This window comes from Electrona antarctica (assembly GCF_951216825.1).
Source record: "Electrona antarctica genome assembly, chromosome: 20".
NCBI lineage: Eukaryota > Metazoa > Chordata > Actinopteri > Myctophiformes > Myctophidae > Electrona > Electrona antarctica.
The window spans coordinates 11021498-11092995 of NC_136801.1; the positions used below are offsets into that span (position 1 = coordinate 11021498).

A 71498-nucleotide genomic window follows, 5' to 3' on the forward strand; every position below is an offset into this window, starting at 1 on the left:
TGCATTGGACTCAATTTCCCAGAAGCCCTAGCAGCCCAGCATAAGTTTTGATTTCCGGTTTCGTCATCATAACATGAAGCTCTCTCCCCCTGCTCCGCGGAACGACTGACTTTCTTTTTTATTATTAAAATTCGGCGATTTAGACACATAAAACAAATAGCGGGAAACGCGTAATAAGCAGGGCATATCGTTTGATCAATCAATTTAAGGCCCTGAAACAGTTTCTCTGCACGCTGACATCAGAGCCTGCTCCTGACATCACCATGTCCAGCAAACACAGGTAATCCACTTTAATACTGGCGCCACTATTTTGGGCATGTCGCTACACATAAATGTACAATATGAGTGTTTCCTTTAATTTCATAAATATTTTTTATGAAATTAAAAAGATGTTAAAAAATGTTTTTCAAATGAATTAATAGGATTGAAATTCTGTGACCATGATCTTTACAAACTGGTCTTCTAACAGGGCCAAAACAGAGGAAAATGGGACAAACCTCAGAGGTATTGCCAGGGATTCACTACAGAATGCTGATCTATGGAGTCAGGTGTGTGTGTGTGTGTGTGTGTGTGTGTGTGTGTGTGTGTGTGTGTGTGTGTGTGTGCATATCATCTATAATTTCAGTTCATTTCATTTAGTTTAGTAAACACACAATACATTTTCAGTTAGTTATCATTTATTATAATTATAATATACTAACTTATAATATCGTTTTTATTTTGTTTTTTTGTTTTTTTTTCAATTTTAATTTTCGTTATTGTGTCAGTTTTCGTTAACTATAATAACTTTTGACAACACACGTGCATCTCTAAACCCAGGACTATGAGGCCTTGCTGTCCCGGAACAAAGACCTTGCTTCCCTCCTACGAGGGACAGTACAATGCAAGGGAAGAAAACCCTCCTCTACGCCCAAAACTCACAAAGAGGCTTTTGATCGCTATATGAAAATGATTTATGGTACACCTCCGAAGATTAAGGTAAACTACAAACACGAATAGAATAATGCACGTCACTTTGTTGAGGGTGCCATGGGTTGGAAAGTATCATGAAGGAAGTCCTGCATGCTCTTCTGTTCCAATGTAATTTAATGACAATGTTTCGAGCTGTTTGACCTGATGAAGAGCCTCGGCTTGAAACGTTTCTCATTCAATTACATTGGCTCAAAATGTTGTCATTAAATTACATTGGAGCAGATCAGTGTGTGTGTTTATTCTCTCTCTTCAAGTTAAACCACGCACGCACGCACACACGCACGCACGCACACACACACACACACACGCGCACACACACACACACACACACACACACACACACACACACACACACACACACACACACACACACACACACAAATGAGCCTCAACAGATGTAAATACACACAACTGCAGCAGTTTACTGTATATACCCATCTGAATGCAGTTTACATCCCACACAACAAGTAGATCACTAATTATGTACTTTGATTTGAGATTGAAGATCGGAAAGCTTTCCTGTTTCGTCCCAAACCACGCCAAGAACAACCCTGTTCCGCTCCAATATTGGTAAAAGGCTTCTTCTCTGAGCCTAAAGTGGCCAAGCGTGTGGATTCAGAGACTAAGAAGAACCAGGTAAAGACTCACTGTATGCATTGATTCGATGGTGAGATGGGGGTCAATTTTGGATTGCTGTTGTCCAGTGTTGTAAAGTAACTAAGTGCATGTACTCAAGTACTGTACTTAAGTACAATTTGAGGTATTTTTTAGTTTTTTGTATTGTGTCGTGAGCTTGTTTTCTAAAGATTTTAATACTGTTTATATAATTATTTGAAAACATAAAATCGGACATTCTGCTAAACTACTACTTTTACTTTTGGTAATGTAAGTATATTTTGATGCCAACCTTTGGATTTTACTCAAGTAAATTTTGCATAGAGGACTTTTATTTGTAACAGAAAATTTTCTACATTATTTTACAAAATAAATTGTATGTATGTAAAAAAAAAAGTAGGATCATTTCATATTTTTTCAGAAAATTGTAAAAACTATTTTCTCAGCATGTACAGAACAATATGCTATTTCCTATAAAAAGCTACGCTTGCATTATATTAAGCAAGTCAGCTGTCTCTTGAAGCAATACTCCACCGATATGGAGGATAGGATATGGACAAGTAGGCCTACAGTAATAGCTGCAGTGCTATTGTGTGCCTGAAGTTTGTACAATAAATAGATGAAAAATCACAGAAGTCTTTCTCTGCCATTCCAGAGAAACCAGCAAAAGCCAGCTCCAGCCCAGTGCAACACATCAGGAAGCCAACCCAACTCGATAGCTGTAGCAAAGCTGTGGCCTGATGATGTAGGCATTGTAGGGGATGAACAAACCATTCCCAAGGAACCCTACAGACTCAAGGATCACTTGGGTTGGGATGCGGTAGAGGTGAGTTGGGATGCAGTAGAGGTGAGTGCACAAGCATTCTTTTGAGATGGAATGTGTTTTTATTTGTGCGAGAAATTAGCAAATTGCTTGAAGCTGTTTTGATGTCCCCATACAGAGCAAAGAAGACAAAAGGGCTAAGTTTAAGGTTGTGGAATATCCGGATAATATGGAATCATTAGTGTCTCTTCTTGTAGAAGAAGAAGTGGAACTCCATCCTCCTCGGAGGGTGGTCATGACACTTCAGGTGAGACAGTGAACATAGAACATCTCTGCACCCCGTAATTAATTGTTGTGCTGTGATATGACAGCATGCATGTCTGAGTGACTTTTAGTTGTTGTCTCCGAAGGACCCTTCCCAAAGAACAACTCTTAAGGCCCTTTCTCCAAGAACGCCTCCTAAGACCCTTTCAACAACGTCTGCTGAGACCCTTTCTCCGAGAATGCCGCCTAACTCCAGAACCCCTACTCCACCTCCTTCTCCACCAACACCACCCCAGACATCTACGCCTGAGATTCCAGGGTTCCTCGAGCAGTTTGCAGAGGAGGGCTGGTTCAAGGACATCTATTCAGATCATAGGGTAATACAAGTAATCTTCAAAGCTTCCCTTTGTGTGCGTAATATAGTATATTAGTGGTGTAAAGTAACTAAGTACATTTATATTTATTCAAGTACTGTTGATACTTTTGTCAACAGTACACTTTTGAGGATTTTCTTTTACTTTACTGGAGTGTAAGTGTTTCCTATTTTTTAACGATTTTTGTACATACAAATATTTATACATGTGAAATGGGAACTTCTGAAAGTACTTTTACTTTTGATACATTTTGATGCCATATATTTCTGCTTTTAAGTACATTTTGAATACCAAACTTGTAGACAATTTAGGCTATTAATACTTCCTGTAAGTAAAAAATCACACCCGTGTGAAGTGAGGGGCGCTATAATAAAGCCACAAGCCACTTAAGAGGTCTCAGGTTACCGGGTATTTTATAATGGCTGAGAGGCGTAGTGAGACCCGACGCGTAGCGTAGGGTCAACAACGGTAAGCAACAATGGTTTTCAGGATGGCTCCGCTAGGCCAGAAGTACGGCTGCTATGACGCATTTGCCGTAGCAGTCAAAATCGTTAAGCAAACAGCCATCGGTGATGGCAATCAAGTGCTCCCCTTCCCCAGTTCAGATACAGAGCTGCGGGATTTTTCCCTAACCCTAAATGATTGAAGTGTGGATTATCGTGGTAATTGGCTGGTTAACGGGTACCAGCCAATCAGAATCAAGTATTGGGACTACCAAGAATGGTGGTCCCTTATTGGCCAAGAGTTTTCACCGACATAACGACAGCCGATTTGCTCAGACACATGACGTAAATTCTCCATTCATTGTCAATGGCATTTAATGTTTGTGTTAAAACAGAATCTACACTATAGCTGAGTAGTTTTCCCACCACAGAATATTATACTGTATAATAATGTGCCCCCATGTATGCAGTGTATTCCATGCATGCTAACACCAGAGGACTTGTCAGTGTATCTGCTGGGCTGCCTAAACCACTGCACTGCTACGTCCAAGTTAAAGATCCTGGCAGCGCTGCAGACGCTGCACAGTCAGAGACCTCTGCAGAACTCGGACAACGTGTTCAAAGGCCTCATCGACTCTGTGTATAAATGCGTGAGGCCAAACATGGTAATCCATGCCCAAGCTTTCCTCTGTGTTTGAAGCATTACTTCCAAATGGTGTGTCCAAATCTTCACGTGTGTGTGTGTGTGTGTGTGTGTGTGTGTGTGTGTGTGTGTGTGTGTGTGTGTGTGTGACTGTGTGTGTGTTTTTTTCAGGACCTTGAGGACCGAACCTTGATTAGTGAAACGTTAAAATTGTTAGTATGTCTGAAACCTAACAGCCATGACCTGAAGATGACGCTTCTCTCTCTACTGGCCTATAAAGACTTGTCTCTCCAGTAAGATGCACAGTATAGTACACTACTACTACTACCACACTACTGCTATACAGTGAACGGCAATGCATGGACAGTCTGTCTATTGAGCAATTCAGATCATTTACCATAATTTACCTGTTTGCCATTTTGCTTTTACTGTACCCCCAGGTGAAAAATTTCAAATGCGCATGGTGGAGCATATATTTGGACTGATTCATGGAATAAGTCCAAATATATTTATGTACAATGCTGCCTTCCTGCACAGAAAAACAGTGCTGAGCTTGCTGAAGGAGTTGGGAGTAGAAGGGGCCGAGGAGTGGCTGTGGCCAGAGCTGGAGAGCTGGGAATTCGAGACACGGCCCGAGCACCCTGACACCTGGAAGAGTCTGCGGGACAGAGCCGACAATTGGTTGGGGTTTTGGACCACAAAGTATAAGGTAAATTAAGTGTGTGGTGAGAGTTAAGCTCTGGCTGCAGATTGAGTTTCTTGCGGACAGAAACTGGTTTTAAATTCCCCATCACCATTCATTTAAAGTATTTTTAAACACGACAAAAGAGCAGAGCAGGGGCATGAAAAATGAGAGCATGAATCATCTCTCCACCGTGTGTGTCCTTTTCTCTGACCCCAACACCTCTAAATACGACAGCGTTGATGATTGACGTGGCAATGTGGTGGTAGGTATCGCTTAAACCGTTTTCCTGCTCTCTCCCGCTATACCTCCAGGAACATAGCAGATGTATTTCCCCCCAGACCAGCGCAGAGAACCCTTTGACCGTCATGGACTTACTGAATTACTTCTGCTCAGTCCAGAAAGAGGAACCTTTGAAGCCACAGTATGTTCCACCTAAAGGCCGCAAAGATGCAGTGCTTCTCCAGACGTCAAATTACTGGTACTTTAACGCATTAGATTCTTTGTTACAGTACAATGTACACACAATATAGATCCTATATTAGCTGTTATGGTGGTACTACTAGTCAGTGTAGACTTAAGGAATTTATCTTGCACTAGTATGACACAATTGTTTTTCTTGAATGTTACACGGTACCATATATTTGTTTTAAAAACAAAACAAAAGTAACCTTACAAAGTCCCTTGCCATTTATTATCCAACATATTAAACGAGAGTAGATGTAACCTTAGCTAAACTATTGGGGACATTTGTAGTTCGGAAGTTTAACAATTTTTGCAGTAAGAGAAAAGAAGTGCGTCTTATTTGGTCTGTAGGCTTTAACCTGTTCCTCTAATAATACTTACTGTACATCTTTGTGTTTAATAGCTCTCAGCCAGTCCACCGTCTAGGAGAGAATTATTGCATGGCTCGGACACGCAGGCCAGGTAGTACATTTCACAAATTCGACATCTGGATAGAAACGATCACACTTGTATACAACTATCTATCAGGGGAATAAATGCATGTTTTCTAACCCAGTGGGTTTTCGTCCCACAGGTAGGATCCTGCCCCCTGTCTCAAACCGGCCTTTCCTCATGGGCTCTACGAATGTTATCACCTTGCCATTACCTCGGCTCACTCTCCTTCCCTTCTCCATCCACCTACAATACCCAAAGGCCATACCACAACGACACTTCATTCTCAAAAGCTCTTATGTAGAGTACTACAGGTGACGATGGCAGATAATTTGCCAGGCAAAACTAATTGGGCCCCTTGCAAACCTAGCTAGGTTTGTGTGTGTGTGTACTTTTGAGGGATGCAAACACATCTAGTGTACAAAACGTGACAAAACCCAGAAGACACATTACCTATTCACCTTTTTCCTAGGCTGTGTGCGCTCCACTTCCTGTCGATTTGATCCAATGAAATCCAATGAAACTGGTCAGATGACCAATGATGTCCAATGAAATCGACAGGAAGTGGAGCACACAGCCTAGGAAAAAGGTGAATAGCTATAATACCTGGAGAAGGAAAAAAAAAAAGGGAAAAAAAGAAAGGAAGGTATTTTATATTTCCATTTCTAACTTTGAAATGAAACGTTTTGGATGTTTAGCAGATGCTCTTTTTCAGAACAACATTGAAAGTTCTAGGTCTGAGTTGACGGCATTAACACTACAGAATAATGAAATCAAAAACTAAGTAAAACATACAAATCACAAGGACATGTTTCCACACACACAATAAAGCAAATGTGACACATTTGGATGTGTGTTTATTGGATGTATTCTTGCACAATGGTGGTTTGGTACAGTATACACACCGATTCTTTGGAACTTGGAAGTCTTATAGACAAACACAGAAAGTAAGTAATAATTAAATCGGGAATTTTCAAGCTATACAGTATATGCCTACCATATAGACTAATTTGTATTAGTCGATATGTGGTAGCCATACTGTATACTTGTATAGTATAGTGTCAGAAAAGGGACTCCTAAAAGGCCCAAAATATATCACATAAGAGAGGTGGAAAGCCACTTGAATGTATGTTTAATTGCTTGGATAGTGTACAATGAAATAGAAATGGATTGAATGAATGAATGCATTTATATGCCTTTAGTGTGCTTCTAAAATGTGCACTATTTGAGCAAACACTGTAACACAGTATATGACAGTGATTAAAATGACAAGAATAGCAAAAAGATAACATAACAAAATTAGCAAAACACCGTTTTTTTTTTAACTGACTAGTCAAACGCAACAGTCGGTGTTCTTCATTTAATTAGGAGTACGTATTTCATAACATTTCCTTTTTAAGGAATCGTTTATGTAGCATTTACCAAGTATAATGCTATGAAGTTGCTTGTTATTATGCAATGTATGTTACATGTTTTTCATAAGCATGATCTGTGGCATGGCTGCAAGACCACCCCTACTGCAGAGATCTGTGGATGTGCCTTTCATTGACAAATATGGGTGACGGATGAGAAGGCACATGGGTGGACAGGCGGTAACCGTACACCTGGTGAGCTTGATGATGTGTGGCTATCCCAACTATGTTCTACTCTGCTTATGTAACAAGAGGTATGTTACAACTAGATTCATACAGTTAAGACATGATAGTATTTAGAAAGTATTTTTGAAGCAATGTTTAATTTAACTAAAGAAAAGGTTTTACTCCCGATAACGCCGAGAAATGAGACATGCAATTAACTCACTAAAGAAGACGATTAGAAAATAGTACTTTTTTTTAAAGCCCTTACATTCTCATACTTTGATTGTCAGATTGCTCATTGCTTCAGTAGATTGGATAGTGAGTTTTAGAGCTCATCAGAGCTTTCCTCTTGTCCTCTGAACTAGTCCACTAAGTCTTTGTCATAGTTAAGCAGGTCGCAGGTCAAAAAGAGGTCAGTGCGGCCGTTTTCCGTGAGCACCCTGTTTAGCTTGACGCTGGTGTTGTTGACTTCCATCAACTCGTCCAGAGGCCAATCTAGCAGCTGCGAGCTGGAAGGCAAGTCGGGCAATCCTGGCTGGTAGTCTTCCAGGGGGTTGGGGTAGAGAAGCTGGCGGAGTGAAGGCATTCTCGATGCGATTCTCACCAGATCCAGGAGCCCGGCTAAAGAGAGCGGGTTGAGGGCCAGGCCCAGGCTCCTCAGGGACTGGCAGCAGCTCAGAGAAGGCAGCAGGGTCGCCAGCAAGCCGTCGGTGAGGCCACAGCCGCTCAGGGTGAGGTGCTGCAGGGTGCCAGAGGCCTGCGAGAGCAGGCGGCGCATCGAGGGCAGCGTACTCTCGTCCAGGTGGTTCTCGCTGAGGTCCAGCTGCTGCAGCATGGAGGCGTGCTGGCTGCAGGACAGATAGGCGAGGTCCGCCGGCGTCAGTCTCAAGTAGGGCAGCTCCAGTATCTCCAAAGGATGAGAGAGAGAGCTGGAGCAAAACGGGAGAGAACATTGGTCTACTAGCAAGTCCTATGATGAGTTCACCCTTTGCAACTTATTTTATGAAGTTGAAAATTCAAAATCCATATTGAAGTAGACACTTGATGGTTGAATGCTCGTGCTCTCTTCAATGCTTCATAGAAGAATAACAGGAAAGTGAAATTGACATGCTTACGTTTCAAAGTCTGGATTGAGAAAATTAAAGTGGGCCCACTTCCAATGTTGTATTTACCTTCTGGATAATATAATTATGATACATTTCCAAGTACTTGTAATTTAAGCCATGTGTTAAGCATGTTATAAAGGAAACTATTTTGTCAGAATCAGCAAACAGAAATCGATAACTTGATAACAGGACACAACTTTGAAAAGCCCTGACATTTGTAATTTACTGTACTCAATCAAAAAACACACTGAGGGTCTTTACCAGTGGTGCCGAGATTACAAATGTCAAGACATCACAAGAAATGGATGACTCATAATCTAATCATATATCGTTGCTGTCAGGAGGAAACCACCTTTTTCCCCCTTAAATTACAGGTATTGAACACCCTTTAAGTGCTTTGGAAAATAACTTAACTCCATTGGACCTTGAAACTGTCTGATAATAAAGCCACCACCTCTCTCCCTCTCATGCAAGTAATTGACAATATATAAAGTCACACCACCAACTTTGATGCGGCAGTATGGTATTGCTTTGTTTTAAAAATATAAGGTTTTATAGTTATAGTACCGGTAGTATAGTTTTCATTTCCTGAAAAATGTTGGAGTTAGGTGGTTAATAGACAGAAGAGATATGCAACATTAGATTATTAGAGTCATAGAGGCTAGAAGAGCCTTACCTGAGCAGCATGCGTAGGTGTCCAGGGAGGCGCAGTGCAGTGAGGCTAACGTGGCGCAGTTGCTGTAACTGTCCCAGACCCAGTGACATGTCCCTCAGAGCGTCCTCCTGCCCAGGCTCATCTCTGCGGAAGTCCAGATTGCAGTAGTGCATGCGCAGGGAACTCAAAGCGGGGAAGGCGGAGAGCTGGGGCAGCAGCAGAGAGAGGCCGGTCACGCCCAGGCTGCTGTAGCGGATGTCCACTCCCAGCAGGCTCTGGCGAGGCAGGAGATCCAGGAGCGTCCCGATGCTGGACACGGAGAGTTCCTCCACGCGGAGATATCTGCACTGGAGCTTTAGAGGCCCTGTCGTGCTCAGGGCCGCACGCACGCGCTCCCAGGAGCGGGCGTTGACAAACAGGTCGGCTCTCACGTGCACTAGCACCTCGCTGTCTGGATCTACGTCCCCGGTCACCTCTCTGATATCCGCCAAGCCCTGCTTTGCAGCAACCTGCCTCATCCTCTCCATCCTCCTCCGTACCCCTTTTATCAACTCCTCGTCACCCGAAGGCCCTGGCGCTCCCAGCTCCTCTGTAACGACTCTCACATGGTCCCCGGCGCTCTCTGTGTTCTCCTCACAGTCACCCTGTCCTCCCAAAACCTTCGCCTCTGGCTTCCCTTCTTGTCCCCGCTCTCTTTTGACATATTTTTCTCTCTCCATGGCCAAGACTCTTTTTCTCTGGACTCCTGTTCTGGCCTGAACGACCATGGTGCACAAAGCTACGGTCAGAGACCAGCCGCCCATGGGGTCTCCCATTCCGCCTTCCTCACCTTGCAGGTCACAGAGGTCCAGCAGCTGCAGAGCACACCTAGAGTGTTCAATAGAAGACATTACAGACTAAAAGCCTCAGCAACATTAATGATGATCAATATAGATTCTATATTATAGAATAATGCCACATCACACAGTAAAGTACTCAGTCTAAGCATATCCATTTCCAACTATTCAATCCTGAGAGTGAGCAAATGTAACCACTGGTTATTTTTGGTTACATTGTACATGCTCAGGAATTTAATTAAATCAAGTCTTGTCACATTTTTTTTTATAATAAAACATTACGACAGGCAAAAAAAGGACGAAGATCAAACCTGACAAAACATATAAAATAGGAATTATTGCATAATGAAGTTTAAACACATGGAAAATAGTAAAATAAGAAAGCAAACAATAAACAAGCAAAACATAAAACTGTACAAAAAAGTACACTATACACACAGACCCTAGCCTAGGGCTTTTGCGTTATCCTTTTAGCACCATTGTAAATCATACCACTGTCTGTACTATTTGCAAACTGTTAATAAAGTATCCAAGCAATGGTTGTAACTGCTGTAAGTGTAGCCTCTGGGGCTACTGTAAGTGTAGTAGCCCCCTGCCCCCATATGGGGCTACTTAGCCCCGCTCGGGGCTACTGTAAGTGCAGCATAAGCCAGCATTGCATGGGTCACCTTTTGTCCAGCAGTCCTCTGACCACAGACAGCAACAGAGCCTGGATGCAGAGCCGGTTGGGGGTCTTGTGGCCCCGTCCCCGTCTCTTCTTGCCGCCCACCCTCAGGCTGCGCTCGGGCCACCGCTGCACCAGCTCGCCCACGGCCAGCGGCCGGCAGCTGTTGAAGGCGGCCTCCAGCAGGGCCGCGTACAGCTCCCTGGGCACGCAGCTGAGCCACGACGGCGAAGAGCTGTGGTCACTCACCACCTCCTTGGCGCAGAGGTTCACCAGGGAAACAAACACCATGGTAAAGTGTGCGTTTGTTTGCCTCAGTCAAAATACTTTTTAAAGATTTAAGAATGGACGCAAAACACGTCCTTATTAGACTAGAGTTAAGCTGAATGAGCTTGCAGTCGCAGCTAACATTAGTTTTATGAGAGTAATTCGATGCGAGTCCATAAACCCCCCCAAAAAAGACTTTATAAGACCACCCGATAGCTGGCTATAATTTCTAATATTAAATAAACCATGCTCCAGTGACTGGTAACATGCCGAGTGTTAAATATATAAGAGTCCAGACGTGAATCTATCTCTGTATGCTCAGTCACAGTGCTGCTCCACTGTTTACATAGATGCACCGTCTGTCGCGCAGTCGCACACCGATGATGTTCACTGGCGTCATGAATGAATTGTTCCCTGCCTGTGGTGTGATGTAAAACTAAAGTATACATTGCTTATGTAGCATTCCCTAAGAGCATTCCCCGCACAAGCGGTGAAGGGTCAAGCGGTGAAGCCCGGCCGAACCCGGGGCTCCCACTTGCCAGACCAACGCGCAACCCACCGTGCCAATTTAGGGGGGCAGGGGTGTGAGGGGGCTACACTTACTATTACTAATCCACAGGCTGTGGATGCCAAGTGATTAATTATGGTCCTCAGTTGTTAAATGATTAATAAAATGTTCCAACTTCTATGTAGAAAACACGTTTCGCAAAAGAGCTGGTGGAAAGAAGAGTTCAGCAGTTCAACTTCATCGGTCAAAATGCTGTCGACACTGCCCAGTTTAGACCCCAAAATGAACAACACGACACGTGACACATATGTTGTTCCAGTTGTCAGTAAACTCAAGCCAAGCCAGGTATGTATTGTACTGTCGGTCAATTTTTACATTACATTTTTAAGTCGGGATACCAATCAGCAATTCTAATTGGATGAAATTGATGTCCCACACCTGCACACTTATTTTCGTTAATTTATCAAACTACACTCAGTTGTGTGAACATGTAATAGATCTGATTTATCATTTATTTGACTAAGAAAAATACAAAAAGAAAATAATTCACCACTGTATTAATTTATTTATTAAAATGGGGTTACGTTAAATGGGCTACATTGTGTAAAAAGTAGTGGGTTTCACGGTCACCCATACAACAGTATTAGGGTAACCAGGCGGAGGCTCTGAATTTCTAAAATGCAAGTCAAAGCAGGCGGAGGCTCTGAATTTCTAAAATGCAAGTCAAAGCTTGCCAAGCGCTTCAACAGGGGTCTCCAAGCTCAGCTGGACAACCTAAAAACCCAACGAAACAGGCTAAGAAATAATGTTACTGCCATGATCAAATCCGCCAAAAGTAACTTCATTAATAATAAAGCTGAGGAAAACAAAAACAATCCTCGAGAGCTCTGGAAGCTACTCAACAACCAATTAGGCTATAGTCAGAAACTGAAAACCAGGTTTTCAAACATAAACATTAAAGCGAACAACACTCTCATCACTGACAAGCTTGATGTGGCCAACTACTTGAACATCTTCTTTACTAAACAAAATACATACATACATGGATGCACCTGGGACGTATCCTCAGTGATGTATCCCAAGGTCATCGGGGTTTCGGGTCTCCCAACATCATACCCCTCACTCAGGTGACCCAGCCGGGGTGATCAAGTCCCGACTTACGTCCCAGTAGCTACCCTCGATCAGTCCCATTAGGGAAAAACCAGGGCCACACAATCCGTTCCTCCTGAACTACTCTGCCGGGACTGGGAGGTACCATTCTGGCGCGTGGAAGGACTAGGCTCTGTGGGTTGACTCCTGTCCGGGCCCCTCCTACGTCTCACCAGGTCCACTCCTGCTCTCACCAGGTCAGGCCCTGTGCGTTGCACCAGACTCCCAGCACCAGGCAGTTTATTCAGGAATGGTGGATTCTTGAGCCGCAACAGTTCCGCAGGCTTCACCTTGCCCTTGGTGGTGCCGCAGGCTCCGCTTGAGGCTTGAATGGCCCTCCTAAAGGCCTCACCGTGGGTTTGTTGGGCTTCTTCCTCACGGAAGACACAGGCTGGGGCGCCAACCCATACTGCTCCCGGATAGCAACAACGCTGGTTAACAATCTGCCCTCCCACTCTGGGCTCTTTGGTAGAGCACATTAAAACCTTCTACAGAAACCTAGGTGTTTGTAAAGACGATTTTAAATTAGTTATGGTAACAACTGATGAGGTACTTAAGAAACTGAGTGCCCTCCAACCCCACAAGGCCACTGGCCATGACAATATTCCCTCCACATTTCTCAGAGACTCACCCACATAGTAAACCTCTCCATCAAACAGGGACAGGTCCCCCTAGATTTCAAACTGGCCAAAGTAACCCCCCTGCACAAGAAAGGGAGTAAATTAGACCCCGGCAACTACCGCCCTATTTCTATTCTAAGCTCCATCTCGAAAGTGATAGACTTTTGAAAAAAGTCTATGAACAGGTTGAAAAGTATCTTGCCACTAATAAATTATTGTACGAGTTCCAATCTGGCTTCAGAACATCCCACTCCACTGACACATGCCTTCTCTATTTGAGCGACCACATCAAAAAAGAGGTGGACGCTGGCAAATACTGCGGCATGGTCATGCTGGACCTCCAAAAGGCTTTTGACACAGTGAACCACTCCATACTGGTTAACAAGCTAAAAGCAATTGGTTTCGATAGCACATCAGTGAGCTGGATGGAATCCTACCTGGAGGGGAGAGCACAGATGGTGGAAGTGAACGGAACACTGTCCCCCCCCCCCCTCCCAGTGAGCTGTGGCGTTCCACAAGGAAGCATACTAGGGCCTCTACTGTTCCTAATATATGTTAACGACATGACTTCAGCTTGTGACTGCAACTTGTTCCTGTTCGCAGATGACTCGGCACTGCTGGTCTCGGACAGGGACAAACTGCAGGTTGAAAATGCCCTCAGCTCTGAACTCGGTAGAATCTGCACCTGGCTCGCTGATAACAAACTATCTTTACACCTGGGAAAAACTGAATCCATTCTCTTTGGATCTAATAGTAATCTCAGCAAGGCAAATGGCTTCTTGGTTAGAGTGGGTGACAATGTCATCACACGTAAAGATGAAATTACCTACCTAGGTTCCATCCTGGAGGCTAATCTTTCCGGTGATAAAATGGCCACCAACGTAATCAAAAAAGTGAACCAAAGAACAAGATTCCTTTACAGGATCTCCTCACTGGTCGACAAAAACACCTTGAAGACCTTAACAGGAGCCCTTGTACAAGGCTTCTTTGACTATGCATGCACCTCCTGGTACCACAGCACCTCAAAGGCCCTTAAAACTAGGCTCCAGACCTCCCAAAACAAACTTGTCAGGCTCCTACTTGGCCTCAACCCCCGAACCCACCTCACCCCTGCCCACTTTGACAGACTGGCATGGCTTAGGGTCGGCGACAGAGTACAGCATCTTGCAATGGGTCTGGTCCACAAGATTCGATACTCCACCAAGATACCCATGTACCTGTGTAGATACTTCCTTAATGTTAACGAAGTCCACACCCACAACACCAGAGGGAGTGCAACGAATCATGTTCAACCCAGATTCGGCACAAACAAGGGACTAAATTATTTTCGCTCCTATGCCACCAAAATGTGGAACGCCCTACCAACAGTCATTAAGACATGCGAATCCCTTGACTCCTTCAAAACCGCTCTCAAAGGGCACCTACGGATGGCTGCAATTCGAAACTGGCCCCCGTAAAATCTGAATCCCCCCCCACCGCCCCCCCCCCCCCCCCCCCCCCTTTTCCCCTCACTGTATATGTTTCTTTTCCCTTTTTACCTCCATTATGATGAATTCCTGTACTGTTCTTTGTCTATATAGAAGTGTCTATTTGTACGTCTCTAAATGTTTTGATGAATTGAACATGGTGGACCCTGTTGTAAACAAGTGTAATGCTTAATTGGGTCGTCCACTCACAGTTAACAGCCTTTGTATTGAGTTTGTGCTTGAAATGTACTGTAATTCTGCAAACTGTTAATAAAATTTTCAATCAATCAATCAAAAGGCTATTGCTTTAAGAAGTTATTGTGATGATTTCCCCTCTAAATGTTTAGGAAAAGTAAGGTTTAAACCTCCCTCCCTCGTCATTATACTGACATCTAGTGGCGATATTGAGAAACTAAATCACAAAAGTTTGAATTATAAGATGGAGTTTACAGTATATGACACTATGTTCTCTCAGGGCGTCTTACTGGTTAGTATCATCATTATTACTAGGGATGCACCGATATGGCAATTCTTGGCCGATACTGATATCTAAAACAACAATTTAGCCGATACTGATATATTTATTTCGTTTTTATTTCCCATTTTGTGCCAGGGAAACAACCCACGGAGCATGTTTTTGTTTAATAGACGTATAATATTCGTCTAAAGGGCAGTCTAAAAATGTGATAAAAAACAGTCTATTCTTAGATTAGATGTTGATTAGCGGTTTTTTAAACGTCTATAGGCTATATAGACTTTTATCGCATTTTAATAGCCGTCTATTGCTCAGTGGGAAATACATCTTCAATACAAGAACTAAATGTTCAGAATCTACAGCTTGGTCGGTTGCAGATAAGATAAACACACCAACATAGCCAACACAAAATGTATGCTTATGAACAACGTTAATGTTGCCGATACCGATATTGACCGATAACGGCAAATATCGGCCAATACCGATATGTACCATTATAAATTTCTCAAATTTGAAAGCACTATAGGCTATTTCTAAAACTATGAAACATTTCAAAGATTCCTTTTCAGGCAAACATGTCCACCGTAAGATGATAGGTTTGAATGGGGTTTCTAGGTGTAAGTATGTAGGACTAGTAGCATGCCAAAGTTATACAATTCTCATATTTGGTTTCGGGCGGCATACTATAGCATGTCGTTTTTCGTGATTTTGGAGGATTTGAAAAAAAGATGAAAATCATGAAAAAACGACATACTATAGTTCATGGTTTCGGAGGGCATACTATAGCATGTCATGTTTCGTGATTTTGGAGGATTTGAAAAAAATATGAAAATCATGAAAAAACAACATACTATATAGTCCATGGTTTCGGACAGCATACTATAGTAGGCTATGTCATATTTTCATGATTTTGGGACACTATAATGTCAGAGCCAGGACTTGAACCTGCGGCCTCCTGATTCCCAGGCAGCTTCTGCCCGAAATGGGATATTCTCATGCTTGAGAACCATTCACTCTGGTGTTATTTTCCACCTCACATCTGTAGTCTTTTGCCGTCTCAAATCAAACCCGGGACCAACAGGCCACAAAAGAGCTATTTGTTTTGGATGTAGAGTGGTTTTGAACAACGTTACAATTTTTTTCACAATCTTTCAAAAATAGCAGACCTACAAGCTCGTAGCGTGGCACTCGGTGCCGCGCTATGAGCTTGTAGATCTGCTATTTTTCAACAGCTAAAGTATAACATAATGCTAGAACCACCAAAAGGGGTTCCCGCCCTGAATGAGATAAAATAGACAAAACAACCAACCATCTTTGTCCTGTGGCTTAAACCTCAAATTATCAGGTGCGATGTCTGGCTTCTTCCCTCACAGATCTGAGTTTACGCTTGGTCACTCTGAAACGATCAGTCTAAACATTTTTTCAACATTTTATAGAAACCCCATGTTTCTATATGTCAGTGGTTCTCAAACTATTTCATGTCAAGGACCCACAGAATTATATGTATGTGTAGGGCGACCCCCCATCAGAAAATATGTTGTCCCAGAAGCAAACATATGAGTTAAAAACGTTCGCTGTGAAAGAATATATATTCAAAGATTTGTGCCACGTTTTCACGATTTCTTTCAAAAATAGCAGATCTACAAGCTCGTAGCGCGGCACTCGCTGAGCTTGTAGATCTGCTATTTTTCAATTAGCTAAAGTTTATAATAATGGTTAAAACGCCAAAAGGGGGTTCCTACCCGAAATGGGTTATTCTCATGCTTGAGAACCGTTCACTCTGGTGTTATTTTCCACCTCACATCTGTAGTCTTTTGCCGTCTGGTCATCTTATTGTTCATACACTATAAGCTGTTTGGCCAGGGTTTTCATCCTATATACTATTATGAGTTTGTACCCAAGCTTTGAATTATTGTAATGGCATTTATAATTTACCATGGTTAGTCTAATGATTAGCTCCAATCAAGTCACACAGTAATTTCATTCAAACAATTTTATTCACATATTGTATTACTCAATAAAGTAATGGAATTCCAACCCATTTGTATGAAACATAAAAGAGTACTTTCGCAAGTTTCTAAAACTACAATATAATTATTTCAGGGGAAGTTCTGCAACCACTGTCTTTAAGTTGTACTGTACATTCACTTGCACCTCTCAAAGCCTTTGCTATGCAAAATGAAACAAACCGAGACAGAAACATATAAGTTGACAGGAGTTGGGATCTGTAGAAATATAGAAATATGAACAGAAGCAAAAGAAAACACACTGGAAACGGTATAATGTCGTGCAGCAAAACAAGACGGTTTCTACTATCTACCGGTATTAGATTGAAAATGATGTCTTAGCTGCAACCTGGGTGCCCATAGTACTTTCCTTGGCAGTGTTCTCCCTTCTGATATTGAGGAGCAATGTGCAGTAATATAAGATTCAATAGTACAGGTTACAAATGCAGCGTTTAAATTCAAACTCAGTGCTAAAGAGTATTTAGTTGTCACAGTAACATGAACAAAAAAGCAACACACAAAAAACAAAACACAAGAAGCAAATAATTATAATTGAGTCACACTGTCAATCACATCAACTCCATGCCCGGCCCAGCTCCTTAGGTAGGGATGCTACCAAGTCGCTCTCCTTGAACTGAATCGCGTTAATGCTGGTGATGTGAAACTCTTCTTCTTGTTTTCTGGGTATGTATGACATCATTTGCAACTAATCTTATACCTGCAGTCTGTGTGATCACCTGTCCGTCACAGAACCCACACCTCCATTCAACAGTCTGCGATGGAATCTCTTTGGAAGTGCCTCATTCAATTCAAGGCCGGTGCTGAGAGATGTCCCAATGTGTCACAGGAATGGGAGCTAAGGGTCAGTAATCACATTGGCCAAAGGATCTGGCTGAATGCTGCTAAAAAACATCACCCAGGGGTATTTCAAAATGTCCTTCACTTATGGTACTTTACTTTTCAATATTACGTCCAACTCGATCGATGACAAGGCTTCAAACATGCATGTCTCTATAGGAAAAATGTCTTTATGAGACAATGGCTTTGGATCAGGCAGCGAGAAAAAAAAGAAACACAGACAAGTGGGTAGATCAGAGAACAGAAACGGGATATGTAGAGGGCTAGAATATCTTTGGCCCTGGAGTTTCTTCTGGGGAGAATCACACACAAAGTGCTCTGGGGAACCTGTACATGGGGAAGACGAGAACAAAAATATTTATTTGGATGCCGCACTGACTAATCTTCCATACCAATATGAGAAAATATTTGGGCCAATACGTCAATTTAAAGGTTTCTATATGTGCCAAAATGGAGCATATCAGTGCATATAACAAGTTGATTACGGGCTCTATTCTTACCTGCCCTCTGTGAACCCATCCATCTCTTCCTCATCATCAAGCTCCATGTCCAGCTCATTGTCAAGGCAGCCTTGACCATACCCGCTCATGACACTGTGGGAAGGAGACCTTGTTTAAACAAATAGTATACGGTATATACTGATGTTAACTTATTATTCAAATCCAATATAAGATCGAAGGGCTGCTATTGTGGCTGCTAACCTCACTGAGCGACAGGTGAAGAAAACAATCCTCTTCAGCTTCTTGTTGTAGAAGAAGTAGTTGAACGACCAAAGGCTGCCCTCTTCGCCGAAGGGGTCAGAGTCCAGGTCAGGGTTGTAGCTGTAGGCAGACATGGACACATCCGTATCAAACCAGTAACATACCAAGCAAGCAAGTATTAATGCAAAAAAACAAAACATGAATAGCTATTGCCCTTGTGTGCACACAGACGTTAGACACACACCTATAAATGTCACAGCCCTGTAGGGCAATCTCCTGGTCGATGGCGTTCCACAGCTCCGGCCCCACGGAGTTGAACTCTGCTCCGACAGCTGAAAATAAGCTGCTGTTCACAGCATTGGCCACCTGAGGGAGAGGTAGACAACACAGTCACACGCTTATCCTGTTTGGAGGAATGGAATGGCCTTGTCAGGGGGGAATCCGAATCAGTCCCCAAGGGGGTTGCCTTACACACACAACTTTCAGATAATTCAATGGTATCCCTCATTTGTCTTTTTATTTATGTTAGGTTAGCAGCAGCACTGACCCAGTTGATGCTTGGCTCCCGGCTGAACTCGTGGGACCGTGCCGCGCTGAAATCGTAGTCGGGCCTGAATGACTCGTTGAGCGTCGTGATGAGGTAGAATAAAGTCTTCCTGCAACACTTGTCACTCAAAGGGCTCTCGCCATCCTCGCTGCTCTTCGCCAGTCTGGATAAAAGGACAAAGTGCAATAAGAGATGGAGAAAGAATTCTGAGGAAAACCTTCATACCGTAATCGTATCCATCTCAATCTTCTTTTTCAATGTGTATATCACATAGAAGGATGTAATATACTCCTTCTCCTATCACGATTAGAGTAATGACTGAGGTAGAACTGCTACTAGTCAAACCATATAGTAACCGGCCCGCACTGTGGGCTGCAGTACTACTCACTGTGAAGGACTGGCGGCAGATGGGCCGCTGGCAGACTGAGGCGGAGATAGGGCCTCCAAGACATGCGGCTCCCCCTCCTGGCAGAACTGCTTAAACATGTGTTTGTCATCCCCTGCCATCTTACAGGAGTAGCTCTCGATCCTGCAAAGACAGACAGAGATGTATCACTATATCATTATACACGTTATTAATAAGTAGTGATACATTTTATGTGCTATGATGAATATGCATAATGGGCTAATTAAAGGCTGAGTGATAATGTGCCTTGAATTCCTTTACACACAAGTAACACTTGTTTATTTTCAAAGTACGTTAAGTTTGAGCAAACTTGATAAACTTGGAACAAATTTCAGTTCAGTGTTCCTTAATCTTGACTTATTTTTGTCTATCTGTTAGCAATAAGCTACAGATGACTGTAAGCTACTTTGCAAGCAGAAGGCTGATCGCTGATGATGTAACATGGCAATGTTACAATAACTCCCCTAAGGTGCTGTAAAAGTGTTTCTGGGTCAGATTCCACTGTAGGCACAGAGATAGGAACAGGGCTGACTGGTGTGTGTTTACTTCCCCCACTGTATCCAACACACTTATGCAAGAGCAAAGTTTGTGAAACTTAAGAACAGCCTGTCTCAGAGCCTCAGATACCCTGGCTAGTCTAATTATAGGGGCAATGATTTTGCTGAGGGTATACAATGCATTGTATCATTTTGTCTACTAAAACCATGACGAAAGTTTGACTACCTTTTTTCACTGATGAAAACTAAATAAAAACTAAGCTATGATGACAAATAAATAAATAAATAAATAAAAACTAGACAAAAAATGTAGGGAGGGACTAGTGGAGAAGAGCTCCAGTATAAAACAAACAAATATTTTTTTATTCAAAAGACTATGACTGAACTAAATCAAAAGTTGCTGTCAAAATAAACAAAGCATTGTGCGCTTGTAATCAGATTAGTTATGCATCGTCGTGACTGAGTGTAGCCCTGGCAGCCCTGCTATCATCCGCAATGCACAGCATTGTGATCTTGTGGATCTATTTTCATTGCGCAACATGATGCACTTCCAAGTATAAATAAACCAGGCTTTTAAGCTTGGGAACTGCTGCTGTCATGATGGCTGCTGTACTAATCCACTAAGCAGCCTAAACACCAGCAGACTACCGGTAGTTGGCAGCTACTGCAGCATTCAGCTGTGATATGGCGTGGCGGTGTGTGTATACGTGTGTGCGAGTGTCCACTCCTGTTATGATCTCCATTACAGTCTTCAAATAGCCACAAAGACATGTTAGAGGACACTGTGTGGTGCCTCAGAGCAGGTCACACGGCCAGTGTAAAAGCACAATCGATGTCCTGAAAACTGCTTACGTAGTACCAATTGCTGTTTATGGGAGTACAGAGTATACCGACTGAGTCAATGGTCGGGCGAAAACAGCAGGGGTTCTGAGTGTTGGTGCGTGCGTGGTAGTCTGTAACTTTGTGTGTATACTGTTGTTTTGGCTGTAATCGGACTGTAGCCAGTCACGTTCAGGTTAGTCAGCATAATATAGTGGGGATGTGGCATTTTCTACACAAAAAACTCTGGAGTCTGGACTTCAAATGAGAAAGTGATGCACATGTAATGAGGGCGCTCCGTCTGAGAAATTGTTTTACATTTTTAGGGGATCACTGCCGACCCATGCTGCTGTGACCTCCGCCGTTGTCAGCCGGTAGTCAACGTGGTCTATTTTGGTCGTTGCTGTTTGTTTACTCTAGGTCGCCCAAAATAACAGACAATTTACATTTAGATAGAAGGAGCTTTAACATTTAGACCTGAGGACGATTGTACAAATGTCTTCTAATCATGACAGTTATCTGAAAAACCTATGTTACAGTAGTAGTTTTACAGAATCAAAAGGGTTTGTCAATGTTGAGTGAGTCATAATTATATTAACCAGAAATTGTGTTACATAACATGCAGAGGCTTGTTTGCTCTGCTGCTCTTAGCTATCAGCAGTACTATGTCTGTGATCTCTAGAACAGCCACACCTGATGAAGCAACCTCAGATGCCCCCTTTACCTACTTTTATGACACCAGACTTTTATGACACCAAACCCCCATTGTATTTGTCAAAGTAGTCATGTAGGGACTTGTTAACTTGTTTACACTGACTGCACTACGTCTACTTTCAATCCAATGCTTCTCCTTCCAACTACTTGGGCACAAGTGTTTGTCTGGCAGGACTGCTGATGCTGTGCCCATTGAGCTTCCCAGTCTGGACTCCAAAAATAGAAACACTAAACTTTAAGCCAGTCACAAACACACTCAGCGAGTCAGCAAGGTGGGCGTGAAGTGTACACACACACACACACACACACACACACACACACACACACACACACACGCACACGCACACGCACACACGCACACACGCACACACACACACACGGCTTAAACGAACCGTGGCCTAAAAAAAACAACAACTAAGAACAGTGGTATTCATCACAAAAGCTTCAAGACCATCTGTTCCATGTTGATTTGATTTTGACAGATAATGGAAGTGAATGTCTGGCCCTGCAAATAGTACAGAGGTCTGGACACTGTCACTGTATTAATTTGCTAGAGTATGCATGATATTACATATTAAAAATCTGGTATTACTGTAATGTTATGGCTAGTCCGCAACAATACAAATAATTGCAAATACTTGCAGTCTTTGAAGTTGTTTCATTGGTGTGGACTGGCCTTAAAACTGTTTTGTTGCAAGGAATTGTGACTAGTTGCATTGGTGCAGCCTGGCCTTTAAACAAGACACATTCATGGCATGCAGAGACACCAGCGTTAACATTGGAAAGACACCAGATAACATTGGAAAAACACCAAGATTCGAGCTGTTACCTGCCAATGATGCGAGACTCTCCTGTTTCAACACACAGCTGAGAGCTCATAGCCTCGAAGCTGGAGTTCTCCAACAGTTTCATGTTGTCTGCAAGGGGTGTACAAAATGCAAAATACATGTTAAAACGTCAAACGCAGATACTCGTATGGGGACAGCTGGCATCAATATAAAGGTTGCAGTTTTGTACATTTGGTCCTATTTATTGTCTTTTGCTTACTGATCTATGATGGCCTGTTGTAAATGTCATTAGTATTGTGATGTTAGTACACACATGTTCTTATCATATGCTGTAACTATTTATTTATTTGGATCACAATGGAATAAAGTCCTCTGACTTTTTGTGCAATCCTGAAAATTCTGTACTGCTCTTTTATGAATTGTATCATGAATATATCAAATCAAAAGCAGCCACTGTTCCGCTGTTAAGCGTCAACTGACAAGATAATCAGGATGGAAAACAAAACTCAATACTTATCACTGACACAACAGCTTGGTGTCGTTGCCATTGGTACTACTCAATTAAACAACGTTGAACTTGTTATGCTTATGCTAACTGTAGTCACCTTGGATCAAGACTATCAGATGTTTTTTTTTTTTTATCGAGTCCAACTTTTACTTTCATATCTAGATATGCAGATGTCAAAAAAAATATATGATAGTCTTGATCCAAGGCTAGACTACCATAGACAGATGTATTTGATGGAGTCTGACATTAAGCAAAAGTCAGACTCGATCACAATACATGTCTTGATTGATCCGAGGCTGTTGTTTACACAGTCAACAAGACAACTTACAAAGAGAACGACGGTTACAGAGATCATAAAATATGCATGGTTTCGCTCAGAAACAACATTTTTGTGTATAATAAATAATAATATAACTGGTTTTGTCGCATGGACCCCGATGGAAACAAGCCGTATGGCTTTATTATGCTACCCTATTAGCATCCTTTTGTATTAAACTGTACCTCTCTTTTTAATATCAATCAATCAAAAGTGACAGTATGACAGACCACAGCGCCCCCCTGAGACCAGTTACAGTAGGGGGGGACGGAATTTCCTCTTTCTGTAATCTCTACTGCCCCTCCCCCACCTCAATTCAAGTCGAAGTTGCTGTAATTTGTCTTCCTGGTTCTATTTTACACCCGTTTCACTCACACAACTTACCCAAATAATAACAATATCAAGAAGCGGAAAGTTACGTCTTCTGAGATACTCGAATCGTAGATAAGAACAGTTATTTCGTCCGCTAATTCGTAGATTTCGACGTCCGTCCCGCTTTGTTGTTGATCTGCGTTGGTTCGCTGGCTCGAGCTGCTGCTTATTTATTTATTTAATAGAGTCTTCTTCTTAATTCCAGGCTGATATTAAGCATCTTTCGAAAGCACTCGGTCGAGAATGATTCGTTCTTATGCAAACGTTCGTCGTCGTCGTTATAGAAAAACTGCTCTTGCCGATTAAATGTGACGATATTAAATCCAAAGAACGGTTTTCGCTCTGCAGCGACGGCATCCCTTTTGACCTGGTTTCACAAAAGGCTTTTTTTGTGCGCGAGCTGGATCAAGTCGCCTCCACAACAAAGCGACTCGATCATAAAACTCAACAGTGGGTGAAAAACGAGCTTTCTAAATCGAAGAAGCAGGAATTAAGAGACACAATTATGTGAAATACTCCGTGCGTTCCTGTAAAATCCTCTGTGTCGGTCGGATCCACACAACAACTGACAACAATCCCTCCTCCTCTTCGGTCTCACTGTAAAATGATGAAGGAATGTTGCCAGGTTTGGGAAGAAACAAGCAACATGGTCTGGTCTATGAAAACAAGCCAAAAAGAGGAACTTAAAACCTATTATATGATCTTTATAGCACCTTTCACACAGAATGCAAAACTCAAAATGCTTTACACAAAAAAAAGAAAGATCATAACATTTAAAACAATAAAATAAAAATGCAAAGTACATAAAGAAATGTGCAGAAATGAACAGAAAATAAACCCCACTGAATATCTGTCAATAATAATCATTGCGATAAGGAAAATAGCAGATCTGCAGGAGAAATTGCGGAATACTTTTTCACAAATCTTGAAAGTGTTTGAGAACCGCTGATTTAACAATATTTAGGAAACAAGCTCAAATAAGCAACTACACTTTATTTAGAAACAAGGAAAAAATACAACCACAACCCACAAGGGTGACAAGGGAGGCCACAACTAGCAATATTTAAAAGCAACTTTACAGAAAAAGAAGCCTACAATAAGCGAACATGGCAAGCCCGCGATAAGCCTAGCCCAATTTTCATAATAATTTATCTTTGACACACAACACGCCTACTCTGCGTGTCACCGTGTGTGATTGGCTGTTAGACCTGTCCGTACATTAAATCCGATGAAGCGATTGGTTAAAAATGTTAATTTAGCCAACAAAGCCTTTTTTTAGATTGAATATTGTTTTGCTTGGGAACATCATTTAGTAATATAACAAAACATTATCATATATAATACTTAAATTGTAGGCCTGTAATTGGAGCGCAAAAAACAGCCCGATGGGATAGGTTGTTTTTGTTTAAAATTATGTTTAAATGGTCAATTTTGCAGATGCATGATGCAGCTTATAAGCGGCACAACAATTCGAAATACTGCTTATTTGCTCAGTTCCGGTTATTGAAACGGGAGCCTAGGGTAATTCATGGATATAATGGATATGTGTAACTACCGTTAAAGTTACAGTCCATTTGGTTTAATTTTAAGTTTACTCTCTCAGATGAAAACCTGCTGCAGTAGGCCTACTGCGTATACTATTTTTGAGATAAATTGAGAAAAATGTGTGTGTCTGGCCGCCTGGGTCGTATTTGTCCGCGCTATATTCAAGTTTCAACTGAAAAACATGCAGTACTGCAAACAGTGCAAAGCGCTAGATTTGTACATATTTGTTTAAATATCCATTGTCTTGACATCACTTAATAGCCTGGCCCAGTGGCCTAATGGATAAGGCATCAGCCTCCGGAGCTGGGGATTGTGGGTTCAAGTCCCACCTGGGTCGAATGAAGTCAGGTTTTGATTTGACCTAGATGCTACATTGTAAACACTGTTATCTCAACAGAACGCTTTGCAAATGTACTGCATCTACTTTGACCTAATTCCCAGTTCACAGATTTGCAACTGCGTTGTAGTTATAAAGAACATCGTAGCCAAATGCATCTTTTCTAATGCTATTATGCTATCTGCTATTTGATGTCTTATTTGCACACTATTTCATTTTTGTTTTGATATTCAATACATATTCTCTTATTTAAAATGTAAATTTTGAGGACAGCACAACATTGCATTTAGCTTGTATGAGTAATCGATTTAATTTGTATAACTTCATATTTGACACAAATCTCAAACTGCTGCACTGCATAAGTCAAGAAAAAAGATTTAGATTGGACTAAAGAATTTACTCTTAAGTTGAAAGTAATTATTGGAAAATGAATCTTAGGCCAGTTGTTTTTAATAAGAAATGTAGTAACACAAATATACAGTAAATAGCAAACAATGCAGTGAGTCACTCAGGGACATATTCGAGCACATTCTCCAGGGATGTGGTTTCATTGTCCAGATACTCCAAGATCACATTACCCCCACTGTATAGGGGTGTCTCTGGGTGAGCCAGGAGGGATTGCAGCGTGTCATCCATCCGCAAAGCTTCACCTGTCTGGGGATGGCACAACCGCAGCTTCTAAACATCACCAAGACAACGTGAGTAAAGAAGACAGAAGCATGTTGTTAGCTACATGTGTAGAGTTGTGCAACCGTAACTCACAAATGTCTTATCCAATGAAAGCGTTAGCAGAATGTATCTTTAAAAAGATAGATAGGCTGCACAATTCCTAAACTAAATAAAATGTTGTTTTTTCTCTGAAAAGTATTATAAATCTATAAATGCTATGTTGATTAATTTAATACATAAGCCCACAATGGAAACCAGTTCCCAGTATCTTTTTTTCCCTTTTGGCTTTAAACTTTAAATGATTAGTTCACCCCAAAAATGACTTATTTTCGATCAATTACACTCCCCACAAAACATTTTTTTCCCCTCTCGTCACATTTGGATGACCGGGTCATCAGTCAGTAGGAGAGTCAGTAGGAGAATCTTATTGGCTTAGGAATGTGACAAAAACAAAAAACAATCCATGACTTTGGCTTCATGGGGTGTGTAATTGATAGAAAATAATAATATTTTTTGTCTGAACTACTCCTTTAATGTTACTGTAACACGTGCTGTTTATATTTCGGACTAATAAAGTATTAAATTAATCAATCAATCCTCCCTGGGGATGGACTGGAAATATGTTTTGGCCAGGGTAGAGGCGAGGACACTGGATGCCTCCTTTCTGTACTTTGTAAATGCAATGTCATTAAAATGAATAAATTAATGTTATACTTGGCTCAGCCATGGTATTGTGATATTACCTTAGCTGCCAGGACATTGTTGTTATTTTTTAGGCTGGCTAGAGTGGCAGCATAATCCACCACTTTTCCCACACTCCACTTAGAACAGAAGAACATGGGTTTGCTGGAGTCATCAGACTCTTTGGGGAGGTGCACCTGAAGATAGGTCCTCTCTGTCTGGAAAGCCAAATTGAATATAAATGCATACACATATCACATAATTACTGATAATCATAAGAAATTTGCAGTCGCATATACCAACATTTTGATGATAGATTAAACAAATTTCACAAAAACCCAGCTCAAACTTATTTTAATTAGAATTGTACCTGTGGTAGTCCCTTGTCTCCCACAGCATGCAGTTTCAATTTCATCAATGCCACCTTTGCTGCAGTTGCACTATTCTTTGCCCCCTTCCGTCCCTTTTTGGCAGGTGCCGACTTTGACTCTTAAGAGGGGAGGAAAAAGATAAGACAAACAAACAAATATAATTAGAGTATTGGACTAGTGTTACAGACTATAGTACAGAGTAGTGATACAGAGCGAGTGTTCTATACTGCTCCCGTGTGGATAAAGAAAGAATGGCATGAGAAACATGTAGTGACATGTAGGCAATTCCATTCCAATACCCCAAATCTCGGTCAATCGCTCACTCACACTCGGTCACTCCAGCTTGGCGGTGTTACGATATATGAATTCCACAAGATGGTCACCAATTTAACCGTAACACCACCATGCTGGAGTGACAGAGTGTGAGTGAGTGGGTGGCTGAGATTTGGGGTATTGGAATTCAGCTATAGAGTAAGACATGGCTCTGCTGCTACAAACCTGGTTTATAAAACAAGAAATCAATAGGATAGGCCAAGATTTTGGGTATTGGAATTTGGCTTTAGCCTTAGGTTGTCAAAATTGTCACAGACCCACTATCCTTTGCACTAGCTCTTTGGTGGCAGCCATTCGAGGCTTGGGTGTCTCCAGTTTCACACACTTGTGATCATCTTGATGCCGATGGCTGTAAAAAACAAAAAGTAAAAACAAGCAGTGTCACAGGAGAATTGGGTGCATTCAAATATATATATATAACAATATGTATAGTAGTGTACAAATAACATTGGCTTAAAGGAGATGAAAGTGTGTGAACCTACGCCAAACAGAAATGATTTTCACACTGTGGGCATATAACTGGTAACAGTTCTTTTCCCTTGCAGTCTTGAAATGAACATGGATAACTTGAACTGCCGCCCGAGGTCTGACACTCCCTTTGCACCTGTATAATGAATATACAATATTGATATTATGTGCAAAAACATATATGTATAGCCAAAGGCAAATTCATACCAAAGGTGACAAATGCTCTTGCCGCTGTTGGGTGGAACCTCATCCTGAGTTATCCATGTCCAAAACCATTCCTTTGTATTATTAAAAATTATAATAAATTATAATACACACTGCAATTTACGTGTCACATCACATTATGAGCTTTTAGATCAAAATTACTGACTAAAGACAATAAATATTTTCTTGGAAAAAAATAGAATCGTGTGAGAATCGTGATCTTAATTCTCGTGGAGATTCACATTTGATAAAAAAATCATGCAGCATGTATTTTTGTTAGTTTGTTTAGAGGTTACTACACATTTGAGTGCACTACAGCCAGCCTACCTCTGGACATGAATGGGATGCTCTGCTTCTGTGCTCAAGACTGTAAAAGAAGATAGCGTGGACATTTGATACACAGTACAGGAACACAAACACCCAAATATCATTGCTAAAGTGGTTAAATGCTGTATGGTATGGGATGGAATGCATTAATCTTACCAGAAAATGCCACTACATGAAGCACATACAAAAGGCAGGAAATCTATTGGAAGAAGGAAAATACGTTATACGTCTGACACTATAAAGGGCAAGCTCAAAATGATGATTAATTAATAATATACCTGCTATGCAGTTGACATTAAACTGATCTTTATTTAATGCTATAGCACAGGCGTCCACAACCTTTTTGACATGTAGTGCCATATCTTAGTCAGTGTGCCACCACGTCAATAAAGGCAGATAAAGCCCAAAAAATATATATCTTTAAAATTTCCAACAGATTTTGATTGTCCATAGGCTGTATGTAACATAGCTTTAGAAATATCTTTCTTTCACATCAGGACATTGCAATAAGACACTCATCTCCCAGACTCCCTCCCCATTCAGTTTGAATGAATGTAGAATTTGTAATCCCCTCACACAAACTTTATATGCCAGTGAGTGATCAACCCCCATTGTGCCAATATTAGACAGGTGTACCCCTGCTATAGCGTGTTTAGATTATTTAACAGTTTGGAGAATTACAGTACATTTCAAGCATGACTCAATACAAAACTGTTAACTGTGGACGACACCAGGCATAAAGCATTACACTTGTTTACAATAGGGTCCACCATGCTCAATTCATCATAACATTTAGAGACGTACAAATATACACTTCTATATAGCCAAAAACGCAAAAACAGGAAATCATCATAGAGGAGGTAAAAAGGGGGGAAAACATATACAGTCAGTAGGGGACGGGGGGTGGGTTCAGATTATACGGGGGCCAGTTTCGAATTGCAGCCGTCCGTAGGTGCCCTTTGAGAGCGGTTTTGAAGGAGTCAAGGGATTTATTCGCATGTCTTAATGACTGTTGGTAGGGCGTTCCACATTTTGGTGGCATAGGAGCGAAATTAATTTAGTCCCTTGTTTGTACCGAATCTGGGTTGCACATACTTTGTTGAACTCCCTCTGGTGTTGTGGGTATGTGGACTTCGATGACATTAAGGAAGTATTTAGACAGGTACATGGGCATCTTTAGCAGTGCACTAAAGGTTTAACACATTTGAACAGTAGCTATCTAACGCAGAAATTAAGTTCTTTGTCAGTGACAGTTTACATTTGAACCCTAAACCATCTAACAGTTAGATGGTAAGATTAAACAACTCGGTGCTTAGCCCTGAAACATGACTGTCATGATTATCATGAAGTACGAGCGTCATGTGAAGTTTGTGAACCATGGCTACTCGGTGCTAAGAAGCCTCCGAATTTAGCGTTAGCCACCGGGATAGGCAACATTGACAAAACGACTCTGACAATAAGATTAAGTGATCGCGATTAACTGGCCAAATGGACATTTGTATTCCATGCAACATCGACACAAACCTTGTTGATTACATGTATCGATTTGGCAATGACTCCCGATGTCTATTTCAGCCATGATGATTCTGAATGAATGTCAACATCAACTTTGACCCGAGGAGTCATATATCACGTGACTTGCACCCCCGTAAGAAAGAAAGAAAAATTAGACCAAATATTTAGGTGAAAGAGAAAACTGCATATGACAGAGTCAGACAGGCGTATTTTTGATAAATTAATTAATTGTCTCCACCACCACCATGTTTTGCACTCCTTCCGTGTGTCCGTCCGTCCGTGTACTGCTAATCTCCGGCACCGTTAACCCGGTCGATATCAAATTTTGCACACACACTCCCTGGATGCCAACGATGAACCCCACATTTCCAGAACGGCCTGTTATAGCGCCACCAGGAGGCCGACTTTTGAAAAACATATTTTTTGATATTACTCCTCCAGATTCTAATCTGTCCAATCATGTGTTCAAGCCGGAACTGTCCGATATTTCATATTCCATCCTAATTGGCTAACATTGGCTTTCAAAGTTTGCAGGATTGACCCGTTTTGAACAAAAAGCCTCAAATCATGAACGCAGTGTGCAATTTACATGAAATCATTCATGGACTTTCCTACTAGGTTGAGGAATATATCCCACCCTTTTTTTCATTGGCCTGTTATAGCGCCACCATCAGGTGTACTTTTGCAAAACACATTTTTGGAACAAATTGCCTCAGTCAAATCATGAACGCAGAGTGCAATTTACGTGAAATCTTTCACAGACTTTCCTACTAGGCTGAGGAATATATCCACCCTTTTCAGATTGGCCTGTTATAGTGACACCAACAGGTGGATTTTTGCAAAACACATTTTTGGAACAAAATGCCTCAAATCATCCAATTGCCATCAAAGGAATAGAACAAATGGCACCCTTTTCACATTGGCCTATTATAGCGCCACCAGGAGGCCACAACCTGACCTGCCCTGGTGGAGACCTGTGCCCCGAGGGGAACTTTATCTAGTTGTGCCTATTATTCTCAGTAATATCAATGTATCTTTATTTGTGTGGATAACTCGTTATTGTCTCCACTCTCCACCAGGCCAAAGGCATGGGGAGAGAGTATGTTTTGCACTCCGTCCGTGTGTGTGTCCGTCCGTCGGTCCGTGTGTGTGTGTCCGTCTGTGTACAGCTAATCTCCGGCACCGTTTCTCCGGTCGATGCCAAATTTTGCACACACACTCCGTGGATCGTGGATGCCAACGATGAACCTCTGCCCCAAATTTTCCAGAACAGCCTGTTATAGCACCACCAGGAGGCTGACTTTTGAAAAACACATTTGTTGATATTACTCATTCAGATTCTGTCCAAAAATCCCGCAAATCGTTACAGACTATCTCTATAGTCATGTGTTCAAGCCGGATCTGTGCGATATTTCATATTCCATCCTAATTGGCTAACATTGGCTTTCAAAGTTTGCAGGAATAGCCCGTTTTGAACAAAAAGCCTCAAATCATGAACGCAGTGTGCAATTTATGTGAACTCTTTCACGGACTTTCCTACTAGGCTGAGGAATATATCCCCCCCTTTTCACATTGGCCTGTTATAGCGCCACCAAGAGCTGGAGTTTTGCAAAACACATTTTTGGATCAAAATGCCTCAAATCATCCAATTGCCATCCAAGGCGTAAGAAGAAATGGCACCCTTTTCACATTGGCCTATTATAGCACCACCAGCAGGCTACAACCTGACTGCCATGGTGGAGACCTGTGCCCCAAGGGGCACTTTATCTAGTTTTTTGTTGTTTTGTCACATTTGTAATATTTTACATTTATGATATGGCATGATGCCAATAAATCAAAAAGTAAAGGAGTAGCGCCAGAAACAATCAATATTGTCTATTGATATCTAAAGGATTTGGGAGATGTGTTGCATCTGGAACGAATCAGATGTACCCTGTCAAATAGGCGCCTCTATTCCAGAAAATCTGGTCACCCATTATTTTGACCTACTTGAAGAGCTGAAGTGAGCACAGTGATATGATATTTTCTATACCTGTTAAGTTATGCTTGTGATATTTGTTCATGTAAAATGTCTGCTGTCTATTGTTTGGTGTTGCTATTATTGTCTCTACCAGGCCGAAGGCATGGGGAGGGAGTATGTTTTGCGTGTGTGTCCGTCCGTCCGTCCGTTACCAGCTAATCTCCGGCACCGTTGGCCCCATCCATCCTCTGCTCCAAATATTCCACAACGGCCTGTTATAGCGCCACCATGAGGCTGATTTGGGCAAAACACATTTCTGTTGATTACTCGTACACATTTCATTCATACATCACGCAATTCGGTATACAATATATCTCCATAGTCGTGTGATCAACACGGATCTGCACCATTTCCCATATTCCATCCTGATTGACTAAGATTGGCTTCCAAAGCTTGCATGATTGGTCCGTTTCAAACAAAACACCACAAATCACACACAGTGTGCAATTTCCACTAAATTATACACGCACATTTCCACTAGGCCCAGGATGCCATGCCACTTTTTTATGTATTTCCTGTAGGCGGACTCGACGTAGCTGCAGGGTTTAAACCCTCACCAGGCGCATCTCTTCTACTACAGTGAACGGTAGAGTGACTGATGTTAGTCTGCCTCAAACGTTACTCTTTTACCTGCTTTTTACTAACATTACAAAGATGCCCAGAACATCGAGATGAACCTGTGTAGTTTATGGCTGCTCCAACAGTAGTGGCAACATTAAAAATAAATAAAAACGGAATGTCAAAATATCCACCGCGGTAGCTGAGACCAGAGCCATTGAGTAATGGTTGAGACGAAGCAGTGAAAGGTCCTACTCCTGAAACATACATAACGTCAGTCTTTCTTACCCAATACCCAATCTTTCTGTTTTATGAACACAAGGCTGCCGTACTTTATACCTCATACTTTAAATGCTTAGTATGAGTAAAGTATGAGTATTCAAGCTTTCCGTACAGCAGCAATGTTGACGTTTGATGTTATTTAATACAATTAGATAGGACTTTTCTGTTTGGATGAATGGGCTGTCTATGGGAAGTTGCACCTAGTTAGCACCTTGCTGGCAAGATGGCAGCCGTGTGCATATCGTCAATAGAGGGTATGCGTGTGACATCATCATCATACCCGGAATTTATGTGGGAACGCCTACTGCGTGGCAAAACACTACTTTCTGGCCTTCACAGCCCATACATCCAAACAGAAAAGTCCTATTTTATTGCATTAAATGACTTTAAACAACATTAAATTAACTTTGTCACTCACTTTGCCACTCGATCTGCCATTCACTTTATGCATACGCATACCCTCTATAGAACCAGATTTATATGTTTGTCCCTATCCCTATCCTATTGATTTCTTGTTTTATAAACCAGGTTTGTAGCACCAGAGCCATGACTTACTCTATGGAGCCATGTCTTACTCTATGTATATGGCTCTGTGTAGCACAGAGTAGGCTACCAGAGATGTCACAGTCACATGGAGGTTCAAAGGGCGTCAGTCTTCAAGGCACGTAGAGTGACGTCATGCAGGTGGTGTGGTGTGAAAGTTCACTGGCTGTCTGCTTTTGAATGCAGGTAGAAAGCATAGAGTAATAAAAGGATAGAGCCTACGCTCTATCCTTTTATTACTCTATGCTTTCTTCTAAGCCGTTGGGCAGGAAGATCAACTTCTTACCGAGATACCGACCAAAGTTTTTTACCCTGCGGTTAGCTTATCGTCTAAAAAGTAGTGAGCGCAGCTGTAGACCCGGGCAGTTTGTGTACCAAAACAAAAAACGGCTTTACAATGAGCAAAATCTTGAAATTGTTCGATTGGTCGCGGACGGGATCGAGTCCGACCCCACAGGAGGCAATCCAAAGGCTGCGAGAAACCGAGGAGATGCTGTCCAAGAAGCAGGCCTACCTGGAGAAGAAAATAGAAGAAGAAATAATGGTAGCCAAGAAGAATGGCATGAAAAACAAACGGGGTATGTAGGCTGTGTTGTCTTTTGCAGTGTGTTTGCGCAAAGAGCAGACACATAAAATGAGTGTAGAGACGCTACACAGTGCATAGAAGCACATAAGCCAAGGAGCAAGTGTATAGGCTACTTAATGAGAAAAATATATATTCTTTTCTTTTTACAATTATTTTAAAACTTGAGTTTCTAGTTACTTTGAAGATTTAGGTTATTTAATATTACAAAACAATTTACAATTTAGGCATTTAGCAGACGCTCTTACGATTTACAGTAAGCAAGAACAAAAACATGGTAATACATAAAAATCGTCATGTGGTATTCATATTGATATCTATATATTGAAACTATGCATATAATAGGCCTACTATAGTGCTATGTCTACATAAAATGCTATCTAAGTTAGATGAGTTGAGCCTTAGCATAGATACGCCTGTAAGGTCGTCTGGGCTATAGTTGGGTTATTTATGGCACTTCCGTGACCGTGGAGAGCAATTAAAGGTCTGGTTCTCAATGGATTTGTCATCTAGGACTAATGAGGGTCAGCTAACTGAGGTTCAGCTTCAAGGGGAAGGTGTACGAGTAAACCGTTCTCCCCATCGGGATATCCCTGAGCCCCAGGGTGTTCGTCGAATGCACCGAGGCGGCTCTAGCCCCCCTACGGCGACGAGGTCTACGTGAGTCCACGCTTCTGAGCGCGGACATACTCATATAGGAGGCACTATGGAACACCATCCGGGTGGTGTCCCACATGTCCTCCTTGGGGTTCACCATGAATCACATCAAGAGCGTGATGGTGCCCGCCCGATCAACTTCATAGGCATAGCACTGGATTCAGTCTCCTTCACTCTTAACGTCCTGGGACCTGACCCTGGTACTAGACGCCTTGTCGCGAGGCCCCTTCGAGCCACTGGACGCAGTGAGCTTGAAGTTTCTCTCACTGAAGACCGCCCTCTTGGTCTACTTGATGACGGCGAAGCGATCTAGTAACATGCAGGCGCTCTCTGTGAGTTCTAGTTGCATGAGATTCAGGCTCAGGCCAAACCTGTCGCTCCTGCCTAAGAATTGTCCCTCCGGAGGTGCTCAGGTGGACGTGGCAGCGGTCCACCCGCCCATTCGCTTCAGTGGACGACAAGAGGCTGAATTGTCTCTGTCCGGTCAGAGCGCTAAACTGTATGCGGTCAGGACTGCTGCCTTTAGAAAGGGCAATCAGTTGTTTGTCGCATGGGATTCCTAGAGAAGGGGAAATCCCATAACTAAGGTAAGACTTTCAAAATAGGTTGTGGAAGCCATACAGTTGGCTTATGCCGAGAGGGGAGTGCAGCCCCCAGAGGGTTTGCGAGCTCACTCTACGAGAGGCATGTCTGCATCCTGTGCTCTTGCAAGGGGAGCCTCTTCAGGATGTATGTACAGCGGCAAGTAAGTCGTCTCCTCCTCCTCACACACACACACACACACACACACACACACACACACACACACACACACACACACACACACACACACCAAGAGATAGATCCGAGGGGCACATAAGACGGGTGACCGTCAGCCCATTTCAGAGCCCATATAGGCAGTTGCACTGCCGGCTCCTTAGATAGGATCTCTATCTGCTACTCTCAGCGTGTGCACGGACCTTCGTGTCCCTACGTTTCCAGGGAGGGGATCCTGGGTCGGGCCCTTTTTCAACTGGTGGTAGTAATACAGGGGGTTTATGTACACCTTTAGACGATTCTTGAGTGAGATGAGCTTGGATAAACTCTGGGTTTCTTCAGTAACCTCAGTTTATCAAGCGAATCGAGCGAGAGAATCGCCTTTACTACCCTTCTTGCTTAGAAAGAGCACAGAAAAAATACCTGGTTGCGACATATATAGCTTCTGGTCCATTCCCGGAATAATTGACAAACGTTACGAAACAAAAACATGAAGGTATATTCACTCGCAACCCACGGAAATGGATCTGTGACCCACAAATGGGTCCTGACCTAATGTTTGGGAAGCAGTGTTGAGTGTTCTAGAAAAATTGCACAGGGCAGATTATGACAAATAATCGTGGGGTTGATTTAATTTGGATTTCAAACAAACTAAAAGGCAAACATTTATTTTTTGTGTAATGTAATGTTTTTGTGGTGTTTCAGATGCTCTGCAGGCCCTGAAGAGGAAGAAGCGTTTCGAGCAGCAGCTCACCCAGATTGACGGGACCCTCTCCACCATTGAGTTCCAGAGAGAAGCACTGGAGAATTCCAGCACCAACATTGAGGTTCTGAATAACATGGGCTTTGCTGCCAAGGCTATGAAGGAAGTCCACCAAAAAATGTAGGCTAAGTACGACTGGGCAATCAAAATGTATAAATATAGGGGCACGGTGGCACAGTTGGTAGTGCTGTCGCCTCACAGCTAGAAGGTCCTGGGTTCGATTTCCGCTGGGGGCGTGCTCCCTCCTCCGCGTCATCAGTGCCCATACCCGAGGTGGGGTTGGTGAAAGGGCCTTTCTGGGTGGAGTTTGCTGTTCTCCCCGTGTCCCCTAGGGTAGGTACCCTCACAAAAACATGCAGTAATCCTGGTCTCTAAAACTACCTCCCCCTGGCCAGCCGGGGCGCCTGATGGAGGGAAAGGAACTGGTCGGAATAACGTGTTCCTTCCATGCGCTACGTCTGGCCAGGGAATTTCCCCCCTGTCAGGTGAAAAGAAGCAGCTTGGACTCCTCATGCATAGAAGGAGGCATGAGGTCAGTCCGCTGCCCCCCCAGGTTGGCAGAGGAAGTGTAGCTCCCAAGATTACATTAGATAATTGGCACTGGGTGAAAAAACTGGGTTGCAAAATAGTGGGATAAAATTATAAAATTTAAAAAAAAAAAAGTATATATATTTTTAATAATAAACTAACTCAATTAGTCTGATCTTTGATTAACCACCCTTCGTCAAATTGTGAAAATAGCCGCTGTACAAGTTTACAAATTACAATGCATCGCGTTGTGAGCTCATTGCTACAATTTTTCTTTTCTTATGAGACATTCATTAATCGTAATCGAGGCAAAAGTTTAAAATAATTGTGATGTTGATTTGAAGTCAGACATACGACTGACGTAAAATCTGTATTCTGTCAATATCTTTTCACCACATGACTAGGCAAAAATTGGTAACGTGTTGTGAACTTGTCGATCGTCAGCGATTAGCATTGCTGCATTCCGCGTTGTTTAATAAAAGGCATTTCTATCCGAGCGCCCCGGCTATTTTTTTCAAACAGGGTGTGTTCGGAAAACTCACAGTTGCACACCTGGAGCACACTCGCCTATTAGTTTGTATTGGCAGTCCGGTCAGCATGCCTATATTGAACACACCCAGTGTTTCAGAGTGCAACACTCCTCCCGACCGATAGGGGGTGTGTGGTTGAAAGCCTATGGCAAAAAAACAGCTCGGATAAAAATGCAGAAATACTAATCACTGTACAAGCAAATTTCTAACACCCGTGGCCCACGTGTTGAGTACTTTATATTTGAAATCTGAATGTTTATGTACACGTTTTCACTGTAAATGTAGCGATCGGCGGAAGTTAAGCCATGACGCTCGTGAAGAACAAGCGTCATGTGAACCATGGCTAACGCTGGGCAAGACCTACTACGGTATCATTTGTTTTTGGCGGAAGTTGCGGGATTTGGAAGGAAATGACGTTGACGCTTTACAATTCTGTTTACATCTCCGTAAATGAAACAAGTGTTGTGATTGGTCGAACAAATATCGTATCTGAGGGAAATCCATCTGACGGATGTTCCGACCCGCCGATATCGTCTCTGCCTTAGGTTGTGACCAGGCTTTTCTCTTTGCAGATGAGTAAGCCTGGGACCGAGGCTAATAGGATAGGGGGTTCCAATTGAAACCTTACGGGACTGTAACTCCATTTGTACACTCTCAGAGTTATGGTGGTCCTTTACTTTTGAGAACCACCGGTATTATAATTAATACAGACATGAAGTCGGTTCCAACTTCCAACCCATTCTGGTTCCTTAATGTTGGATCCAGTTCCTCCGGTTCCGCATCCCAACCCTAGTACTGTATGGAACGCATATGGAACATGCCACATCAACTAATTACATTTCCTGGTTATATGATTACGGTGTGATCTGATATCATGGTTAACTGTATGTGCCTGCTTTGAAGCCAAAACGCATGTATTAGTAACAGTGTGTTCTTACCACTCACTCTCTACTCTGTCTCTTTCTCAGGGACATTGATAAGATAGAAAAACTCAGAGATGATATCACAGAGCAACAGGAAGTGGCTCAGGAGATCTGTGATGCAATCTCCCGACCTTTTGGCGAGACATTTGATGAGGTAATGACATTTCAAGTCATTAATCAGAATTAATCCCATATCTATTTATTAATCTCCTTTCTTTGTAAATCCATTTGTTACCACAGATCCTACTATGGCACATGTCATGTTACTGATCTATAATCATAGAATGCATCTGAGAAACTTGTGGCTTTCTGCTCATTACTTTCTTTTTTCTTAGGATGAGCTGTTGCCAGAGCTAGAAGAGTTATTGGAACAGGAGGAGTTTGAGGAGAGCATGAAGAACAGGGGCAGGCTGCCCAGTGCGCACTCCTCCCAACTCCCCTCCACACGACCGAGTCAGCGTGCATGTAAGTATTACAGAATTTCACTTTTCTTTCACTTAAAAAAAACAAACAATTTGAACCCCGGCATCCATATTCTGTGTGGATTCTGTGGAACATTAGCCCAAAAAAGCAGATCTACTCAAGCTTGTACGTCCGTAGTTTTGGTGTAGATGGAAAAAAGTGGCCGATGTACAGAGCCAACTCGCGTCCAGTTTACTAAGTCTATACTAGAGGGTTTAAGTGGTTAAAACATTAACAACCCTTTATATATATATATAAAGGACGAAGCTCACGGCGAAACGCGTCGTGCTAATAAATAAGTTGATGCAGTAAGTTGTCCGTATATGTTCCCTGTATGTATATATATATATATATATATATCAAAAAGAGAAAAAAACCTTCCAAGGAAGGGACACTCCAGGGAACAGAGACGGACAACTTACTGCATCAACTTATTTATTAGCACGACGCGTTTCGCCGTGAGCTTCGTCAGGTGCTATGAGACATAGCACCTGACGAAGCTCACGGCGCGACGCGTTTCGCCGTGTGACATATATATATAAATGGAATAGTATGTGATCCCTTAGAAATGGCTAGTTTTAAATATCAACAAAATTGGCAGCCATTGTCACTCATAACCAATGATAATGATTTCCTACCATATATTATTATGCCCAAACAATAGTGTATAAACAATTGTATATAATATGATGTACAGTAATAGGGAGTATGCGTGTGACATCATCATCATACCCGGAAGTTATGCGGGAACGCCTACTGAGTGGCAAAAACTATTTTCTTAAGTTGACAGCCCATACATCCAAACAGAAAAGTCTGATTGCATTAAATGACGTTAAACAACATTTAACTCACTTTGCCACTCGATATGCCATTCACGTTATGCATGTGCATACCCTCTATTGTGCCTCCTCCATTTGCAGCATCCAAGAAGAAGGTGGTTGAAGATGACGATGACATGCAAATGCTCGCTGACTGGGCAACTTAAGTCCATTAATGTGAATTGATTCAGACTGATACAGCGCACATTTTGTATTATTAGCTATTTTGATGGGAAATATGAAGTTTTTATGCACACATACTGTCATGTGTCTTGTTCTGTGGTAGGCCCAGGAATGCATGACGGATTCAATATATGGCTCTATCTATGCTATTTTCTTCTTCCCATTGTTTGTATCATGTTTGTTTGCTCATTGCTAAGATAATGTTGTATAGTTTAATTGATATTAATTTATTTGTGCATTACATTTCCCCATTGCCATGAATGGGAAAATGCGAAAACTCACATTAAAGTATGTTTTCCGCATTCTGCATTTGTCAGACTTCACAGAAGTGTTTGTGTTTCGTGGTGTGACTATACCAACATCATTGACTTGTTTCTACAGCTATTCATTGATCAGTTCAACGGAGTGCTTAGGCCTCAATCACACTGTTGCAACATGCATAGAACATTTGTCTTGTCCTTGTTTAATGGCCGCCCCAATGCATTTCCAATGGAAGTCACATGGTTTGACAAAACATTTTTGTTTGATGCGGGGAAGGGGGGCACAACACTGTGTGTGCAGCGGTGGCCGAACGGATTGCGGAGCGGTCTTGATACCGGAAGGTCGCCAGTTCGAATCAGCGGTCCGACACATTAAAATGACCACTGCTGAAGTGCGCTTGAACAAGGCATTGAACCACTACGATGAAATGTTCTATGAGCAGGGCCTGGCTGGAAACAAGCTCTTGAGCTTAGCCCAGATACCCTGGGTAAATATAGTAATCATTTCATTTCAGCCATCAAACAAAAATGTTTTGTCAAACCATGTGACTTCCATTGGAAATGCATTGGGACGGCCATTAAACACAGACAAGACACAAGACTAAGGCGCGATTCATACTCCTATTTTAGAGCCGAATAAAAGTCGGTTCGGCTCTCTAGAGCCTTCAATGTGACGTCATTTGAGGTTCGGGGGGGGGGGGGGGGGGGGGGGGGCGGGTACCGTCCTAAAGTCGGCTCTTCGGTGCTACTGAAAGTTTCTGACGAACCGAAATCCTTTCGGCACTACAGCGGTAAAATAGGAGTATGAATCGGCCCAAATGTATGCATGTTACAACAGTGTGAGTGAGGCCTTAAAGTTAAAGAAATGTTTTTTTTTCTTTTCTTGTAAAGCTGCCGCTGTGAAGGACTTGTGTGTTTTACTTTTGAAACACACGAGGGGTGATGTTTGTCGAGTCAGTGTGTTTGTGTTGGAGCGCATCAGTGATGCTGAATATGAACTGTGCGGGCCGCACAGTTCATATTCAGCCTCGTCCAGAGAGAGATGGAGACACTCGACCTAATATTTCTAGGAAATTAGTGGGAATTAAATGGAGGAAAATATGCACCCCAAAAAATCGGACATACCCGAGGAAAATAGGGTATAAAAGACGCAATTTCACGCAAATAACCGGACCCGGGAAAAAGATTGCCTGTACGCTAACGCTAAAGGCACATGTGGGGGGGGGTGTACCCACTGCCGTTATAAGAACTATTCGCACCTGACCACAGCTATAGCGTGTTTACCACTACTAAAGGTTTAACACATTTGAACAGTAGCTATCTAACGCAGCAAGTTCTTTCTCAGTGACACTGTGACAGTTTTTAAGCCTAAACCATCTAACTACTAAACAGCTCGGTGCTAGGCCTCCGAACTTAGTGTTAGCGTTAGCCTTAGGGCCGATTCATACTCCTATTTTACCGCTGTTTCGGCGCTGTAGTGCCGAAATGATTTCGGCTCGTCAGAAATTTTCAGTAGCACCGAAGAGCCGACTTTAGGACGGTACCCGCCCCCCCCCGAACCTCAAATGACGTCACATTGTAGGCTCTACAGCGCCGAACCGACTTTTATTCGGCTCTAAAATAGGAGTATGAATCGGCCCTTAGGCGCCTATTTTAGAGCCGAATAAAAGTCGGTTCGGCTCTGTAGAGCCTACAATGTGACGTAATTTGAGGTTCGGGGGGGGCGGGTACCGTCCTAAAGTCGGCTCTTCGGTGCTACTGAAAATCTCTGACGAGCCGAAGTCATTTCGGCACTACAGCGGTAAAATAGGAGTATGAATCGGCCCTTAGCCACCGGGATAGCCAACATTGAAAAGAGAAAACTGCATATGACATGTACAACCCAGATTCGGCACTAACAAGGGACTAAATTATTTTCGCTCCTATACCACCAAAATGTGGAACGCCCTACCAACAGTCATTAAGACATGCGAATCCCTTGACTCCTTCAAAACCGCTCTCAAAGGGCACCTACGGACGGCTGCAATTCAAAACTGGCCCCTGTAAAATCTGAATCCCCCTCACCACCCACGCCTTTTCCCCCTCACTGTAGGCCTATATGTTTCTTTTCCCTTTTTCCCTCCTTTATGATGAATTCCTGTTCTGTTCTTTGATCTATTTGTACGTCTCTAAATGTTTTGATGAATTGAGCAAGGTGGACCCTCTTGTAAACAAGTGTAATGCTTTATTGGGTCGTCCACTCACAGTACTGTAATTCTGCAGGCGTATTTTTGATAAATGAATTAATTGTGCATGTCTATTATTCTCAGTATATCAATGTCTCTTTATTTTTTGGGGAAAACTTGTTGTTGTTGTTGTTTTGTCACATTTGTAATATTTTACATTTATTACATGGCATGATGCCAATAAATAAAAACGTAAAGGAGTAGCACCAGAAACAACAATCAATATTGTGTGTCTAAAATTTAGATACATCAATCTAAAGGATTTGGGAGATGTGTTGCATCTGGAAAGAATCAGATGTAGGCTACTAGCCTGCCTAGTAGCTCCAGAAAATCTGGTCACCCATTATTTTGACCTACTTGAAGAGTTGAAGTGAGTGAGCACAGTGATATGCTGCCCCCTAGTGTCATTTGTTCATGTAAAATGTCTGCTGTCTATTGTTTGGTGTCCTTTTTTTCATTACAAATATTGTGTTTTATTCTTATAAATTATGCCTTTGCAGGGAAAACTTCCAAAACAGATATACAAAAGGCAGGAGGGCCAGAACCAGATTTAAATATGTATCCCTATCCAGGCTATCCTATTGATTTCTTGTTTTATAAACCAGGTTTGTTGCATATGGCTCTGTAGCACAGAGTAGCAGAGATGTCACCTGGAGGAGGTTCAGAGCTGGTTCAGAGGGCGTCGGTCTTCAAGGCACGTAGCGTGACGTCATGCAGGTGGTGTGAAAGTTTACTGGCTGTCTGCTTTTGAATGCAGGTAGAAAGCCGTTGGGCAGGAAGATCAACTTCTTACCGAGATACCGACCAAAGTTTTTGACGCTGCTACGCTGGACGGTTAGAACTTAACTTATCGTCTAAAGTAGTGAACGCAGCTGTAGACCCGGGCAGTGTGTGTACCAAAACAAAAACGACTTTACAATGAGCAAAATCGCGAAATTGTTCAAGGGGAGCAGCTCCTCCAGCTCACATTCACATTCATCCAGTAGTTCTTCGAGGTCCAAACAGCATCGGTCGCGGACGGGACCGACCCCACAGGAGGCCATCCACAGGCTGCGAGAAACCGAGGAGTTGTTGTCCAAGAAGCAGGACTACCTGGAGAAGAAAATAGAACAAGAAATAATGGTAGCCAAGAAGAATGGAATGAAAAACAAACGGGGTAAGGCTGTGTTGTCTTTTGCAGTGTACGCTGCTTGTCGGATTCGAAAGCGTAGAGACAACAACAACACTACAGTAGCCTTCAACAGATTTATGCATAGGCCTAGAAGTTGCACCACATGGAGCCAATGCGCAAGTGTAGGCTACTTAATGAGAAAAATACACACACATGGATACCAAACGACTCGCCCCTTTACCAACTCGCCCCCGCGAAATGTAACGATTGATTGATTGATTGAAATATTTATTAACAGTTTGCACAATTACAGTACATTTCAAGCACAAACTCAATACAAAGACTGTCAACTGTGAGTGGACGACCCAATTAAGCAGTACACTTGTTTACAAGAGGGTCCACCATGTTCAATTCATCAAAAGCAGTAGTTAACAGTTAATTTAGTATTTCCCTCCCTCATCTGAAATGATCTTGTATAGGCCTACAGGTTTATTTGATTGTATAGTAGTCCATCTCTCTATATACTCTATAAAATTAAGAAAGAATAACATGAGACAGTCACAGAGACGGTGACTGCTTAATTAAGTTAATTCTGGACCGTCTAGCAGTTAATTTCGTTTTATTAAACAATGTTTTTCCATGTAGCCCACGTTTTGTAATGGCATCATCATGCTATTAGCCAGGCCCGTGGGTATACAAAGTGAACTTAACAATGATAAATTAATTTGATAATACCTTTTTATATAATCACCAACATGAATTATGTTTGTTATTTATTTACAGCTAGCTAGAGTAGTTGTGTGTGTGTGTGTGTGTGTGTGTGTGTGTGTGTGTGTGTGTGTGTGTGTGTGTGTGTGTGTGTTTGATTAAGTTTTAGGTTATTATTACAAAACATTAACTAGTAAATGATTATTCTAGCTCAGTCCCTGGCCCCTTTCGGAACCCTTGGTTTTGGACGGCCAGAAAAGTGTCCCAAGAGGGGCTATGGTTCCCAACGTTTTAGCCCAAAATCCAAAAGAGAAATCAGATTTTTACAGAAGTTATCAGTGATGTAAATTTTTAGTTATTAAACATGAAAAGAATGCTATAATTTTGTTAACTCGTGACAATATGTGAATCTTTGGAAATGTTTAGAAAATCTTTTAAAAATAATGAATGACAAAGGTTAGGAACAACAGTCCACGGTAAGGCTTTAGGAGGGCCATTCAAGCCACGGAGCCTGCCACCGTTCCCCTGCAGGTGGAGCCTGCGTGACCATTGCGGCTCAAGAATCCGTCACTCCTGAATGAAGTGTCTGGTGCTGGGAGTCTGGTGCAACGCACAGGTCCTGGGCCTGGTGAGAGCAGGAGCGGACCTGGTGAGACGTAGGAGGGGAATGGACATGAGTCAACCCACAGAGCCTAGTCCTTCCACATGCCAGACCTCCCAGTCCCGGCAGAGTAGTTCGGGAGCGACGGACTGTGTGGCCCTGGTCTTTCCCTAATGGGACTGATCGTGGGTTGCTACTGGGACGTAAGTCAGGACTTGATCACCCCGGCTGGATCACATGAGTGAGGGGTATGATGTTGCGAGACCCGAAACCCATATGACCTTGGGATACATCCCTGAGGATACGTCCCAGGTGCATCCATGCAATGTTTTTTCTTCGTTCTTGGGAAACTAAAAATTCACTCGCAACCCATAAATTCATCCGCGACTCACAAATGGGTCCTCCTGATCTACTGTTTGGGAAGCAGTGTTCTAGCTTATGCTACCGCAGGCAGGGCTTGACATTAAGACTTGTCCGCTTGTCCGGGACAAGTAATAAATCTTTCCAGACAAGTGCATTACAATTTTACTTGTCCGTTGGACAAGTGACTCTTGATTTCACTTTTTCTGTGACTCCTATAGCAGCCAACAACATTGTCTGGCACTATTGTCTGGCTTTCCTAATAATCACCTTCCCAATATTGTTAACACTTTGTGTGACCACACAACACTTTCAAAAAACAACCCCAGGGTGCCCACGTTTTCCATTCATTTTTTTGACATATTTTTTTTAATCTAAAAACCACGTCCACAGACGTCTTGGGCCGCTAGAATGTCTGATCTTACATGCATTTCATGTATTCCAAATACACAGCCATAGATCGGTCACAGACAGCAGACTGACCACATACGTTTAAACTATACACGCAGTGCAAACTGCGTGTGTAGTGCTTACAACTAACTCAGTATTTAATTCCCAAGATTCGAGTCAGATATTGTCTTCTAGTTTCATATCCATTTGAGAGTTCTGGCAGAAAATGTGTGTTAAGTAAAATATCGCCACTTTTCCACGAGGAAAAGCTGGACAGGGAACAGTCTATGTTTGGGAAGCACAAATGTATGGGGCACACAATTGACAGGTGTGTTGTGATTAGTGTGGGGTAATTGATCACACCACCTATTTTGTGTGCCCCATACATTTGTGCTTCCTAAAGGAAGTTTGATGTGTTCAGTCCTGCAGTCATCTGTGTACAGTAGAGATATTTTACAGTACAAAATACACGTTTTCTGCCAGAACTTTCTAATTAATATAAAACTTTCCCCAAAACTACTCCAAGTCTTAGGAATTAATTATTGGGTGAGTGCACACGCGTGCTACAAGTTAAAGGCCGACGAGGTCAGTCTGCTAACCGTGCGCGGATATGACCGATCTATGGCTGTGAATTTGGAATACATAAAATGTATTTAAGATCAGACATTCTAGGGCTATTCACTTGTAACCTGAGAATATTCAACTAATATTCAAGCATGTATTCACCAAAACCCAACTTACAGTTAGTTGATTTAAAATGTATAATTTGTGTGTGCTCGTGCTCCGGACAAGTGACTTTTGTGTCCGGACAAGTGAATGGGAAATGTACTTGTCCGAAGGACAAGTGCCTCAAAAAGTTAATGTCAAGCCCAACTACCGCTACCCAGCAGTCCAAAATTGCACAGGGCGGATTATGACAAATAATCGTACGGTTGATTTAATTTCAAACTAACTAAAAGGCAAACATTTTGTTGTTGTGTAATGTAATGTTTTTGTGCTGTTTCAGCTGCTCTGCAGGCCCTGAAGAGGAAGAAGCGTTTCGAGCAGCAGCTCACCCAGATTGACGGGACCCTCTCCACCATTGAGTTCCAGAGAGAAGCACTGGAGAATTCCAGCACCAACACTGAGGTTCTGAAGAACATGGGCTTCGCTGCCAAGGCTATGAAGGAAGTCCACCAAAAAATGTAGGCTAAGTACGACTGGGCAATAACAATGTATATATTTAGATTCAGTAACAGACTTATATTGTAGTTTTTGAGTGATGCAACCTCTCCTAGACAGCTATGTGTGTCCCTGTGTCCGAGCACGGAAATAGCATATTGTCACCACCAAGTGTCACTGTTGTGCAGCCTAACACACAGACACAGTGGCCAGGGAGGAGAGCTTGTACAGTACAGTACAGTACAGTACAGTACAGTACAGTACAGTACAGTACAGTACAGTACAGTACAGTACAGTACAGTACAGTACAGTACAGTACAGTACAGTACAGCACCACTCATTTCAGACGGGTCAGATCTTTTTGGATATATATTTTTTTAAATAATCAACAGGAGCATACTTATTTAAACACCTCGACAGTGGGTACAGGGCCAATGAATCCTTTACCAAAAGAATGGTGTGCAGGCCCTACCTCCAATTAGTCTGATCTTTGATTAACCACCCTTTCTTTTTGTACAGTGGTGCACTGGTGCTGTGTACAAATTGTGAAAATAGCCGCTGTACAAGTTTACAATGCATCGTGTTGTGAGCTTATAGATCTGCTACTATTTTTATTTTCATTCATTAATCGTAATCGAGGCAAAAGTTTAAAATAATTTATGTTGATTTGAAGTCAAGACATACGACTGACGTAAAATCTTTTCGCCACATGACTAGGTGTGATAGGCAAAAATTGGTAACGTGTTGTGAGCTTGTCGATCGGCTTGATCAGACAACTGACTTCCATTATGAAATGTTTAAAAAATATATTTCAGTAGTCTACTGCCTACTAACAACGTGTACAAGCACTCTGGTGCTGCCACCATTTACTTCACTCTAGGCTATATGTAGGGATCAAGTGGTTCATACGATCTAGGAATTGTGTAGTCGTGTGCAGAATCCGTTTCTTTTCTGAGTCCATTCTGATTTATGTCTGTCTGACTCCTGGACACTTATCAATTGTATCAGAAGATGCCAATCAGGAGAATGACACTAGCCGGCCTTCGACACGTAAACTCCCTGCCAGCAAGCTTGTACTGTGGAAACCAACACACAGGCATGCCATCAATCACAAGGACATCCCCACACCTAGTGTGGTTGTGCTAAAGAAAGATGCTGGTGGTGCCGAAAGCACAAACGAGCTGGCCAGATGTTTGGAGAATTGAGATGACTGGATAAGCTGATTGACATTTTTATTGATAAAATGCATATAGCCTACATGAACATATGCTGTACTAAAATAGAGACGGTAACAAAAAAAAACATGGGTACGATTCCTCTCCCTATAGGATAAGGATGAAACCTAACGGGACTGTAACTCCATTTGTACACTCAGAGTTATGGTGGTCCTTTACTTTTGAGAACCGCCGGTATTATAATTAATACAGACATGAAGTTGGTTCTAACTTCCAACCCATTCTGGTTCCTTAATGTTGGATCCAGTTCCTCCGGTTCCGCATCCCAACCCTAGTACTGTATGGAACGCATATGGAACATGCCACATCAACTAATTACATTTCCTGGTTATGATACCGTGTGATCTGATATCATGGTTAACTGTATGTGCCTGCTTTGAAGCCAAAACGCATGTATTAGTAACGGTGTGTTCTTACCATTCACTCTCTACTCTGTCTCTTTCTCAGGGACATTGATAAGATAGACTCCCTCATGCAGGATATCACAGAGCAACAGGATGTGGCTCAGGAGATCTGTGATGCAATCTCCCGACCTTTCGGCGAGACATTTGATGAGGTAATGACATTTTTAGTCATGGATCAGAATGAATCCCAATATCCCATATCTATTTTTTCCTCCTTTCTTTGTAAATCCATTTGTTACCACAGATCCTACTATGGCACATGTCCTTTTGCATGTCATGTTACTGATCTATAATCATAGACTGCATCTGAGAAATTATTAACTTGTGGCTTTCTGCTCATTATTTTCTTTTTTTTAGGATGATCTGTTGGCGGAGCTAGCAGAGTTGGAACAGGAGGAGTTTGAGGAGAGCACGAAGAACAGGGGCAGGCTGCCCAGTGCGCACTCCTCCCAACTCCCCTCCACACGACCGAGTCAGCGTGCATGTAAGTATTACAGAATTTCACTTTTCAACAAACCCCGGCATCCATATTCTGTGTGGATTCTGTGGAACATTAGCCACAAAAAAGCAGATCTACTCAAGCTTGTACATCAGAGTTTTGGTGTAGATGGAAAAAACGGTCCATGTACAGAGCCAACTCGGGTCCAGTTTACTAAGTCTAGACCAGAGGGTTTAAGTGGTTAAACCATTAACAACCACATATATAGAATGTGATCCCTTAGAAATGGCTAGTTTTAAATATCAACAAAATTGGCAGCCATTGTCACTCATAACCACTTGCAACTGATGCCCTACCATATATTATTACGCACAATCAATAGTGTATAAACAATTGTATATAATATGATGTAATTGTGCCTCCTCCATTTGCAGCATCCAAGAAGAAGGTGGTTGAAGATGACGATGACATGCGAATGCTCGCTGCCTGGGCAACTTAAGAACTGATACAGCGCACATTTTGTATTATTAGCTATTTTGATGGGAAATATGAAGTACTTATTCTTTTTATTTTTTCTTACGTCTTTTTATGCACACATACTGTCATGTGTCTTGTTCTGTGTTAGGCCTGGGAATGCAGGATTCAGGCTCTATCTATGCTATTTTGTTCTTCCCATTGTTTGTTTCATCATCCTCAAATGTTACTAGCAGTCATTCTAATCCTTATGAAGACATGGATGATATTTTAATATGATTGATGTTTATAAGCAATTCATGTTTAACAATGATGTTAGTCATTAAAAAAAAAAGAAAAAAGCTATGTAGGTCTATATTTTTTAAATTCTGATCTGTTTATTCCTTTATCTTTTAACCTATTCCAACCGTCATTTTAGATTTTAGTTATAGCAAGTTAGCAAGATACGTTTTTCAAAAAACCCATTAGAACTTTGGTGGTTCTCAAAAATAGCAGATATACAAGCTAGATTCTTTTTCTTTTTTTCTCCAACACAAAGGGTCAGGTCAGCTGGCAAAATGGCAGATGCATATCATTTCGGGGGTCCTTGACATGACATACTAAATCCAACATGGGAAAACCTTGGTGTCATCTGCGATTCAGCCTTTAAATTGGACAAACGGGTTAGCTCGGTCGTCAAAACCAGCTTTTTTCATCTCAGACTGCTAGCTAGCCTAAAGTGAAACCATATCTCTCCCATAATGACCTGGAGAGGGTCATCCACGCATTCATCTCATCTAGATTGGATTATTGCAACTCACTATGTCGGCATTGACCAATTGTTGCTCAGTCACTTACAGCTGATCCAAAATGCCGCTGCCCGTCTCCTCACTGTAACTAAGAAGCGAGAGCACATCACTCCAGTCCTAGCCTCGCTAGGACTGGCTCCCGGTTCGATTCCGCATTGATTTTAATGTATGTTTTTAAAATTCGCAGTGGGTTAGCACCCTCATCCCTTGCAGACCTAATTTCTAATTACAACCCACCTAGGGCTTTGAGGTCGGCCGACCAGCTAAAGCTGGATGTGATTGCGACCAACAAAAGGTGAAAGGGTGACCGGGCCTTTGCGGCAGATGCCCCCAGGCTCTGGAATACCTTGCCTCTTCACATCAGAGCTGCCCAGTCCATAATTACCTTTTTAAATCTCTGCTTAAAACATATTTATTCTCCTTAGCCTTGAGTCACTAAAGGCTAAGGAGAGAGGGCTACCTCAAGTGACACTAAAGTTTAGTGTCACTTCTCACTTGAGGTAGCCCTCTCAAACCCTCACCCTAACCTCCCATGGGGCAGCACACCTAAACCTAACCGTAACCCTCTCCCAACCTTAATCCGGTCGTCTTAACGCACCCCTCACCAACCTTAATCCGGTCAGATCAATGCTATGTCTAACCAAAGTATGCCTCCCAGCCCTGCTCCCCTCATTTGTGCAAATGTCTGCTTTGTTTGTGCTTTATGGATTGCCTGCTAAAATCTGTCTACATTGTATTGGTTCTTTTTTTGCTTCTATTTCAAATGCCTGCTTAAGTTTTTAGGTTAAGGTTAGGTTTAGGCTGTCAATCACAGCGACTGGCCAATCACAGCACACCCCTTGCACAACCTGTGTAGGCTTTGGTATGACACGTCCTTGACCACTGATTTGTAGAATCGGCTCAGGACTTCATGGGTTAAACTTAAAACCTTGGCATGCTTGTACTGATATGCAGAGATCATGGTGTCTGGAGGTTTCCAGGCTAACGAGTTGTATCTGCTCTGCATTTCAACAAACCAGGAAATCCAGCACTGGGGCAAACACTATTGACACTAGCAGAGAATGCTTTACTTTTTTGGAGGGGGTTAATGTTGACTTCAGAATGTGAGAAATCTAATCTGGAATGATTGGTCTACTTGGGCTGTTTATTGTTTCCTGGTAGGCCTATGTTCATTTTTGAGTGGTGCTAGCCACTCCTATATAGACAGCTATGGGCCTAAGCACACTTTAGATTCCATGCGCGGACAGAAGAAGCTGTATTTTACGTAATTTCCGAGTTTTTAGACAGCTGGTGGATGGAAAAGAAGCTCCACCCCCGCAGCTGACTGCCGCGGAGGAGAGCGTTTCCGGGAATCTGTCAAGGATAGTCTAAGAAGGATGAGACGCGAAGACCGTACGGGCGACGCCATGTTGCTTTGGAAGGAAAGAAACATGCGCAGTTGAGACCAGGCAGTTGGACATGCACAACTGCGCATGTTTCTTTCCTTCCAAAGCAACATGGCGTCGCCCGTACGGTCTTCGCGTCTCATCCTTCTTAGACTATCCTTGGAATCTGTCCGCCGTGGCAGTCAGCCGTGGGGGTGGAGCTTCTTTTCCATCCACCAGCTGTCTAAAACTCTGGTTGTGTCCCTGTCTGTCTGCCTGTCCATCAGAGTACGATAATAACATTTGTTAACCACCAAGTGTCATTGTTGCACAGTTCAGACGGGTCTGATTCTTTCTTAGCTGTAGTAGCCTACTGTGGCATTTGTATGTGAGTTCTCAACAGGCCTGAAAATTAAGGAGGTCGGCTGCTCTGGCCCGAGGCTCGGCCCGGCCTGACTAATCAGTAATCAGCATATATGTTAGGCCCGAGTTCGACCCGGCTCCAAATTGTCGGATTGGGTTTGGGCAGAATTTGAGAACTTGAGTAAAAGTGAAATGCCAGTCAGCACCGCATATTCATAATATAAATACAAACAGACGGAACATAATAATTTTTATTATTGTATAAATTAGGTAGCATACATTTTAGACCTGGCCTGGCCTAAAATGTATGCTAATCAAGGACATAGGCCTACGCCAGATACCGGTATCTATGTATGCAAAATTGCAAATGCATATCTGTCAGGCAGGCTCGATAAAATACATCTACGATCGTCTTGATCCAAGCCAAGGCTACAAGTACTGTACTACTGACACTAAAAAAAAAGAATAATCAGATGGAGTTTTATTTTGAAGTCCAAGACCGGACGTCATATGTCCCTTTAGTGACTCACTTTTGTTTTTGAAACTAGAGCCGGAAGTCCTTGTTTCTTATTCTTGCCTAGTCTCGGCCAGGTCTCTGCTCTAAAGAATAATACAAGTTGGTCTTAACTAGTATAAACTCAAGAATGGAAACGAATACACCGGAGGAAGCAACCGGTGAGTTCTCAAACAAACAGTTATATGTATTTAACCAGTAACCAACCAGTAACAAGTGTTGCGAAACAACGGGAGATCGCGGGACTTTACTTTGTAAGGAAGCGTCGCTTTTACCGGGAATGTGACACGTTTCATACGCCAGTTCAGTGTCACTGGGTTAAGTTTACAAGGCCAAAATGTCACACAAGGAAACATTTACGTTAACGTTCTGAACGTAAACACGTCCAGAAGAAGCTCACCTTGCTCTGACTTTGACTGAACTGAACGCTTTATGTAACTTGATCCTTGTTGTATATTATCAACAGAGGCTGCCTGCTACACATAACCTGCTGAACGGTTCTGGCTGACTGGTTTTACGTTGATATGCTGAACGTTTGTGACAGGAAATCAGTACCAGTGCATAGGAAAATCCGAAATTGACATTTTTTATTATTACAATTTCGAGGACACACACACACACACACACTACAGTCGGCCTATATCAGTGGTTCTCAAACGTTTTTAGTGTCAAAAATAGTAGATGTACTAAGATTGCATTTTTTGAATAGGCAACCTATACAATATGGAATAATATGGAAGTGGTTAAAATGATTGTGATGCTATACTATTAAGAAATGTTCCTCCTGGGTACCCCCACCTCTGGTACCCTCTCAAGGACCCCTGGGGGTTCCCGAACCCCACTTGAGAACTCACTCTCTCTCTCTCATAGATATATACAATTGTATTTAACCACACTTAGCAACTCCTGGTAGAAAGACAAGACGATAGTGTAGTGGTGTAAAGTGCACAAATTAGTAAAGCCCCCCCCCCCCCCATTATGAAATACTGTGTTTTGTAGTCACATTACTACCCTGACTTGCTACTACAGGGACGACAGGAAATGGCATGCCCGGCCCTGAGAAGGAGAAGCGGGAGCCGGCGGCTGCCTCCACCCATCTGTCCGAGCTTCGACTGGTGCTGCTGGGCTGGAGGTGGCCCGGGAAGAGCCTGACCGGCAACACCATCCTGGGCCGCGAGGAGTTCCGCTTGGAGCGAGCGGCCGAGTTCTCGGTGAAGCGAGAGACCGAGGTGACGGGGAGACGGGTGATCGTGGTGGACACACCAGGCTGGTTCACCTCCCAGGACACGCCCGCCTGCTACCAGCAGGAGATAGTGAAAGGTCCCACCATGTGTGCTCCGGGGCCCCACGCCTTCTTGCTGGTCATCCCGGTGGGCATGTTCTCGGAGGTCGACCGCACTCGCATCGAGGAGCACGTGGGCCTGTTCGGGGAGAGCGTGTGGAGGCACACGATCGTGGTGTTCACCTGGGCCGAGGTGCTGAGGAACATTTCCATCGAGAGGTACATCCGCAGGGAGGGCAAGGACCTGCAGTGGGTGCTGGAGAAGTGTAAAAAGAGATACTTTGTCATCAATAACTATATCTTCGGGGAGCACCCCCAGCTGGGGAGGTTAATGGAGAAAGTGGAGAAGGTGGTAGCGGAGGAGGGGGGTGGCCTCTACAACCCAGAGGAGGAGGTGGAGCGACGGAAGAGAACCCTGGATCAGAATCAGAACCCTACTGCTCAGAGCCAAGCCAGGGAGGGGCGAGAGCTCGGGGCGCGGCCCAAACAGATCTCTTCTGCTGCACTGGCTCAAGTGGTGGACCCTCCTGTCAGTGAGTGATGTATTGATCTTAACTCGCAGAGTTCAAGTGTGATTGCATATATTAGAACACAACATTCAATCTATATTAGTATGATTAAAGGTAGCTGGCTGCACTTTTAGCCTGTTGATCATGATTTAACCAACTGGAAAGGCGTATGTGTCATTTTAGATTTTTGCGTTGGCTATTCAAAAATAGCAGATGTACAAGCTCACAGCGCATCAGTTCATACTGCGATGCAAGCTTGTACATCTGCTATTTAACATTTCTGAAAAATCTTGAAAGTGTGAGAACTGCTGATTTAGAAGGCAGAGTTGTAGAATCGGCCTCAGGTCGTAATGGGTTAAACCGCAGCAAGCGATGTAATGTAATTGTATGCTGTACAGTGTACATTGTAACATCTTTCCCCAACTGCCTCACTTTGTGAGAACAAAAGAATGACAAGTTCTATCGGTCTGCTTAGTGCCATATGGCCGTCATGAGTCATGACCTAAGAATTGCCCCTTTAACAATTTATCTGTTTTTGATTTCAGATTAACTGGACACTTGCTGTCTGATGGATCCTGCAAGCTGCCACTAGGGGGACACTACATAATCTGCTTCTTACCTGATCGTAAACATGCAGATTTTATATCCTCTTGAAACGTAGCCTACTGAACATGCAAAGTATGTATGTTTATTTTTGTTGAGAAAGCATATTTTGGATTTGTTAGTGTGGACTCTGGGCAGTCTTTATTATGCAGAATCTTCCCTACTGGTTTGGTGTGTCCGACTTTGTTTTTGCAGTATCACACCATTTTTCAAGTTCAATATTTAGGTGCAGCAATTTCAACAGGCGGCCTTTGCTTGGGGCCTAGATTTTCATTAATGTCTGTGTGATTTTTAATAGACCAAGAAGGCTGTTGGTTTGTGATGGTAATGGCACTAGACAGCCTTAATTGGTTCTGTAACGAGGAAGAACATGCTGTTACTCAGGCAGCTGTGACAAATTGCAAACCCTTGATGAACAATTTTCTTGTCTTTACTGACAGACACCCATGGCACATCTGCACTACTACATTGTTACTGTAACGTTCAGGGGAAGATATCCTATTTATTGTGACCAAACTCTTGCTTCCCTTTTACTCTATTATAAGTGTATAGTTGTTCAGCCCCCCAAAAATTACTTTAAATTACACACCCCACAAAGCCTTGAATTCATGGAGATTATTTGGTTTTTGTCGCATTTCCTAAACCAATAATTTGATGACCGGCATAGTCTCTGGGAGTCTCCTATTGACCGATGACCCAGTCATCAAATTATTGGCGTGAAAATGTGATAAAACTCCACAATCACAAATTGGGGTGTGTAATTGATAGAAAATAAGTAATTTTTGGGGTGAACCACCCCTTTAATGCTACTGCTTGTTTGTTTTTCCTTCTCTTGCAACAGTGCTTACTTGAAAGCAGTGCTTTTCTCGACCATGAATGTATTTTTCCTGCACTAGCAGTGTGTGTGTGTGTGTGTGTGTGTGTGTGTGTGTATATATATACACATACACACACACAGTATGAGTGTGTTACAGTACAATTGGAAAACCAGTGAAAATGGCACGGCACCTGAAGGTGACTTGAGCTACGAGAGGCCGAGTGAGCTTAAGGCGAGCAAGTCGCGTTGCGAAGGCTGTCACCTTCATTCGACTCAGCGCGGTCAAGTTATGTCCCGATAGGGACAGAATCATAATTCATCCCCCCAAACACTCACGAAAACGAGCACTCCTATTTTCAATCTGACTGGCGTTTTTCAATCATACTGTAACATTTACAGTATATACCGTATATTCTGCTACAGTGCATTTTTATTTGTGTGTTTTGCTGTGTACAGTATACTATATATATACATTTATCTGACAATCATAACATGCACTTGAAATGTCGTCTTGAAATGTGGCCAGATACTGACTCTTGAATAGTACTGACGTAAAACCATAGTCCTAAATGTAGTCCACGTTTAGCCTGTTATTGAATATTGTGTGTGTATGTGTACAGTACACAATACACATTGCATGTAACTATCCCTCGTGCTGCATGTACCAGCATGTGAATCAAGTTACTTTTAAATACTTTATATGGGAAAGAGGGTGTTACAACTCCATATTTTAATCTCCATGTCCTGTTGTAGCCTAGCCCTAGTTACAACTCTTGTTTTCCTACAGAAATGATCAAAGTTTCCTATCAAGAAAATAATTTCTATATTTTAACAATGTAAGCACTGGTCTTGTCTCTTTTCTATTTCATCAAAATAAATGTCTATTTTTGATTAAAGTCTAGACCTAGTTCTTTAAATTCTTGTGTGTGACTTGGACTCAAGATCATAGTATTTTGTGGTGTTGACAAGGTAGAGTTGCCCATTATTTGTTTACCCCTTTTTTTTCCTCCCAATTGTAGGTGTTATGCCAATTAATTGGTCCCTACTTTCTGTATTGCCACTTTTGTTGTATCCCACTGGTCCACCTTCACCCCATAATTTAATTTTAGCCTACATATGTACCCCTAGCTCCATAACTCATCATTCCTAATAGACTTGAATAGGGGAGGTACTTTGGCTGTGCAACTTTGACAGTGTTGTTTACCACTAGATGGCAGTAAGATATCACATTTCATGACAGACAACATGCATAATAATGTACTTTGATGGGCATTGGTGCATAATTGTGACCTTGCCAACAACATAATCCTTCACCATGATATAGAGGGCAATGACATGCAAGTGAGTGGCTAATTGAGTGGCAAAGTGAGTTTAACATTGTTTAATGCAATCAGATAAGACTTTTCTGTTTGGATGTATGGGCTGTCAATGCCAGAGAGTAGTTTTATGCCACTCAGTAGGCGTTCCCACATAACTTCCGGGTATGATGATGATTATGTCACGCACATACCCTCTCTATATGATGACACAAGGGTGTCCAACTATCACCTCACCTCTACATAATGGGGTCATCCCTAGTATTTCCAAAAAATCTTATACTATTTAAGGTTTTCCACCATAGAAAAAAATATATTTGTTGAAATAAATATAAAATAATCCCTTTGATTTGAGTAGAGGTATGCTAAAATGCCATGTCCCCTGCATGTTTTTTCAGCTTCCGTTACAAATATATCTAATCAAATTCAAACAAAATCTAAAATTTGAAATCGTATTATATAGTATAGTTCTAATGCTTCTAATGTTATTAATTGTGATAAATGTAATTTCACTGCTTAAAATCTTGAAATCTATTTTGTCCCTCACTTTACTGTCCCCCCTGTTACGCTGATGCAAATCCACCTGGAGATGTCCCCTGACTATTTCTCCAGCCAAATGACTTCAGATTAATTTGCCTTTTTTTCTTCAATGTTTTAGGTTGCATTACTGATGTGGTAAAGCATAAATGTTGGTTGATTCATTTATTAAAGATGGAGTGCCGCGATTTCTTCCCCACCCTAAAATATGAGGAAGAACTTTTTTCAAAAAAAGTGTACTGTATTTGTTAAAATGATGTTTTTATGTGGACATGCCCACCAGTTCATTAAATGCCCAATGCATTCTCAATGGCAATAGCACAAACTTTGGCATGCTACTAGTCCTACATACTTGCACGTAGAAACCCCATTCAAACCTATTTAGGTTCATCTTACGGTGGACATGTTTGCCTGAAAAGGAATCTTTGAAATGTTTCATAGTTTTAGAAATATAGTGCTTTTTCTATTTACACCTAGAAAAAGTTATTTTCGTCTTTTTTTCAAATCCTCAAAAATGATGAAAAACGGGATGCTATAGGCCTAGTATGCTGTCCGAGACCATGGGCTATAAATGATAAAAACGAGGTTTTGAAAAAAAGCTATAGCCCATGGCCTCAGAGTTATTTTCGTCTATGTTTTTCAAAAACTCAAAAATGATGAAAAATGGCATGCTATAGTATGCCGTCTGAGACAATGCCACCATGCTCTCTGAGAATCTCCTCAGCTTTCCATCTCTTTCCAGTTCTCTTCTGGATGTTATTCTCCAAAACATGCTGCAAGATTGAAAGTAGGAGGAACTCAGCTGGATTTGAACTCACAACCTCTGGCTCACATGGACGTCATCTTAACAAGGGTGCCACTGAGCTCTCAGTGATTTTTAGGTTGTAAGTTGTTCTTCTTGGTGTCACTTTTCAAATGGGGCCTTGGGATCATGTACAGAGCATTTGAATGGTGCTGTGCATCAAAGGTGTCTTTAGTGCTTTTAAGTGTTATCGTGGATGTTAATCAGATAATACAGAGGAGAAACCATGACAGGACACAGACAGCCTCCCCATTGGTGGATGTGATCCTGGCAGCCAGCCCATCGTCTCGGAGTCATTTTCGACTTTTTTTTTAATCCTCGTTTTTCATCATTTATGACCATGGGCTATAGCCCATATCGGACGGCATACTATAGCATGCCGCTTTTCATCATTTTTGAGGATTTGAAAAAAAGATGAAAATCACTCCGAGACCATGGGCTATAGCCCATCGTCTCGGAGTCATTTTCATCTTTTTTTTAATCCTCGTTTTTCATCATTTATGACCATGGGCTATAGCCCATATCGGACGGCATACTATAGCATGCCGCTTTTCATCATTTTTGAGGATTTGAAAAAAAGATGAAAATCACTCCGAGACGATGGGCTATAGCCCATGGTCTCGAACGGCATACTATAGCATGCCGTTTTGCATCATTTTTGAGGATTTGAAAAAAAGACGAAAATCACTACATGGGCTATAGCCCATGGTCTCGGAGTGATTTTTGTCTTTTTTTCAAATCCTCAAAAATGATGAAAAATGGCATGCTATATGGTATGCCGTCTGAGGCCATGGGCTGAACTTGAACCCACGACCTATGGCTCACATAGACAGCAGCTTATCACAGAGTGCCACCATGCTCTCTGAGAATCTCCTCAGCTTTCCATCTCTTTCCAGTTCTCTTCTGGATGTTATTCTCCAAAACATGCTGCAGAGTGAAAGTAGGAGGAACTCAGCTGGATTTGAACTCACAACCTCTGGCTCACATGGACGTCATCTTAACAAGGGTGCCACTGAGCTCTCAGTGATTTTTAGGTTGTAAGTTGTTCTTCTTGGTGTCACTTTTCAAATGGGGCCTTGGGCTCATGTACAGAGCATTTGAATGGTGCTGTGCATCAAAGGTGTCTTTAGTGCTTTTAAGTGTTATCGTGGATGTTAATCAGATAATACAGAGGAGAAACCATGACAGGACACAGACAGCCTCCCCATTGGTGGATGTGATCCTGGCAGCCAGCCCATCGTCTCGGAGTCATTTTCGTTTTTTTTATAATCCTTGTTTTTCATCATTTATGACCATGGGCTATAGCCCATATCGGACGGCATACTATAGCATGCCGCTTTTCATCATTTTTGAGGATTTGAAAAAAAGATGAAAATCACTCCGAGACGATGGGCTATAGCCCATGGTCTCGAACGGCATACTATAGCATGCCGCTTTTCATCATTTTTGAGGATTTGAAAAAAAGATGAAAATCACTCCGAGACGATGGGCTATAGCCCATGGTCTCGAACGGCATGCTATAGCATGCCGTTTTGCATCATTTTTGAGGATTTGAAAAAAAGACGAAAATCACTCCGAGACCATGGCTATAGCCCATCGTCTCGGAGTCATTTTCGTCTTTTTTTTTAATCCTCGTTTTTCATCATTTATAACCATGGGCTATAGCCCATATCGGACGGCATACTATAGCATGCCGCTTTTCATCATTTTTGAGGATTTGAAAAAAAGGACGAAAATCACTCCGAGACGATGGGCTATAGCCCATGGTCTCGGAGTGATTTTTGTCTTTTTTTCAAATCCTCAAAAATGATGAAAAATGGCATGCTATATAGTATGCCGTCTGAGGCCATGGGCTGAACTTGAACCCACGACCTATGGCTCACATAGACAGCAGCTTATCACAGAGTGCCACCATGCTCTCTGAGAATCTCCTCAGCTTTCCATCTCTTTCCAGTTCTCTTCTGGATGTTATTCTCCAAAACATGCTGCAGAGTGAAAGTAGGAGGAACTCAGCTGGATTTGAACTCACAACCTCTGGCTCACATGGACGTCATCTTAACAAGGGTGCCACTGAGCTCTCAGTGATTTTTAGGTTGTAAGTTGTTCTTCTTGGTGTCACTTTTCAAATGGGGCCTTGGGATCATGTACAGAGCATTTGAATGGTGCTGTGCATCAAAGGTGTCTTTAGTGCTTTTAAGTGTTATCGTGGATGTTAATCAGATAATACAGAGGAGAAACCATGACAGGACACAGACAGCCTCCCCATTGGTGGATGTGATCCTGGCAGCCAGCCCATCGTCTCGGAGTCATTTTCGTTTTTTTTTAAAATCCTTGTTTTTCATCATTTATGACCATGGGCTATAGCCCATATCGGACGGCATACTATAGCATGCCGCTTTTCATCATTTTTGAGGATTTGAAAAAAAGATGAAAATCACTCCGAGACGATGGGCTATAGCCCATGGTCTCGAACGGCATACTATAGCATGCCGTTTTGCATCATTTTTGAGGATTTGAAAAAAAGACGAAAATCACTCCGAGACCATGGGCTATAGCCCATCGTCTCGGAGTCATTTTCGTCTTTTTTTTTAATCCTCGTTTTTCATCATTTATGACCATGGGCTATAGCCCATATCGGACGGCATACTATAGCATGCCGCTTTTCATAATTTTTGAGGATTTGAAAAAAAGATGAAAATCACTCCGAGACGATGGGCTATAGCCCATGGTCTCGAACGGCATACTATAGCATGCCGTTTTGCATCATTTTTGAGGATTTGAAAAAAAGACGAAAATCACTACATGGGCTATAGCTCATCGTCTCAGAGTCATTTTCGTCTTTTTTTTTAATCCTCGTTTTTCATCATTTATGACCATGGGCTATAGCCCATATCGGACGGCATACTATAGCATGCCCGCTTTTCATCATTTTTGAGGATTTGAAAAAAAGATGAAAATCACTCCGAGACGATGGGCTATAGCCCATGGTCTCGAACGGCATACTATAGCATGCCGCTTTTCATCATTTTTGAGGATTTGAAAAAAAGATGAAAATCACTCCGAGACGATGGGCTATAGCCCATGGTCTCGAACGGCATACTATAGCATGCCGCTTTTCATCATTTTTGAGGATTTGAAAAAAAGACGAAAATCACTCCGAGACCATGGGCTATAGCCCATCGTCTCGGAGTCATTTTCGTCTTTTTTTTTAATCCTCGTTTTTCATCATTTATGACCATGGGCTATAGCCCATGGTCTCGAACGGCATACTATAGCATGCCGCTTTTCACCATTTTTGAGGATTTGAAAAAAAGATGAAAATCACTCCGAGACGATGGGCTATAGCCCATGGTCTCGAACGGCATACTATAGCATGCCGTTTTCCATCACTTTTGAGAATTGGAAAAAAAGACGAAAATCACTCCGAGACCATGGGCTATAGCCCATCGTCTCGGAGTCATTTTCGTCTTTTTTTTTAATCCTTGTTTTTCATCATTTATGACCATGGGCTATAGCCCATATCGGACGGCATACTATAGCATGCCGCTTTTCATCATTTTTGAGGATTTGAAAAAAAGATGAAAATCACTCCGAGACGATGGGCTATAGCCCATGGTCTCGAACGGCATACTATAGCATGCCGTTTTGCATCATTTTTGAGGATTTAAAAAAAGACGAAAATCACTACATGGGCTATAGCCCATCGTCTCAGAGTCATTTTCGTCTTTTTTTTTTATCCTCGTTTTTCATCATTTATGACCATGGGCTATAGCCCATATCGGACGGCATACTATAGCATGCCCGCTTTTCATCATTTTTGAGGATTTGAAAAAATTTGAAAATCACTCCGAGACGATGGGCTATAGCCCATGGTCTCGAACGGCATACTATAGCATGCCGCTTTTCATCATTTTTGAGGATTTGAAAAAAAGATGAAAATCACTCCGAGACGATGGGCTATAGCCCATGGTCTCGAACGGCATGCTATAGCATGCCGTTTTGCATCATTTTTGAGGATTTGAAAAAAAGACGAAAATCACTCCGAGACCATGGGCTATAGCCCATCGTCTCGGAGTCATTTTCGTCTTTTTTTTTTATCCTCGTTTTTCATCATTTATGACCATGGGCTATAGCCCATATCGGACGGCATACTATAGCATGCCCGCTTTTCATCATTTTTGAGGATTTGAAAAAATTTGAAAATCACTCCGAGACGATGGGCTATAGCCCATGGTCTCGAACGGCATACTATAGCATGCCGCTTTTCATCATTTTTGAGGATTTGAAAAAAAGATGAAAATCACTCCGAGACGATGGGCTATAGCCCATGGTCTCGAACGGCATGCTATAGCATGCCGTTTTGCATCATTTTTGAGGATTTGAAAAAAAGACGAAAATCACTCCGAGACCATGGGCTATAGCCCATCGTCTCGGAGTCATTTTCGTCTTTTTTTTTAATCCTCGTTTTTCATCATTTATGACCATGGGCTATAGCCCATATCGGACGGCATACTATAGCATGCCGCTTTTCATCATTTTTGAGGATTTGAAAAAAAGGACGAAAATCACTCCGAGACGATGGGCTATAGCCCATGGTCTCGGAGTGATTTTTGTCTTTTTTTCAAATCCTCAAAAATGATGAAAAATGGCATGCTATATAGTATGCCGTCTGAGGCCATGGGCTGAACTTGAACCCACGACCTGTGGCTCACATAGACAGCAGCTTATCACAGAGTGCCACCATGCTCTCTGAGAATCTCCTCAGCTTTCCATCTCTTTCCAGTTCTCTTCTGGATGTTATTCTCCAAAACATGCTGCAGAGTGAAAGTAGGAGGAACTCAGCTGGATTTGAACTCACAACCTCTGGCTCACATGGACGTCATCTTAACAAGGGTGCCACTGAGCTCTCAGTGATTTTTAGGTTGTAAGTTGTTCTTCTTGGTGTGACTTTTCAAATGGGGCCTTGGTATCATGTACAGAGCATTTGAATGGTGCTGTGCATCAAAGGTGTCTTTAGTGCTTTTAAGTGTTATCGTGGATGTTAATCAGATAATACAGAGGAGAAACCATGACAGGACACAGACAGCCTCCCCATTGGTGGATGTGATCCTGGCAGCCAGCCCATCGTCTCGGAGTCATTTTCGACTTTTTTTTTAATCCTCGTTTTTCATCATTTATGACCATGGGCTATAGCCCATATCGGACGGCATACTATAGCATGCCGCTTTTCATCATTTTTGAGGATTTGAAAAAAAGATGAAAATCACTCCGAGACGATGGGCTATAGCCCATGGTCTCGAACGGCATACTATAGCATGCCGTTTTGCATCATTTTTGAGGATTTGAAAAAAAGACGAAAATCACTCCGAGACCATGGGCTATAGCCCATCGTCTCGGAGTCATTTTCGTCTTTTTTTTTAATCCTCGTTTTTCATCATTTATGACCATGGGCTATAGCCCATATCGGACGGCATACTATAGCATGCCGCTTTTCATAATTTTTGAGGATTTGAAAAAAAGATGAAAATCACTCCGAGACGATGGGCTATAGCCCATGGTCTCGAACGGCATACTATAGCATGCCGTTTTGCATCATTTTTGAGGATTTGAAAAAAAGACGAAAATCACTACATGGGCTATAGCCCATCGTCTCAGAGTCATTTTCGTCTTTTTTTTTAATCCTCGTTTTTCATCATTTATGACCATGGGCTATAGCCCATATCGGACGGCATACTATAGCATGCCCGCTTTTCATCATTTTTGAGGATTTGAAAAAATTTGAAAATCACTCCGAGACGATGGGCTATAGCCCATGGTCTCGAACGGCATACTATAGCATGCCGCTTTTCATCATTTTTGAGGATTTGAAAAAAAGATGAAAATCACTCCGAGACGATGGGCTATAGCCCATGGTCTCGAACGGCATACTATAGCATGCCGCTTTTCATCATTTTTGAGGATTTGAAAAAAAGACGAAAATCACTCCGAGACCATGGGCTATAGCCCATCGTCTCGGAGTCATTTTCGTCTTTTTTTTTAATCCTCGTTTTTCATCATTTATGACCATGGGCTATAGCCCATGGTCTCGAACGGCATACTATAGCATGCCGCTTTTCATCATTTTTGAGGATTTGAAAAAAAGATGAAAATCACTCCGAGACGATGGGCTATAGCCCATGGTCTCGAACGGCATACTATAGCATGCCGTTTTCCATCACTTTTGAGAATTGGAAAAAAAGACGAAAATCACTCCAAGACCATGGGCTATAGCCCATCGTCTCGGAGTCATTTTCGTCTTTTTTTTTAATCCTTGTTTTTCATCATTTATGACCATGGGCTATAGCCCACATTTTTGAGGATTTGAAAAAAAGACGAAAATCACTACATGGGCTATAGCCCATCGTCTCAGAGTCATTTTCGTCTTTTTTTTTAATCCTCGTTTTTCATCATTTATGACCATGGGCTATAGCCCATATCGGACGGCATACTATAGCATGCCCGCTTTTCATCATTTTTGAGGATTTGAAAAAATTTGAAAATCACTCCGAGACGATGGGCTATAGCCCATGGTCTCGAACGGCATACTATAGCATGCCGCTTTTCATCATTTTTGAGGATTTGAAAAAAAGATGAAAATCACTCCGAGACGATGGGCTATAGCCCATGGTCTCGAACGGCATGCTATAGCATGCCGTTTTGCATCATTTTTGAGGATTTGAAAAAAAGACGAAAATCACTCCGAGACCATGGGCTATAGCCCATCGTCTCGGACTCATTTTCGTCTTTTTTTTTAATCCTCGTTTTTCATCATTTATGACCATGGGCTATAGCCCATATCGGACGGCATACTATAGCATGCCGCTTTTCATCATTTTTGAGGATTTGAAAAAAAGGACGAAAATCACTCCGAGGCGATGGGCTATAGCCCATGGTCTCGGAGTGATTTTTGTCTTTTTTTCAAATCCTCAAAAATGATGAAAAATGGCATGCTATATAGTATGCCGTCTGAGGCCATGGGCTGAACTTGAACCCACGACCTGTGGCTCACATAGACAGCAGCTTATCACAGAGTGCCACCATGCTCTCTGAGAATCTCCTCAGCTTTCCATCTCTTTCCAGTTCTCTTCTGGATGTTATTCTCCAAAACATGCTGCAGAGTGAAAGTAGGAGGAACTCAGCTGGATTTGAACTCACAACCTCTGGCTCACATGGACGTCATCTTAACAAGGGTGCCACTGAGCTCTCAGTGATTTTTAGGTTGTAAGTTGTTCTTCTTGGTGTGACTTTTCAAATGGGGCCTTGGTATCATGTACAGAGCATTTGAATGGTGCTGTGCATCAAAGGTGTCTTTAGTGCTTTTAAGTGTTATCGTGGATGTTAATCAGATAATACAGAGGAGAAACCATGACAGGACACAGACAGCCTCCCCATTGGTGGATGTGATCCTGGCAGCCAGCCCATCGTCTCGGAGTCATTTTCGACTTTTTTTTTAATCCTCGTTTTTCATCATTTATGACCATGGGCTATAGCCCATATCGGACGGCATACTATAGCATGCCGCTTTTCATCATTTTTGAGGATTTGAAAAAAAGATGAAAATCACTCCGAGACGATGGGCTATAGCCCATGGTCTCGAACGGCATACTATAGCATGCCGTTTTGCATCATTTTTGAGGATTTGAAAAAAAGACGAAAATCACTCCGAGACCATGGGCTATAGCCCATCGTCTCGGAGTCATTTTCGTCTTTTTTTTTAATCCTCGTTTTTCATCATTTATGACCATGGGCTATAGCCCATATCGGACGGCATACTATAGCATGCCGCTTTTCATAATTTTTGAGGATTTGAAAAAAAGATGAAAATCACTCCGAGACGATGGGCTATAGCCCATGGTCTCGAACGGCATACTATAGCATGCCGTTTTGCATCATTTTTGAGGATTTGAAAAAAAGACGAAAATCACTACATGGGCTATAGCCCATCGTCTCAGAGTCATTTTCGTCTTTTTTTTTAATCCTCGTTTTTCATCATTTATGACCATGGGCTATAGCCCATATCGGACGGCATACTATATCATGCCCGCTTTTCATCATTTTTGAGGATTTGAAAAAATTTGAAAATCACTCCGAGACGATGGGCTATAGCCCATGGTCTCGAACGGCATACTATAGCATGCCGTTTTGCATCATTTTTGAGGATTTGAAAAAAAGACGAAAATCACTCCGAGACCATGGGCTATAGCCCATCGTCTCAGAGTCATTTTCGTCTTTTTTTTTAATCCTCGTTTTTCATCATTTATGACCATGGGCTATAGCCCATATCGGACGGCATACTATAGCATGCCCGCTTTTCATCATTTTTGAGGATTTGAAAAAAAGATGAAAATCACTCCGAGACGATGGGCTATAGCCCATGGTCTCGAACGGCATACTATAGCATGCCGCTTTTCATCATTTTTGAGGATTTGAAAAAAAGATGAAAATCACTCCGAGACGATGGGCTATAGCCCATGGTCTCGAACGGCATACTATAGCATGCCGCTTTTCATCATTTTTGAGGATTTGAAAAAAAGACGAAAATCACTCCGAGACCATGGGCTATAGCCCATCGTCTCGGAGTCATTTTCGTCTTTTTTTTTAATCCTCGTTTTTCATCATTTATGACCATGGGCTATAGCCCATGGTCTCGAACGGCATACTATAGCATGCCGCTTTTCATCATTTTTGAGGATTTGAAAAAAAGATGAAAATCACTCCGAGACGATGGGCTATAGCCCATGGTCTCGAACGGCATACTATAGCATGCCGTTTTCCATCACTTTTGAGAATTGGAAAAAAAGACGAAAATCACTCCGAGACCATGGGCTATAGCCCATCGTCTCGGAGTCATTTTCGTCTTTTTTTTTAATCCTTGTTTTTCATCATTTATGACCATGGGCTATAGCCCATATCGGACGGCATACTATAGCATGCCGCTTTTCATCATTTTTGAGGATTTGAAAAAAAGATGAAAATCACTCCGAGACGATGGGCTATAGCCCATGGTCTCGAACGGCATACTATAGCATGCCGTTTTGCATCATTTTTGAGGATTTGAAAAAAAGACGAAAATCACTACATGGGCTATAGCCCATCGTCTCAGAGTCATTTTCGTCTTTTTTTTTAATCCTCGTTTTTCATCATTTATGACCATGGGCTATAGCCCATATCGGACGGCATACTATAGCATGCCCGCTTTTCATCATTTTTGAGGATTTGAAAAAATTTGAAAATCACTCCGAGACAATGGGCTATAGCCCATGGTCTCGAACGGCATACTATAGCATGCCGCTTTTCATCATTTTTGAGGATTTGAAAAAAAGATGAAAATCACTCCGAGACGATGGGCTATAGCCCATGGTCTCGAACGGCATACTATAGCATGCCGCTTTTCATCATTTTTGAGGATTTGAAAAAAAGACGAAAATCACTCCGAGACCATGGGCTATAGCCCATCGTCTCGGAGTCATTTTCGTCTTTTTTTTTAATCCTCGTTTTTCATCATTTATGACCATGGGCTATAGCCCATGGTCTCGAACGGCATACTATAGCATGCCGCTTTTCATCATTTTTGAGGATTTGAAAAAAAGATGAAAATCACTCCGAGACGATGGGCTATAGCCCATGGTCTCGAACGGCATACTATAGCATGCCGTTTTGCATCATTTTTGAGGATTTGAAAAAAAGACGAAAATCACTACATGGGCTATAGCCCATCGTCTCGGAGTCATTTTCGTCTTTTTTTTTAATCCTCGTTTTTCATCATTTATGACCATGGGCTATAGCCCATATCGGACGGCATACTATAGCATGCCGCTTTTCATAATTTTTGAGGATTTGAAAAAAAGATGAAAATCACTCCGAGACGATGGGCTATAGCCCATGGTCTCGAACGGCATACTATAGCATGCCGTTTTGCATCATTTTTGAGGATTTGAAAAAAAGACGAAAATCACTACATGGGCTATAGCCCATCGTCTCAGAGTCATTTTCGTCTTTTTTTTTAATCCTCGTTTTTCATCATTTATGACCATGGGCTATAGCCCATATCGGACGGCATACTATAGCATGCCCGCTTTTCATCATTTTTGAGGATTTGAAAAAATTTGAAAATCACTCCGAGACGATGGGCTATAGCCCATGGTCTCGAACGGCATACTATAGCATGCCGCTTTTCATCATTTTTGAGGATTTGAAAAAAAGATGAAAATCACTCCGAGACGATGGGCTATAGCCCATGGTCTCGAACGGCATACTATAGCATGCCGCTTTTCATCATTTTTGAGGATTTGAAAAAAAGACGAAAATCACTCCGAGACCATGGGCTATAGCCCATCGTCTCGGAGTCATTTTCGTCTTTTTTTTTTATCCTCGTTTTTCATCATTTATGACCATGGGCTATAGCCCATGGTCTCGAACGGCATACTATAGCATGCCGCTTTTCATCATTTTTGAGGATTTGAAAAAAAGATGAAAATCACTCCGAGACGATGGGCTATAGCCCATGGTCTCGAACGGCATACTATAGCATGCCGTTTTCCATCACTTTTGAGAATTGGAAAAAAAGACGAAAATCACTCCGAGACCATGGGCTATAGCCCATCGTCTCGGAGTCATTTTCGTCTTTTTTTTTAATCCTTGTTTTTCATCATTTATGACCATGGGCTATAGCCCACATTTTTGAGGATTTGAAAAAAAGACGAAAATCACTACATGGGCTATAGCCCATCGTCTCAGAGTCATTTTCGTCTTTTTTTTTAATCCTCGTTTTTCATCATTTATGACCATGGGCTATAGCCCATATCGGACGGCATACTATAGCATGCCCGCTTTTCATCATTTTTGAGGATTTGAAAAAATTTGAAAATCACTCCGAGACGATGGGCTATAGCCCATGGTCTCGAACGGCATACTATAGCATGCCGCTTTTCATCATTTTTGAGGATTTGAAAAAAAGATGAAAATCACTCCGAGACGATGGGCTATAGCCCATGGTCTCGAACGGCATGCTATAGCATGCCGTTTTGCATCATTTTTGAGGATTTGAAAAAAAGACGAAAATAACTCCGAGACCATGGGCTATAGCCCATCGTCTCGGAGTCATTTTCGTCTTTTTTTTTAATCCTCGTTTTTCATCATTTATGACCATGGGCTATAGCCCATATCGGACGGCATACTATAGCATGCCGCTTTTCATCATTTTTGAGGATTTGAAAAAAAGGACGAAAATCACTCCGAGACGATGGGCTATAGCCCATGGTCTCGGAGTGATTTTTGTCTTTTTTTCAAATCCTCAAAAATGATGAAAAATGGCATGCTATATAGTATGCCGTCTGAGGCCATGGGCTGAACTTGAACCCACGACCTGTGGCTCACATAGACAGCAGCTTATCACAGAGTGCCACCATGCTCTCTGAGAATCTCCTCAGCTTTCCATCTCTTTCCAGTTCTCTTCTGGATGTTATTCTCCAAAACATGCTGCAGAGTGAAAGTAGGAGGAACTCAGCTGGATTTGAACTCACAACCTCTGGCTCACATGGACGTCATCTTAACAAGGGTGCCACTGAGCTCTCAGTGATTTTTAGGTTGAAAGTTGTTCTTCTTGGTGTGACTTTTCAAATGGGGCCTTGGTATCATGTACAGAGCATTTGAATGGTGCTGTGCATCAAAGGTGTCTTTAGTGCTTTTAAGTGTTATCGTGGATGTTAATCAGATAATACAGAGGAGAAACCATGACAGGACACAGACAGCCTCCCCATTGGTGGATGTGATCCTGGCAGCCAGCCCATCGTCTCGGAGTCATTTTCGACATTTTTTTTAATCCTCGTTTTTCATCATTTATGACCATGGGCTATAGCCCATATCGGACGGCATACTATAGCATGCCGCTTTTCATCATTTTTGAGGATTTGAAAAAAAGATGAAAATCACTCCGAGACGATGGGCTATAGCCCATGGTCTCGAACGGCATACTATAGCATGCCGTTTTGCATCATTTTTGAGGATTTGAAAAAAAGACGAAAATCACTCCGAGACCATGGGCTATAGCCCATCGTCTCGGAGTCATTTTCGTCTTTTTTTTTAATCCTCGTTTTTCATCATTTATGACCATGGGCTATAGCCCATATCGGACGGCATACTATAGCATGCCGCTTTTCATAATTTTTGAGGATTTGAAAAAAAGATGAAAATCACTCCGAGACGATGGGCTATAGCCCATGGTCTCGAACGGCATACTATAGCATGCCGTTTTGCATCATTTTTGAGGATTTGAAAAAAAGACGAAAATCACTACATGGGCTATAGCCCATCGTCTCAGAGTCATTTTCGTCTTTTTTTTTAATCCTCGTTTTTCATCATTTATGACCATGGGCTATAGCCCATATCGGACGGCATACTATATCATGCCCGCTTTTCATCATTTTTGAGGATTTGAAAAAATTTGAAAATCACTCCGAGACGATGGGCTATAGCCCATGGTCTCGAACGGCATACTATAGCATGCCGTTTTGCATCATTTTTGAGGATTTGAAAAAAAGACGAAAATCACTCCGAGACCATGGGCTATAGCCCATCGTCTCAGAGTCATTTTCGTCTTTTTTTTTAATCCTCGTTTTTCATCATTTATGACCATGGGCTATAGCCCATATCGGACGGCATACTATAGCATGCCCGCTTTTCATCATTTTTGAGGATTTGAAAAAAAGATGAAAATCACTCCGAGACGATGGGCTATAGCCCATGGTCTCGAACGGCATACTATAGCATGCCGCTTTTCATCATTTTTGAGGATTTGAAAAAAAGATGAAAATCACTCCGAGACGATGGGCTATAGCCCATGGTCTCGAACGGCATACTATAGCATGCCGCTTTTCATCATTTTTGAGGATTTGAAAAAAAGACGAAAATCACTCCGAGACCATGGGCTATAGCCCATCGTCTCGGAGTCATTTTCGTCTTTTTTTTTAATCCTCGTTTTTCATCATTTATGACCATGGGCTATAGCCCATGGTCTCGAACGGCATACTATAGCATGCCGCTTTTCATCATTTTTGAGGATTTGAAAAAAAGATGAAAATCACTCCGAGACGATGGGCTATAGCCCATGGTCTCGAACGGCATACTATAGCATGCCGTTTTCCATCACTTTTGAGAATTGGAAAAAAAGACGAAAATCACTCCGAGACCATGGGCTATAGCCCATCGTCTCGGAGTCATTTTCGTCTTTTTTTTTAATCCTTGTTTTTCATCATTTATGACCATGGGCTATAGCCCATATCGGACGGCATACTATAGCATGCCGCTTTTCATCATTTTTGAGGATTTGAAAAAAAGATGAAAATCACTCCGAGACGATGGGCTATAGCCCATGGTCTCGAACGGCATACTATAGCATGCCGTTTTGCATCATTTTTGAGGATTTGAAAAAAAGACGAAAATCACTACATGGGCTATAGCCCATCGTCTCAGAGTCATTTTCGTCTTTTTTTTTAATCCTCGTTTTTCATCATTTATGACCATGGGCTATAGCCCATATCGGACGGCATACTATAGCATGCCCGCTTTTCATCATTTTTGAGGATTTGAAAAAATTTGAAAATCACTCCGAGACGATGGGCTATAGCCCATGGT

At 42.2% G+C, this 71498-nt stretch overlaps 6 protein-coding genes across 6 annotated transcripts; 3 read left to right on the forward strand and 3 right to left on the reverse strand.

Annotated features, from left to right (window-relative positions):
- Nucleotides 1-6926: 6926 nt before the first annotated feature.
- Nucleotides 6927-11317, reverse strand: LOC306912969 (leucine-rich repeat-containing protein 14). Its single transcript, XM_079489457.1, has 3 exons — nucleotides 10496-11317; nucleotides 9013-9858; nucleotides 6927-8159 (listed from the first exon to the last, which is right to left on the reverse strand). The coding sequence occupies exons 1-3, from the start codon at nucleotides 10780-10782 to the stop codon at nucleotides 7592-7594; spliced, it is 1701 nt and encodes a 566-aa protein (XP_079345583.1). The 5' UTR covers nucleotides 10783-11317; the 3' UTR covers nucleotides 6927-7591.
- A 5637-nt stretch (nucleotides 11318-16954) lies between these two features.
- Nucleotides 16955-24139, reverse strand: maf1b (MAF1 homolog, negative regulator of RNA polymerase III b). The gene is made up of 8 exons (XM_079490215.1): nucleotides 23521-24139; nucleotides 22354-22441; nucleotides 19477-19617; nucleotides 19089-19251; nucleotides 18786-18907; nucleotides 18542-18661; nucleotides 18341-18433; nucleotides 16955-18167 (listed from the first exon to the last, which is right to left on the reverse strand). Exons 2-8 carry the CDS (start codon nucleotides 22434-22436, stop codon nucleotides 18143-18145), a joined length of 747 nt encoding a protein of 248 aa, XP_079346341.1. The 5' UTR covers nucleotides 22437-22441; nucleotides 23521-24139; the 3' UTR covers nucleotides 16955-18142.
- Nucleotides 24140-25822: 1683 nt separating this feature from the next.
- On the reverse strand, nucleotides 25823-30084 carry LOC306912970 (AN1-type zinc finger protein 1-like). Its single transcript, XM_079489458.1, has 8 exons — nucleotides 29968-30084; nucleotides 28600-28642; nucleotides 28444-28483; nucleotides 27927-28048; nucleotides 27702-27793; nucleotides 27111-27229; nucleotides 26803-26958; nucleotides 25823-26068 (listed from the first exon to the last, which is right to left on the reverse strand). Exons 1-8 carry the CDS (start codon nucleotides 30020-30022, stop codon nucleotides 25895-25897), a joined length of 801 nt encoding a protein of 266 aa, XP_079345584.1. The 5' UTR covers nucleotides 30023-30084; the 3' UTR covers nucleotides 25823-25894.
- Nucleotides 30085-33758: 3674 nt separating this feature from the next.
- On the forward strand, nucleotides 33759-38288 carry LOC306912852 (charged multivesicular body protein 4c-like; the record flags this gene model as incomplete). Its single annotated transcript, XM_079489307.1, has 3 exons — nucleotides 33759-33939; nucleotides 36063-36240; nucleotides 38147-38288. The coding sequence occupies 3 exons, from the start codon at nucleotides 33759-33761 to the stop codon at nucleotides 38286-38288; spliced, it is 501 nt and encodes a 166-aa protein (XP_079345433.1).
- A 4410-nt stretch (nucleotides 38289-42698) lies between these two features.
- Nucleotides 42699-49278, forward strand: LOC306912895 (charged multivesicular body protein 4b-like). The gene is made up of 5 exons (XM_079489349.1): nucleotides 42699-43205; nucleotides 46226-46403; nucleotides 48063-48171; nucleotides 48377-48503; nucleotides 48893-49278. Exons 1-5 carry the CDS (start codon nucleotides 42968-42970, stop codon nucleotides 48955-48957), a joined length of 717 nt encoding a protein of 238 aa, XP_079345475.1. The 5' UTR covers nucleotides 42699-42967; the 3' UTR covers nucleotides 48958-49278.
- Nucleotides 49279-52006: 2728 nt separating this feature from the next.
- Nucleotides 52007-56062, forward strand: gimap4 (GTPase IMAP family member 4). The gene is made up of 3 exons (XM_079489238.1): nucleotides 52007-52122; nucleotides 52991-53776; nucleotides 54298-56062. The coding sequence occupies exons 1-3, from the start codon at nucleotides 52092-52094 to the stop codon at nucleotides 54300-54302; spliced, it is 822 nt and encodes a 273-aa protein (XP_079345364.1). The 5' UTR covers nucleotides 52007-52091; the 3' UTR covers nucleotides 54303-56062.
- Nucleotides 56063-71498: the final 15436 nt, after the last annotated feature.

Excerpts from the sequence above, each read along its gene's own strand:
- maf1b (XM_079490215.1), bottom strand. The coding sequence starts at position 22,436 with ATGAAACTGTTGGAGAACTCCAGCTTCGAGGCTATGAGCTCTCAGCTG. Across the intron at positions 19,252-19,476 it reads TCTGCCGCCAGTCCTTCACA|ACTGGCGAAGAGCAGCGAGG; the intron begins GTGAGTAGTACT and ends CCTTTTATCCAG. Across the intron at positions 18,662-18,785 it reads CAGGGCTGTGACATTTATAG|CTACAACCCTGACCTGGACT; the intron begins GTGTGTGTCTAA and ends GTCTGCCTACAG.
- LOC306912969 (XM_079489457.1), bottom strand. The coding sequence starts at position 10,782 with ATGGTGTTTGTTTCCCTGGTGAACCTCTGCGCCAAGGAGGTGGTGAGT. Across the intron at positions 9,859-10,495 it reads AGAGGACTGCTGGACAAAAG|GTGTGCTCTGCAGCTGCTGG; the intron begins GTGACCCATGCA and ends TGAACACTCTAG. Across the intron at positions 8,160-9,012 it reads CACCTACGCATGCTGCTCAG|CTCTCTCTCTCATCCTTTGG; the intron begins GTAAGGCTCTTC and ends GTTTTGCTCCAG.
- LOC306912970 (XM_079489458.1), bottom strand. The coding sequence starts at position 30,022 with ATGGCTGAAATAGACATCGGGAGTCATTGCCAAATCGATACATGTAAT. Across the intron at positions 27,230-27,701 it reads GCTAGTGCAAAGGATAGTGG|AGTCAAAGTCGGCACCTGCC; the intron begins GTCTGTGACAAT and ends TCCCCTCTTAAG. Across the intron at positions 26,069-26,802 it reads ACAATGTCCTGGCAGCTAAG|AAGCTGCGGTTGTGCCATCC; the intron begins GTAATATCACAA and ends GGTGATGTTTAG.
- LOC306912895 (XM_079489349.1), top strand. The coding sequence starts at position 42,968 with ATGAGCAAAATCGCGAAATTGTTCAAGGGGAGCAGCTCCTCCAGCTCA. Across the intron at positions 48,172-48,376 it reads TCGGCGAGACATTTGATGAG|GATGATCTGTTGGCGGAGCT; the intron begins GTAATGACATTT and ends TCTTTTTTTTAG. Across the intron at positions 48,504-48,892 it reads ACGACCGAGTCAGCGTGCAT|CATCCAAGAAGAAGGTGGTT; the intron begins GTAAGTATTACA and ends CTCCATTTGCAG.
- gimap4 (XM_079489238.1), top strand. The coding sequence starts at position 52,092 with ATGGAAACGAATACACCGGAGGAAGCAACCG. Across the intron at positions 52,123-52,990 it reads TACACCGGAGGAAGCAACCG|GGACGACAGGAAATGGCATG; the intron begins GTGAGTTCTCAA and ends TTGCTACTACAG.